General features: G+C 42.3%; 1 protein-coding gene across 2 annotated transcripts; it reads right to left on the bottom strand.

Annotated features, from left to right (window-relative positions):
- Positions 1-30,175: 30,175 nt before the first annotated feature.
- LOC101016700 (zinc finger protein 25) lies at positions 30,176-55,375 on the bottom strand. 2 transcript variants are annotated; one of them, XM_003903558.5, is made up of 6 exons: positions 55,226-55,375; positions 50,464-50,563; positions 37,746-37,872; positions 37,346-37,441; positions 34,000-34,063; positions 30,176-33,509 (listed from the first exon to the last, which is right to left on the bottom strand). In XM_003903558.5, the coding sequence occupies exons 2-6, from the start codon at positions 50,476-50,478 to the stop codon at positions 32,441-32,443; spliced, it is 1,371 nt and encodes a 456-aa protein (XP_003903607.1). In that variant the 5' UTR covers positions 50,479-50,563; positions 55,226-55,375; the 3' UTR covers positions 30,176-32,440. The 2 variants fall into 2 exon arrangements, with proteins under 2 accessions (XP_003903607.1, XP_003903608.1); XM_003903559.5 differs by having other exon boundaries at positions 54,791-55,348.
- Positions 55,376-72,089: the final 16,714 nt, after the last annotated feature.

Raw genomic sequence — 72,089 nt, 5'->3', positions numbered from 1 at the left:
CTTAAAGTCACAGTTCCAAGAACCTATCATTGACATTGAAGGCTTACTGTATCTAAAATAGTCAAATTCATAGAATCAAAAGAGTTGAATGTTTTTTGTCAGGGTTTGGGGATACGGAGGAATGAGGAGATGCTATGCAGCAGGTTCCAGGTATGCAAGATGATTAAATCCTAGAGCTCTCCTATGCAACATTGTGTCTACAGTTAGCAATACCGTATTGTACACTTAAAAAATCGTTGGCTGGGCACGGCAGCTCACGCCTGTAATCCCAGCACTTTGGGAGGCCGAGATGGGCAGATCATGAGGTCAGGAGTTCAAAACCAGACTGACCAACATGGAGAATCCCCGTCTCTACTAAAACTACAAAAATTACCCAGGTGTGGTGGTGCTTGCCTATAATCCTAGCTACTCGGGAGGCTGAGACAGGAGAATCGCTTGAACCCAGGAGGTGGAGGTTGCAGTGTGCCGAGATCACACCACTGCACTCCAGCCTGGGTGACTGAGCAAGACTTCATCTCAAAACAAAACAAAACAAAACAAAAAATGTTAACAGGGTATAGATCATGTTAAATGTTCTTACCACAATAAAAATGTGTGTAAAAGAAATATACTTTACATTCTCTTACATGTACCTTACAATAACTAAGTTCATATATGCCACTGAAATTAAAATTTCGGCTGGACACAGTGGTTCATGCCTGTAACTCCAGCACTTTGGGAGGCTGAGACAGGTGGATCACCTGAGGTCTGAAGTTCGAGACCAGCCTGGCCAACATGGTGAAACCCTGCCTCTACTAAAAATACAAAAAATTAGCCAGGTGTGGTGGCAGGCACCTGTGATTCCAGCTACTCAGGAGGCTGAGGCAGGAGAATCCCTCGAACCCAGGAGGCAGAGGTTGCAGTGAGCTGAGACTGTGCCATTGCTCTCCAGCCTGGGCAACAAGAGCAAAACTCCATCACAAAAAAAGGAATAATTCATGAAGTAAAAAATAATAAAAGTAAGAACAACAGACTTCTAAATAATATATGGATTAAAAAATGTCTTATGAGAAATTCAAAACTATATTGAATTAAGTGAAAATACAACCTATCAAAATATGTGGAGTAACCAAAGATAATATTATATTCTTTGCTTTAAAGTCGTATACATCTTAAATAAATCAAGAAGAAAAAAACCCTTTTATATTTACCCAAACATGTACTGTTTCTGATGCTCTTTATTAGTTCTTTAAAATCTGAGTCTTTCTAATATCATTTCTTTTCATCTATAAGAACTTTCTTTATAGTGAACTTTCGTATAGTGAAGTTCTGCTGGATATAAATTTTCCGTTTTCCTTTATCTGAAACGTCTGTTTTTAGCCTTCATTCTTTAGAGATACTTTTATTGGCTATATAATTCTAGATCAACCTTTTATTCTTTTAGAACTAAAAATATGTTTTTCCACTGTCTTCTACCTACAATTTAAATGTCCCCCCCCCCTTTTTTTTCAGTTTAACTCTCATATTTTTAGTTTTGGGTTTCTTCACTTTCATTCATCTTGTTTGGGATTAAATATTATTTTTGTACAATTTTTTCTCTCCTCTCCTAGAACTCTAATTCCGTATAAATTTAGACCTTTTGGTTGGTTCCAGAGTTAAATGTTCTATTTTTTTAATTGTTTATTTCTATCTCTTCTTTACCTTGGGCATTTTCTGTTGATTGTGCTTCAAATTTACTTACTCTTTGCTTTGCCATTTCTATTATAATATTAAATTTATTTAGTGAATTCTATATTTTATATTTTTCTGTTCTAAAATTTCCAAATGGGACCACAAAACTCATCCCAAGAAGTAGATTTTCTAGAATTGTCTTCTAAGTCCCAGCCTAGGATGACTGTCCCGTTTTTACTGGGACTAAAAGCTTTCCCAAGACTCAGGACTTTCAGTGCTAAAACTGGGGAAGTTTTGACAAACTGGGCAGAGTTGAGTACCCTAAGTATGACACACATATGGCTATCTTGTCCACCTATTTAAAGTGTGATATTCAGTGGCTTTTAGGGTATTTACAGAGTTGTGCAACCAGACCACTATCTAATTCCAGAACATTTTCACCGCCCAAAAAAGAAACCCCTACCTATTAACAGTTACTCCTCATTCCCTCTGCCTCCGGACCCTGGCAACCACTAATCGATTATACTTTCTGTCTCTATGGATTTGCCTACTCTGAGTATTTCATATAAATGAATCATACAGTATGTGGGCCTTTATGTCTGGCTTCTTCACTAGCTTAATGTCCTCAGGGCTTACCCATGTTGTAGCATGTGTCAGTACTTCATTATGTGTTGTTGCTGAATGATATTCTATTGTATGAATATGCCACATTTTCTTTATCCACTCAACAGCTGATGAATGTTTGGACTGGTCTCAGTTTTTGACCATAATCAATAATGCTGCTAATAACATTGGATCCATTTATTTATTTATTTATTTATTTTTTGAGACAGAGTCTCGCCCTGTCACTGGAGTGCGGTGGTGTGATCTCAGCTCACTGCAAGCTCCACCTCCCAGGTTCATGCCATTCTCCTGCCTCAGCCTCCCAAGTAGCTGGGACTACAGGCGCCCGCCACCACACTCGGCTAATTTTTTGTATTTTTAGTAGAGACGAGGTTTCACCATGTTAGCCAGGATGGTCTCGATCTCCTGACCTCGTGATCCACCCACCTCGGCCTCCCAAAGTGCTGGGATTACAGGCGAGAGCTACTGCACCTAACCAGATCCGTTTACTTTTAATTCATCAGACTCTGTTTTTGCCCTAAAGAGGTTACTGTGAGCTCCCATATGTCTGTAACAAATTTCCAGAAACAAAGAAAGCTACTGCCACTGCCAGATGCTCAGCCTGACAGCAAAATACACAGTCACTGACACTCAATATGATACCAGCCCTCTGCCTTTCAGGAATGAAGCTCTAGGTTATTATAACAAGCAAGCTACCTAGATCAGTTAATATGCTAGAAAATGGCAAGCCGAATCTAGAAAGGTTAGCCTGGGCCTTTCCAGCAAGACCCCATCTCTACAAAAAATCTTTAAAAAATTAGCCAGGAGCTGTGGTGTGTTCCTGTAGTCCCACATACTTGGGAGGCTGAGGTGGGAGGATCTCTTGAGCTCTAGGAGTTGAAGATTGCAGAGGTTAAATGTATATACTGCATCCTGAAGAAGCACATACAGACCCTGCGGGATATCATCTCCTGCTGATGAGCATCTTAGTCATCTCAGGCTGCTATAGCAAGTTACCATAGACTGGGTGGCTTAAACAACAATTTATTTCCCACAGATCTGGAGGCTTGGAAGTCCAAGCGCAAGGTGTTGGTAGATCAGATGTCTGCTGAGAGTCCACTGCCTTCATAGGTGGCCTTCTTGCTGTGACCTCATATGGTAGAAGGGGCAAGGGAGCTCTCTGGAGCCTCTGTTATAAAAGCACTAATCCCATTTGTGAAGGCTACACTTTGCCTTCCAAAGACTCCATCTCTAAATACCATCAATTGGGAATTAGTAACTTGGCCAAGGTTTGAAGAAGTCTTTCCAATCTTCTATTATGAAAGTATCTTTTGGATGATGGAGCCATGGGCTCAATGTTGTCCTTCTTTTGCTTTGAAATGGGCTCAATAGTTAAGAAAATATAAATGGGAAAAGGGAGGTTCCAAGATGGCTGTATAGGAACACATCCAGCCTCCAGCTCCCAGTGTGAGTGACACAGAAGACAGGTGATTTCTGCATTTCCAACTGAGATACCAGGTTCATGTCACTGGGGCATGTCAGACAGTGGGGCAGGAAGGTTGTGTGCATCCCACCAAAGAGGTCGAGGCATCACCTGACCTGGAAAGCACAAGGATGAATGGAATTCCCTTTCTTAGCCAAGGAAAAATCAGGTCACACCCACACTAATACTGCGCTTTTCCAAGGGTCTTAGCAAATGGCACACCAGGAGATTATATCCCGCACCTGACTCAGAGAGTCCCACACCCACAGAGCATCGCTCATTGCTAGCACAGCAGTATGAGATCTAACTGAAAGGCTGCAGTGAGGCTGGGGGAGGGTCGCCCACCATTGCTGAGGCTTCAGTAGGTAAACAAAGCAGCAGGGAAGCTTGAACTGGGTGAAGCCCACTGCAGCTCAAGGAGGCCAGCCTGCCTCTGTAGACTCCACCTCTGGGGACAGGGCATAGCCAAACAAAAGGCAGCAGAAACCTCTGCAGATTTAAATGTCCCCATCTGACAGCTTTGAAGAGAGTAGTGATTCTCCCAGCACAGAGTTTGAGATGTGGGAATGGACAGACTGCCTGCTCAAGTGGGTCCCAGACCCCTGAGTAGCCTAACTGGGAGACACCCCCAACTAGGGGCAGACTGACACCTCACACCTCATACAGCTGGGTACCCCTCTGAGATGAAGCTTCCAGAGGAACGATCAGGCAGCAACAACTGCTGTTCAGCAATATTCACACTTCTGCAGCCTCCGCTGCTGATACCCAGGCAAACAGGATCTGGGGTGGACCTCAAGCAAACTCCAACAGACCTGCAGCTGAGAGTCCTGACTGTTAGAAGGAAAACTAACAAACAGAAAGGACATCCACACCAAAACCCCATCTGTATGTCACCATCATCAAACACCAAAAGTAGATAAAACTACAAAGATGGGGAAAAAACTGCAGCAAAGCTGAAAATTCTAAAAATCAGAGCACTTCTCGCCCTCAAAAAGAATGCAGCTCCTCACCAGCAACAGAACAAAGCTGGATGGAGAATGACTTTTATGAGTTGAGAGAAGAATGCTTCAGACGTTCAAACTTCTCTAATCTAAAGGAGGAAGTTCGAACCCATTGCAAAGAAGCTAAAAACCTTGAAAAAAGATTTGATGAATGGCTAACTAGAATAAACAATGTAGAGAAGTCCATAAATGGCCTGACAGAGCTGAAAGACATGACATAAGAACTATGTGACAAATGCACAAGCTTCAGTAACTGACTCGATCAACTAGAAGAAAGGGTATCACTGATTGAAGATCAAACGAATGAAATGAAGTGAGAAGAGAAGTTTAGAGAAAAAAGAGTAATAAGAAATGAACAAAGCCTCCAAGAAATATGGGATTATGTGAAAAGACCAAATCTATGTCTGATTGGTGTACCTGAAAGTGATGGGGAGAATGGAACCAAGTAGGAAAACACACTGCAGGATATTATCCAGGAGAACTTCCCCAACCTAGCAAGGCAGACCAACATTCAAATTCAGGAAATACAGAGAATGCCACAAAGATACTCCTCGAGAAGAGCAACTTCAAGACACATAATTGTCAGATTCACCAAAGTTGAAATGAAGGAAAAAATCTTAAGGGCAGCCAGAGAGAAAGGTCGGGTTACCCACAAAGGGAAGCCCATCAGACTAATAGTGGATCTCTCGTCAGAAACTCTACAAGCCAGAAGAGAGTGGGGGCCAATATTCAACATTTTTAAAGAAAAGAATTTTCAACCCAGAATTTCATATCCAGCCAAACTAAGTTTCATAAGTGAAGGAGAAATAAAATCCTCTAAAGACAAGCAAATGCTGAGAGATTTTGTCACCACCAGGCCTGCCCTGCAAGAGATCCTGAAGGAAGCACCAAATATGGAAAGGAACAACTGGTACCAGCCACTGCAAAAACATGCCAAAATGTAAAGACCATTGATGCTAGGAAGAAACTGCATCAACTAACAAGCAAAATAACCAGCTAACATCATAATGGCAGGATCAAGTTCACACATAGCAATATTAACCTTAAATGTAAATGGCCTAAATGGTTCAATTAAAAGATACAAACTAGCAAATTGGATAAAGAGTCAAGACCCATCAGTTTGCTGTATTCAGGAGACCCATCTGACATGCAGAGACACACATAGGCTAAAAATAAAGGGATGGAGGAAGATCTACCAAGCAAATGGAAAACAAAAAAAGGCAGGAGATGCAATCCTAATATCTAATAAAACAGACTTAAAACCAACAAAGACCAAAAGAGATAAAGAAGGCTATTACATAATGGTAAAAGGATCAATTCAACAAGATGATCTAACTATACTAAATATATATGCACCCGATACAGGAGCACCCAGATTCATAAAGCAAGTCCTTAGAGACTTACAAAGAGACTTACACTCCCATATAATCATAATGGGAGACTTTAACACCCCATTGTCAACATTAGATAGATCACCGAGACAGAAAGTTAATGAGGATATCCAGGAATTGAACTCAACTCTGCACCAAGCGGACCTAATAGACATCTACAGAATTCTCCACCCCAAATCAACAGAAAATACATTCTTCTCAGCACCACATCACACTTTTTCCAAACTGATCACATACTTGGAAGTAAAGCACTCCTCAACAAATGAAAAAGAACAGAAATTATAACAAACTGTCTCTCAGACCACAGTGCAATCAAACTAGAACTCAGGATTAGGAAACTCACTCAAAACCACTCAGCTACATGGAAACTGAACAACCTGTTCCTGAATGACTACTGGATACATAATGAAATGAAAGCAGAAATAAAGATGTTCTTTGAAATCAATGAGAACAAAGATACAACATAGCAGAATCTCTGGGACACATTTATAGTGTGTAGAGGGGAATTTATAGCACTAAAGGCCCACAAGAGAAAGCAGAAAAGATCTAAAATTGACATCCTAACATCACAATTAAAAGAACTAGAGAAGCAAGAGCAAACACATTCAAAAGCTAGCAGAAGGCAAGAAATAACTAAGATCTGAACAGAACTGAAGGAGCTAGAGACACAAAATCCCTTCAAAAAATCAATGAATCCAGGAGTTGATTTTTTGAAAAGATCAACAAAATTGATAGACTGCTAGCAAGACTAATACAGAAGAAAAGAGAGAAGAATCAAATAGACACAGTAAAAAATGATAAAGGGGATATTACCACTGACCCCACAGAAATACACACTACCATCAGAGACTACTATAAACACCTGTATGCAAATAAAGTAGAAAACTAGAAGAAATGGATAAATTCCAGGACACATACACTCTCCCAAGACTAAATCAGGGAGAAGTTGAATCACTGAATAGACCAATAGCAGGCTCTGAAATTGAGGCAATCATTAATAGCCTACCAACCAAAAAAAGTCCAGGACCAGATGGATTCACAGCTGAATTCTACCAGAGGTACAAGGAGGAGCTGGTACCATTCCTTCTGAAACTATTCCAATCAGTAGAAAAAGAGGGAATCCTCCCTAACTCATTTTATGAGGCCAACATCATCCTGATACCAAAGCCTGGCAGAGACACAACAAAAAAAGAGAATTTTAGACCAATATCCCTGATGAACATCGATGCAAAAATCCTCAATAAAATACTGGCAAACCGAATCCAGCAGCACATCAAAAAGCTTATCCACCATGGTCAAGTGAGCTTCATCCCTGGGATGCAAGGCTGGTTCAATACATGCAAATCAATAAATGTAATCCAGCATATAAACAGAACCACAGAAAAAAACCACATGATTATCTCAACAGATGCAGAAAAGGCCTTTGACAAAATTCAACAGCCCTTCATGCTAAAAACTCTCAATAAATTCGGTATTGATGGAACATATCTCAAAATAATAAGAGCTATTTATGACCAACCCACAGCCAATATCATACTGAATGGGCAAAAACTGGAAGCATTCCCCTAGAAAACTGGCACAAGACAGGGATGCCCTCTCCCACCACTCCTATTCAACACAGTGTTGGAAGTTCTGGCCACGGTAATCAGGTAAGAGAAAGAAATAAAGGGTATTCATTTAGGAAAAGAGGAAGTCAAATTGTCCCTGTTTGCAGATGACATGGTTGTCTATTTAGAAAACCCCATCATCAGCTGGGCAAGGTGGCTCACGCCTGTAATCCCAGCACTTTGGGAGGCCGAGGCGGGCAGATCACAAGGTCAGGAGATTGAGACCACGGTGAAACCCCGTCTCTACTAAAAATACAAAAAATTAGCCAGGTGCGGTGGCAGGCGCCTGTAGTCCCAGCTACACAGGAGGCTGAGGCAGGAGAATGGCGTGAACCTGGGAGGCGAAGCTTGCAGTGAGCCTGGGCGACAGAGCGAGACTCCATCTCAAAAAAAGAAAAGAAAAGAAAAGAAAAGAAAAGAAAAGAAAAGAAAAGAAAAGAAAATCCCATCGTCTCAGCTCAAAATCTCCTTAGCTGATAAGCCAATTCAGCAAAGTCTCAGGATACAAAATCAATGTGCAAAAATCACAAGCATTCCTATACACCAATAACAGACAAACAGAGAGCCAAATCATGAGTGAACTCCCATTCACAATAGCTTCAAAGAGAATAAAATACCTAGGAATCCAACTTACAAGGGATGTGAGGGACCTCTTCAAGGAGAACTACAAATCACTGCTCAATGAACTAAAAGAAGATGCAAACAAATGGAAGAACATTTCATGATCATGCATAGGAAGAATCAACATCGTGAAAATGGCCATACTGCCAAAGGTAATTTATAGATTCAATGCCATCCCCATTAAGCTACCAATGACTTTCTTCACAGAATTGGAAAAAGCTACTTTAAAGTTCATATGGAACCAAAAAAGAGCCCGCATTGCCAAGACAATCCTAAGTCAAAAGAACAAAGCTGGAGGCATCACGCTACCTGACTTCAAACTATACTACAAGGCTACAGTAACCAAGACAGCATGGTACTGGTACCAAAACAGACATATAGACCAATGGAACAGAACAGAGCCCTCAGAAATAATACCACACATCTACAACCATCTGATCTTTGACAAACCTGAGAGAAACAAGAAATGGGGAAAGGATTCACTGTTTAATAAATGGTGCTTGGAAAACTGGCTAGCCACAAGTAGAAAGCTGAAACCGAATCCCTTCCTTACGACTTACACAAAAATTAATTCAAGATGGATTAAAGACTTAAATGTTCTACCTAAAACCATAAAAACCCTAGAAGAAAACCTAGGCAATACCATTCAGGACATAGGCATGTGCAAGGACTTCATGTCTAAAACACCAAAAGCAATGGCAACAAAAGTCAAAATTGACAAATGGGATCTAATTAAACTAAGGAGTTTCTGCACAGCAAAATAAATTACTGTCAGAGTGAAAAGGCAACCTACAGAATGGGAGAAAATTTTTGCAATCTACTCATCTGACAGAGGGCTAGTATCCAGAACCTACAAAGAACCCAAACAAATTTACAAGAAAAAAACAAACAACCCCATCAAAAAGTCGGCAAAAGATATGAACAGACACTTCTCAAAAGAAGACATTTATGCAGCCAACAGACACATGAAAAAATGCTCATCATCACTGGCCATCAGAGAAATGCAAATCAAGATATCATCTCACACCAGTTAGAATGGCAATCATTAAAAAGTCAGGAAACAACAGGTGCTGGAGACGATGTGGAGAAATAGGAACGTTTTTATACTGTTGGTGGGACTGTAAACTAGTTCAACCATTGTGGAAGACAGTGTGGCAATTCCTCAAGGATCTAGAACTAGAAATACCATGTGACCCAGCCATCCCATTACTTTGTGTACACCCAAAGGATTATAAATCATGCTGCTATAAAGATACATACACATGTATGTTTATTATGGCACTATTCACAATAGCAAAGCCTTGGAACCAACCAAAATGTCCATCAATGACAGACTGGATTAAGAAAATGTGGCACATATACACCATGGAATACTATGCAGCCATAAAAAAGGATGAGTTCATGTCCTTTGTAGGGACATGGATGCAGCTGGAAACCATCATTCTCAGCAAACTATTGCAAGAACAGAAAACCAAACACCACATGTTCTCACTCATAGGTGGGAACTGAACAATGAGAACACTTGGACACAGGAAGGGGAACATCACACACCAGGGCCTGTTGTGGGCTGGGGAGATGGGGGAGGGATAGCATTAGGAGATATACCTAATGTAAATGACGAGTTAATGGGTGCCACACAGCAACATGGCACATGTTTACATATGCAACAAACCTGCACGTTGTGCACATGTACCATAAAACATGAAGTATAATTAAAAAGAAAAAAGAAAATATAAATGGGATCCCAGGTCAGTCTATAAGGTACTTTGTGAGCCCTGCAATAGAGGTACCAGTAAAGGAACTGCAAATAGAAAAGGAAGCTGATACCTCAAATACTTGTAGTCCCAAGGATGATGAATTACTGTAGGATGGAAGGGGTCTGTTGTAATCAGCTTGGTACCCACTGTCTAGCTAGTGGCTCTTTGGGGTATGGTACTATACTGAGAGCTTGATTTCTGCTATTAGCTAGGTCAGATATATGGCAGCAGCCATGGCTAGATCAGCCTTGGTGAAGGAGAGTGCAAGTTGTCAGGCCCACGTCCAGCCTCCATTTCTCCCACCATTACTATTCCTGTAACAGGCTCATTGTGCAAACCCTGGGGTGGCTGATGACACAGCTGGTTAATGCCTACTGGGTGAGCCATTCTGTTGTCCTAGTTGTTCAGTGTCTCCTCTCCTGTGAGTGCCTTCTGGTGGCAATAGACATAAGATACAAAGAACCATATACCTGTGCCCACTCCTATGAGTCACCCAGGCTACCCTGTTTCAATTTTCCAATCTTATTTTTCTTGGCACTGAGTCAGCAAATAATTTGTGTGTATTCATACTCCCAGCAATTTTTCCTACACCTAGTGTTGATGACAAAGTTTACTGTTGAAAGATATGCACACTGAGAGGACATCTCACCACTCTCAGGTGTAGCCCTCTGAGGATTGTAGGACAGCAGCAGTTCATTATCTAACCCTCAATATTCCATTGAATACATCCATCCATAAATTAGGCCTGGGTTTTTCCCTTCTCCATCAGCTGTCACAGGAAACCCCTACAGGCCACATGCCACATGTGTGAGTGTGAGGTAGGGGTGAGGCAGCAGTAGTAGGTAACGTGGACTGGGCCACCTCTGCCTAATGTACTCTGTGGACATGGATCAGTTCTGTATCAGTCCATTTTCACACTGCTGATAAAGACATACCTGAGACTGGGCAATTTACAAAAAATAATAATAAAACACACACACACACACACACAAAACACAAACAAACAAACAAAAAAAAGGTTTAATGGACTCACAGTTTCACGTGGCTAGGGAGGCCTCACAATCATGGCAGAAGGTGAAAGACACGTCTCACATGGCAGCAGACAAGAGAAGAGAGCTTGTGCAGGGAAACTCCCTTATAACCATTCAGATCTCATGAGACTTATTCACTCTCATGAGAATAGCATGGGAAAGACCTGCCCCCATGATTCAATTACCTCCCACTGGGTCCCTCTCTCAACACGTGGGAATTGTGGGAGTTACAATTCAAGATGAGATTTTGGTGGGGACACAGCCAAAGCGTATCAAGTTGTTTTCTGCTTTTGTTTTTAACACTGTTTTTGTTTTTTTATTTTTTTGTTTTCAAATTATTTATTTGTTTTTGAGACAGTCTCACTCTGTGACCCAGAGTAGAGTGCAGTGGTGCCATCTCAGTTCACTGCAACCTCTGCCTCCCACATTCAAGCAATTCTCATGTCTCAGCCTCCCAGGTAGCTGAGATTACAGGCACATGCTACTTTGCCTGGCTAAGTTTTGTAATTTTTGTAGAGATGGCATTTCACCATGTTGCCCAGGCTTGTCTCTAACTCCTGGCCTCAAGCAGTCCTCCTACCTCAGCCTCCCAAAGTGCTGGGATCACAAGCATGAGCCATGGCACCACCCCACCCTTTTTTTTTTTTTTTTTTTGAGATGGAGTTTCGCTCTTGTTGCCCAGGCTGGAGTGCAATGGTGCAATCTCGGCTCGCTGCAACCTCCACTTCCCGTGTTCAAGTGATTCTCCTGCCTCAGCCTCCAGAGGAGCTGGGATTATAGGCATGCGCCACCATGCCCAGCTAATATTTTTGTATTTTTAGTAGAGACAGGGTTTCTCCATGTTGGTCAGGCTGGTCTCAAACTCCCAACCCCAGGTGATCTGCCCACCTCAGCCTCCCAAAGTGCTGGGATTACAAGCATGAGGCAACCTGCCTGGCCTGCCCCCTTTTTTAATATAGGGTCTCACTCTATTGCCCATGCTGGAGTTTAGTGGTGTGATCATGGCTCCCTGCAAGATTGCCCTCCTGGGCTCCAGTGATCCTCCCATCTCAGCCTCCCAGTTAGCTGGAACTACAGGCACATGCCACCACGCCCAGCTAGTTTTACTTGTTGTAAAGACAGGGTTTCACCATGTTGGCCAAGTTGGTCTCAAACTCCTGACCTCAAGTGATCCACCCACCCACATTAGTCTCCCAAAGTGCTGAGATTACAGGTATGAGCTACCATACCTGGCCAAAATTGTATGTATTTATAGTGTACAAAATGATGTTTTGAAATATCTGTGTGTGTGTGTATATGTGTGTGTGTATACATATACACTTACATATGTGTATATATATGTTTATATATGTGCATTTATACCCACACACATTGTAGAATGGCAAGATCAAACTAACTTGCATTGCTTCACATAGATATTATTTTGTGGCGAGAACACTTAAAATCTACTCTCTTAGCATTTGTCGAGAAGACAATATATTATTAATTGTAGTTATTATGTTTTACAATCAATCTCTCTCTTTTTTTTTTTTTTTTTTTTTTTTTTTTTTTTGAGATGAAGTCTCACTTTGTTCCCCAGGCTGGAGTGCAGTGGCGCGATCTTGGCTCACTACAACCTCTGCCTCCCAGGTTCAAGCAATTCTTCTGCCTCAGCCTCCCCAGCTAATTTTTGTATTTTTAGTAGAGACAGGGTTTCACCATGTAGGTCAGTCTGGTCTCAAACTTCTGATCTCAAGCAATCCACCTGCCTCGGCCTCCCAAAGTGCTGGAAGTACAGGCATGAGCCACCACGCCCAGCCACAGTCAATCTCTTGAACTTACTCTTCCAAACTAACTGAAATTTTGTACCCTTTGACCAACATCTCCCCAACCACCTTCCAACCCCCACTGCAGCCCCTGGTGACTACGGTTCTATTCCCTACTTTATGAGTTCAACTTTTTAGATTCTGCATGTAAGTAATATCATGTGATATTTGTCTTTTGCTTAACGTAATGTCCTCCAGAATGTACCGTTTCCATCATACAATAAATTGCTGCTTCATCTACGAGCCCTATCATAAGGCTGGATGCCTCTGACAATACCCAGTGCATGATGGCAGTGTCATTGCAGAGTGACTTCTTGTCTTGGTCAGACGCTAAGAGTGCCATTAGCACTCCCAGAGCTGCTCTTCAAATGGAGGAGATTTTTCCATTTGAGGAAAGAACTAGCCATAGAAACCTAGGAGTTTGCACTGTGACTGTCCCTATTGTGGTTTCCAGAGATTCCAGACAGCATTCTTACCTAGCAAAACCACTGGATCTGTCGTCTTCTGTGGCCTGAGTGGTAGGGTGGCTTACAGCACAGCCTGTTCCTTTCTGAAAGAGTCCTCTTTGCCTCATAGCAGGCAGTAAATGGGCTGATACAGCATTGCCAAGAGTGGTGCATGCTGTCTCCAAAGTCCAAAGCAGCCTGTCAATCGCCCTACCTCTTTCTTAGTAGTACAGTGCAGGTGCAGTGACTTGTCTTTTGCCTTGGATGAATGTCTCAGCAGGTCCCAGAACCCTGTATCTCTGAAAGCTTCACTGATGTGCTAAGCCCCAGACAATATTTAGCATCTCTTCCCCACCCTCTGCTGCTCCTGTTTCTGTCTGCAGCATCTAGAGTACTTGCCGCTTGCTGTATCTCAGGTCGGATTTATATAATGTCATTAGTAGTTGGATCCTGATGCTCTGCAAAATTGCATGATAAGGTCTTTGAAGGATAATTTGTGATGGAGAAAAGGAGAGTTAACATAGTCATGGGACAAGACAATACGTATATATTGCTCTTCACCCAAGTGAAGCATTGTTGATCTTTTTCTGTTACATAAGCAATGTCCTCGCTGGCTACTGCCTGTCCCTGTAGTTGCCACTCTGGCCCTGCTGTCCTTTATAGTATTTCTACCCACTTTGCTTTTGACTGTTAGTGCTACCTAACAGAATTTTGTCATCTCCACTGGCATTTGGGAGACCATTCCACAACGCATCTAATGTCACTGTGAATTGTGGCCAATAGAAGACACTCACCGCACTTGTGCACTCCTTATCCTTTTGGTGTCCTCTGGGTCCTGTGGGTAACACGTCAGTCAGGAGTCCTCTACCCTTATGTAGTAAAACCATTCTAAAATGTCCATGACTAGAGTCATCTGACCCTCACCTCAATACAGTCCTCAATTTCATTTTTTTAGGATTAATTTAGCCAGTGAATTTATTTTCATCTGAAGGGCCTTTACAATTTAGCTTATTTTATCATTTGTTCCAAAGTAAAAAATAAATAATGGACCACACATTCTGGTAATTTTTAGCCATGGCTTTATTCTTGTAACATATTTATTCATGATTAAGGATGTAAATATAGGAAATGGTCATCTTGTGATATCCCACCTTGTTTTAACCTGATTGTTTCTCTTAGCTGACAGAGCCCGACAGAGTCCATTTTAGTTCCTTCACTCACAGCCCCCCTCCCTTAAAGTCATAATGAGTGCAAGCTGACTCCAAGCACATCCAGGAATGCACTTACTGATAAGATATTGAGGCAAGCTGTACCAGCAGCTCCTGGGGATGTACTCCGTGGATGGTACCCAAAGCTCCTGCATTATCTCTTTGTGATAGTTTAAGCCCCTGCACCTGGAACTGTTCATTTTTCTGCAACTATCTCTGTAACCATTAATTTTTTAACTTTTTGCCTATTCTGCTTCTGTAAAAATTGTTTCAGCTAAACTCCCCTTCCCCTATTTAGACCAAGGTATAAAAAGAAATCTAGCCCCTTCTTCGGGGCGAGAGAATTGTGAGCGCTAGCCATCTCTTGGTCGCCGGCAATAAAGGACCCCTGAATTAGTCTCAGAGTGTGGCGTTTCTCTACAACTCACTCGGTTACAACATTTGGAGCGAGATGCGCTCCAGCGAGATGCGCCACTAGGTGAAGACCAGACTGGTTTCGGGCTCCACCAGACAGATGGCAGGCTTATAGGGGAGGTGCCCCCTGAAGACGTTCCAGGGCCCTGTAGTCCACTGTCTTCTTGAGGGGAGTGGATCAACTGCTGGTGTGCCCAACCAATTTCAACTCCTGAGTCCTCAGTCTCTGGTCCCAGGAAGGTAAGTCAGATCTGACTCTGTTTCTCTGGGAGGGAAACGCCCCTGACGAGGGTCCTCCCTCAGACTCTGTCCACACTCCAGGATGCTGGTTTCTGTCAGGCTTCTCTGTTAAGTCTAGTCTCTCTCTGTCTTTTTTTCTCATCTCTTCTCCTCTCTTTCAGGTCTCTAGGAGACCTCTGTTTTAGAATGGGAATAAAAAATATTGTAATAAATTCTGTGTGAGTGAGTGAGTGAATGTGGGGTTCAAGGGCTTGTGCTTGAATTTCCAGTTCGTAGCTCCACGGCGAAAGCTACGGAGTTCAAGTGGGCCCTCACCTGTGGTTCTGTGGTGACCTCATAAGGCTTAGGGCAGCATCGGGCATAGCTTGATCTGAGCCGGGGGTTTATACCGGCCTGCCAATGCCAAGAGGAGCCTAAGTCCCCGCAACGGGAGTGGCTAGACAGGCATCTGATTATCCCATCACAGGACCCCCTCCCCTTGCCTGTCTGTAAAAATTGGCATAATTGTTTATATACCCTATTGTCGTGCTTTGCGTCTGTCTAAATTTCATATGTCTGTTCACTGAAACTGCCCACGAGGACTGGGCAAGGACTTATTCAAGGTCCTCAGCACAGATTTTCTATCCCAGGAGGTGAAATCTCTCATCAGTCATTTCGGCTGGCCATACCAGTCCTGCCTCTTCTGTGAGAAACAAATCAGGTGTTAGGCGGGAGGGGTGTGGAAGACATTTGCCTGTTTGGGATTTCTGGCATCATAAAGATTGCTGGCATTTAGATTGCCATAGTCCACGTCCCAATGACTGGTCCACCGACTCCTTAGACCAGTGATGGATTCAAAATAGCCACTCTGCAGACCTCCTTGCTCACCTTTTCTGTCATCCCGTAACTTTTCCTGTGCCCTTAAATAAGGCACTATGCAGAGAAACCTATGGCTATGCTGCTTTACTCTGTCTGGACTCTTATTCTATGGCCCCATGGCTACTCTCCTACCTTAGGAAAGATCCAAGTGGCCCCTTTCCTCCTCATCCCCATCCCTTACCCCACACATCTCATTTTCCTGTGTCACAGCAAGTCCAGCACCTCCAAGACTTGGCTCTGCTCTCCCTCCTAAAACCCTTAAAAGAAAGGGCCAAGCACGAACTTTTTGCCTTTGAGTCATGGAGACACCAAAGATATTTGGGCTGTAAGTCAAAAAGGAGGGGAGGGATCATGTAGGTCCCACTGGCCTCGGACCCGCCTCTTGTCCTCTGTCTAGATGTCAAAGCTTAAAGAGACAGAACTTATGTGGCAAGAAGTGTTGACTATAGTTGTTTTCCTACTTCCTCTGGTTATAATACTTGTGTTCTTCCGATGCTGCCACCCCCCAGGCTGTGAATATCTCTGTCCGTGCTAGGTTTAATATTTCTGCTTAAACTTTGTTAATTGCCTCCAGAATGGGAAACTTCTTCCTGGCCCCGTAGAGATTGGAGTCCTCTCCAGTGTATGTTGCAGAATTTCTCTCTGTGCTTCTCAGAGGATTACAGAGTCTGCCTTAAGAAAGGCAAACTCCAGACACTCTGTGAAGTAGAATGGCCACAGTTTGGAACCAGGTGGCCCCCAGAAGGTTTATTAAACATCACAACTGTTCGGGCTGTGTGGTGGGTCGTGGTTGGAACTCCCAGACACCCTGATCAGTCTCCTCACATTGATCAATGGCTAGATTTGGTCCAGAGCCCTCATCCATGACTCTGCTCATGTGCCACTCATGATCCCACCTCCAAGGTCCTTTTGAGCCAGACCGTACTTTTGCCCCAACCCTCAGCTCCCTCGGCTCCTCCTGTACTGCCCCCTTCTGAAGAAGAGGAAAGTTCTCTTCGCCCATTTCCGCCGCCCTATAACCCTCCTGCTCCCCAAGAATCTTCCCTTGTCTCCTTGACTACATCCCCTATGGCCTCTCTGCCTATAGCCACCCGATTATGGCATCAGCCGGAGGAAGTGGCCCCCCTCCTCCCACTGAGAGAGGCCCAAATCCCTCTGGGCAGTGAGTGCTCTGTTCCATTTTTAGTTTATGTCCTCTTCTCTACTTCTGACCTGTACAACTGGAAGGCTCATAATTCCCCCTTTTCTGAAAAGCCCCAGGTCTTGACCTCACTGATGGAGTCCATGCTCTGGACTCACCGGCCCACCTGGGATGACTCTCAGCAACTCCTTTTAACCCTTTTCACCTCTGAAGAGAGGGACCATATCTGAAGAGAGGCCAGAAAGTATTTCCTCACATCAGCTGGTAGACCAGAGGAGGAAGCCTGGGACCTCCTTGAGGAGGCTTTTTCCTCTACCCGGCCTGACTGGGATTCAAACTCCTTGGGTGGGAAGAGAGTTTTGGATAATTTTCACCGGTGTCTCCTTGCAGGTATCAAGGGAGCTGCTCTAAAACCCATGAATCTGTCCAAGACAACTGAAGTTGTCCAGGGGCCTGATGAGTCACCAGGAGCATTTCTAGAACGCCTCCTGGAGGCCTATTGGACTTACACCCCTTTTGACTCGGAGGCTCCTGAGAGTAGCCGTGCTATTAATTTGGCATTTGTGACTCGGGCAGCCCCTGATATTAAAAGGAAATTACAAAAGCTGGAAGATTTGCTGGAATGAACACCAGCCAACTTTTAGAAATAGCAGAGAAAGTTTTTGACAATCGAAGAGTTTGAAGGGCAAAAACAGGCAGCTAAGGCAGCTGAAAAGTCTGCTGACAAAGCACCAAAAAGACAGGCAAAGACTTTAGTGGCTGCCACCCAAGGATCCAAGAAGGTAGGGCCCCCATCACAGAGCACCGACCAGGGGACCCCAGGTACCCTCAAGAAAGGCCAAAAAGGTGTGTGGGCTCCCCTATAAAAAAGCCAATGCACTTATTACAAACAAATTGGACACTGGAGAAAAGAATGCCCATTAAAACCAGAGGAAAAACCAGAGAAGAAAAAGGTCCTCACCCTCCCCACTGTGGAGGAATCTGATGACTGATGGGGCCGGGGCTCCCTCTCCCTTGGCCCCCAGGAGCCCATGGTGACTGCCACAGTGAGGGGCCAGTCTGTATGCTTCCTAATTGACACCGGGGCAGAAGACTTGGTACTGCAAACACCCTTGGGCAGTGTCTCTAATAAAAAGGTGGCTGTGCAAGGGGCTTCATAAGCTTCATAAGCTGCTTCATAAGCTGCAGGCATCCATCTCCTTCTCAGTCCAACAAGCTCACCTCATGTTAGGGGACCCAACACCCCCTAGCACTAAGCTCCTGCTAACCACCCCTCTGTCAGAGAAATACTTCTTAGTTTCCCCCTCACAACCACAGGAGAATAAAACTAATCCTCTCCTACTGGATTTACAGACTCTCTTTCCTCGAGTCTGGGCTGAGTCAAACCCCTCAGGACTGGCAAGGCACCATCCACCAGTAGTTGTAGAACTCCTGGCCACTGCCCTGCCAGTCCAGGTAAAACAATGTCCTTGAGTCAGTGGGCTAGAGAGGGAATCAATCCCCACATTCAGCGACTATTACAAGCTGGTATACTCACACCATGTCAGACCACCTGGAATACTCCATTTTCGCCAGTCCAGAAACCTGGGACAAATGATTACCAGCCTGTACAGGACTCGTGGGAAGTTAACAAGTGGACAGTCACTGTCCATCCAACTGTCCCTAACCTTTATACTTTACTCAGCCTGCTTCCACCAGAACATACAGTATACATTATTTTTGACTTAAAGGATGCTTTCCTTGCTATTCCTCTGGCCCCCAAAAACCAACCTATCTTTGCTCTTGAATGGATGGATCCTGGCTCAGGAGACACCACCCAATTAACCTGGACTCTGTTACCCCAGGGTTTTAAAAATTCCCACACCCTTTTTAAGGAAGCCGTCCAACAAGATCTTATACCATTCCGAGCCAGTCATCGTAACTACACTCTTCTCCAGTACGTAGATGACCTGTTATTGGCTACTGAAACCACTGACAACTGCCTACAACATACTAGTGACCTACTTTTACCTCCTTCAGGAACTCAGGTATCAGGTCTTAGCCAAGAAGGCCCAGCTTTGTCTTCCCAGAGTTTTCTTATTAGGATACGAGATAAACAAGTGAAAAAGGGCCCTCACCAGTGCTCGAAAGGAAGCTATCCTGCAAATCCCCACTCCCACCACCAAGAGACAGGCACATGAATTCCTGGGGGTCATGGGATACTGTCATTTGTGGATATTGGAGTTCACAGAAATTGCCAAGACCCTGTACACTGCTACTGGAGGGAATGGCCCATTAGTTTGGACTGACAAAGAAGAACAGGATTTTCAAAATCTAAAGAAGGCGTTAACCGAGGCCCCTGGTCTTGCCCTCCCAAATGTCTCAAAACTATTTCACTTTTTTGTTCATGAAAGCCAGGGAGTCACTAAAGGGGTACTCACTCAAAGTTTAGGAACTTGGTGACGCACAGTGGCCTATTTGTCTAAGAGACTGGACCCCGCGGCCTCTGGGTGGCCAAGTTGTCTGCGAGCCTTAGCGGCAAAAGCAAGCCTCATTCACGAGGCTGATAAACTGACTCTGAGCGAGAATTTAACCCTTACGGCTCCTCATGCCATAGAGACTTTGCTATGAAGGGCCTCTGGCAAACAGATGTTGAATGCTCACATCCTGCAGTATCAGAGTTTACTGTTAGATCAGCCTCGTTTAACTTTCTGTCCCACAAGGTGTTTAAATCCAGCTACCTTGCTCCCTCATCCAGACCTTACCACACCTGTCCATGACTGCTAAGAACTGTTGGAAACTGTGGAAACTGGCCGACCCAATCTCCAAGATGTGCCTTGAAAGGAGGTGGACTCCACCGTGTTTACAGATGGTAGCAGCCTCCTTGAGCAGGGAGTATGAAAGGCTGGTGCAGCCGTTACTATGGAGACAGATGTATTGTGGGCCCAGGCACTGCTGGCAGGTACCTCAGCACAGAAGGCTGAATTGGTTGCCCTCACTCAGGCTGTCTGATGGGGTAAGGACAAATGTATTAACATCTACACTGACAGTAGGTATGCTTTTCCTACTGTACATGTACATGGAGCCATCTATCAAGAACGAGGGCTACTCACTTCAGCAGGAAAGACTATTAAAAACAAAGAAGAAATTTTGGCTCTGCTTGAAGCTGTTTGGCTTCCTCAGCAGGTGGCTGTAATTCACTGCAAATATCATCAAAGAGAAGGCACGGCCATTGTCCATGGTAACCAAAGAGCAAACTTGGTAGCTCGAGAGGCAGCTCGGCTCCCAGTCATGCCTTTGACCCTGCTGCCTGCTGTGTCCTTTCCGCAACCTGGCCTACCAGACAACCCACAATACTCCCCAGAGGAAGAAAAACAAGCTTCAGATCTTCAGGCCAGTAAATATCAGGAAGGTTGGTGGATTCTTCCTGATTCCAGAATCTTTATGCCCCAAGCCCTCAGGGAAACTTTAATCAATCTTCCGTATTCTACCACCCATTTGGGAGGAATAAAACTGGCCCAGCTTCTAAGAAGCCCTTTCAAGATCCTCCACCCTCAGGACTTAACTAACCAAGCAGCTCTCCAGTGTACGGCTTGTGCTGAGGTAAATGCCAAACAAAGTCCTAAGCCCAGCTGAGGCCACCACCTCCAGGGAGGCTCACCAGGAGAAAGGTGGAAAGTTGACATTACAAAAAAAAAACTGCACTGGGCAAGGTATATATAAATACCTCCTAGTGCTAATAGATACCTTTCCTGGATGGACTGAGGCATTTGCCACCAAAAACGAAACTACCACCATAGTAGGTAGGCTTTTACTCAATAAAATCATCTCTTCTTGACATGGGCTGCCTGTTGCCATAGGGTCTGATAATGGACCAGCCTTCACCTTGTCCATAGCTCACTCGGTCAGCAAGGCATTAAACATTCAATGGAAACTCCATTGCGCCTATCGACCCCAGAGCTCTGGACAGATAGAACGCATGAACCACACACTAAAAAGTACTCTTACTAAGTTAATCCTAGAGACTGATGAGAACTGGGTAAAGCTCCTTCCTTTAGCCCTTCTTAGAGTAAGATGCACCCCTTACCAGGCTGGGCTTTCACCTTTTGAAATCAATGTTTGGAAGGGCTCCGCCTATCTTGCCTAAGCTAAGGGATACCCATTTAGCAGAAATCTCACAAGCTAATTTGTTACAGTACCTGCAATCTCTCCAACAGGTACAAGACATCCAGCCGCTTGTCCGGGGTACACACTCCAATCCAGTTCCTGAACAGACTAGGCACTGCCACTCTTTACAGCCAGGTGACTTGGTACAGGTTAAAAAGTTCCAGAAGGAAGGACTCACTCCTACCTGGAAAGGACCTCATACTGTCATCCTCACCACGCCGACAACTCGGAAAGTGGATGGCATTCCTGCTTGGATTCATCACTCTCACATCAGAAAGGCCAACAAAGCCCAGCAAGAAACATGGGTCCCCAAGCCTGGGCCAGGCCCCTTAACACTGCACCTAAGTCAAGTGAAGCCATCAGATTAATTCTTTTTATTTAACCCTTTTGTTTGTTTCCACCTATTATGCCCTCTGCCCCTCTCTACTCTTTTCTCCTCACTTCCTTCACGACAGGACGTGTGTTTGCAAACACCACCTGGAAGCAGGAACCTCTAAGGAAGTCTCTTTTGCAGTCGATTCATGTGCTTTGTTCCCAGAGCCTGCCCGAACCCATGAAAAACAATACAACCTGCCGATCATGGGAGGGGGAAACATCGACCTTGCTGCAGGGTTCGGACACACAGGAAGCCGAACTAGACGTGGAAACTCTAAAGGCGCAGAAAAAGGACTCCAGAGGGTTGACTTTTACCTCTGTCCTGGAAATCACCCTGACTCTAGTTGTTGAGATTCTTATCAGTTTTTCTGCCCTCAATGGTCGTGTGTAACCCTGGCCACTTACCCTGGAGGATCAACCTGGTCCTCAACCCTTTCCATAACTTGCACCTCCTGTCCTAGCCTGTGTACTATAAAAAATTGCAACCCTCTTACTATAACTGTCTGTAACACTAACTCAGCTCAATGGTATTACAGTATGTCATGGGGATTAAGGCTTTATATCTCAGGATTTGACGTTGGGACTATGTTCATCATCCAGAAAAAGGTCCTGGTCCCATGGAGACCTCCTAAGCCAATCAGACCTTTAACTGATTTAGGTGTCCCTATGTTCCAAAGACACTCAGACAGGGTCGGTTTAACTATCCCGCCACAACTCCTTGTTCCCAGATGTCAGTTACAATGACAACATCTCCAACCCAGCCTGATGTCCATTCTGGATGGGATACATCACCTCCTTAATCTCACCCAGCCTAAACTAGCCCAAGGTTGCTGGTTGTGCCTAAAAGCCAAACTCCCATATTATGTTGGGTTGGGAGTAGAAGCCATGTTCAAAATTAACTCTCTTTCTTGTCATACACGGCCCCATGCCCTTACACTAGGAGATGTGTCAGGAAATGCCTTCTGTATAGTTAGCGCAGGGTATAACTTATCTGCTTCTCCCTTTCAGGCTACCTGTAATCCATCTCTACTTCCTCAAGTGCCTCAGTCTCCTACCAGGCACCCAACAATACCTGGCTGGCCTGCACTTCAGGCCTCACTCGCTGCATCAGTGGAACTGAACCTGGACCTCTGCTGTGCATGTTGGTTCATGTACTGCCCCAGGTCTACGTGTACAGTGGGCCAGAAGGGTGACTTTTCATTGCTCCCCCTGAATTACATTCCAGGTTTCGCCAAGCCACCCCACTCCTCGTACCCCTTCTGGCCAGCCTTAGCATAGCTGGATCAGTAGCCACTGGCACAGCTCCCCTGGTTCAGGGAGAAACTGGACTGATGTCCCTGTCTCAGCAAGTAGATATTGATTTAAGCAATCTCCAGTCAGCCATAAATATGGCTGCATACTCAGCAGCTGCATACTCAGGTAGAGTCTCTAGCTGAAGTAGTACTTCAAAACTGCCAAGGCTTAGATCTGCTGTTTCTCTCCCAAAGAGGGTTATGCACAGCTCTAGGAGAAAGTTGTTTCTATGCCAATCAATCTGGGGTCATAAAAGATACTCTCCAAAGAGTTCAAAAAAATCTAGATAGACGCCAACGGAAATGGGAAAATAACACCCCTTGGTACCAAAATATGTTTAACTGGAATCCATGGCTAACTACTCTAATTACTGGATTGGCGGGACCGCTTCTCCTCTTCTTGTTTGGTTTAGTCTTTGGGCCTTGTATATTAAATTGGTTTCTTAACTTTATAAAGCAGTGCATAACTTCTGCCAAACTTACGTATCTTAGAACTCAGTATGACCGCCTTGTTATAACTGAGGAATCAATGATTTGATTCCCCAAAACATGAGTGGGGAATGTGATACCCTACCTTATTTTAACCTGATTGTTTCTCTTAGCTGAGAGAGCCCGACAGAGTCCATTTTAGTTCCTTCACTCACAGCCCCCCTCCCTTAAAGTCATAATGAGTGCAAGCTGACTCCAAGCACATCCAGGAATGCACTTGCTGATAAGATATTGAGGCAAGCTGTACCAGCAGCTCCTGGGGATGTACTCCGTGGATGGTACCCAAAGCTGCATTATCTCTTTGTGATAGTTTAAGCCCCTGCACCTGGAACTGTTTATTTTTCCGCAACTATCTCTGTAACCATTAATATTTTAACTTTATGTCTATTCTGCTTCTGTAAAAATTGCTTCAGTTAAACTCTCCCTCCCCTATTTAGACCAAGGTATAAAAAGAAATCTAGTCCCTTCTTCGGGGCCAAGAGAATTTTGAGCGCTAGCCGTCTCTTGGTCACTGGCAATAAAGGACTCCCGAACTAGTCTCAGAGTGTGGTGTTTCTATACAACTCACTTGGTTACAACAATCTTCCATGTGATTTGAAGGCTGATATTCATTTATGTCTCTGCATGTACTTAGTCTTCTAATTATGTAATATGTACAGATGTTTCTGGTGACTTCCTCTTTGGAAATGCAGTGTTTACCTGTTGGGCATATGACTGTGTATCTGACATGAAATATCTGGTAATCTCAATTTAGAATCTGTGAGGGGAAAATTCAAGCCAAGTTACAGGTTGTTCAGTAACTTTTTTTTTTTTAAAAAGATGGAGTCTCACTCTGTTGCCCAGGCTGAACTGCTGTGGTGTGATCTCAGCTCACTGCAACCTCCACCTCCTGGGTTCAAGCAATTCTCTTCCCTCAGCCTCCTGAGTAGCTGGGATTACATGTGTGTGCCACCATGTCTGGCTAAGTCTTGTATTTTTAGTAGAGATGGGGTTTCACTATGTTGGCCAGGCTGGTCTGCAACTCCTGGCCTCAAGTGATCTGCCAGCCTCGGCCTCCAAAAGTGCTGGGATTACAGATGTGAGCCATAGCACCCAGCCTATTCAGTAACAATTTCATATGATGAGTTTACAGGTATTTTAAGGTTTAGATCACATTGTCGTCATCATTAGGGATAGCTGTAGAACTATAGGCTAGGAAATATGAAGTTTTTAAAAAAGCATTGTGTATTAATTATGTTTTAAAATTTTTTCTGTCTACAGTGTTTTGACATCTTGCTGGCTTGGGAGAGACTGCCCCTCCCAGGATTAGCCAGTTCCTACAGATAGCAAAGGGCTCAGCCTGGAGCACATCTTTGATGTGCAAACCAACCATCGCAGGCTCAGTCATCTCTGTATCTAATTCTCTAAGCCAGTTGTCTCCTACCCTAGATCATCCCAGGGTCAGGTGCCAGATGACTAGAGACCACACCTAGAGCCCCCTGGAGTTATTCAGACTAGCCCATCCTAAACTGTTCACCCTGCCCTGCCTTGCCCTTCCCTCAGAAACCCAATGAAGGCTGTGGCCTAGGCTTTCCCCTGGATCTTGCTTCTGCCTCCTGACGGACACTGGTGCTCCACCGCCCTGTGTGGCACACGGTGACCCCTGTCTAGGACCTGTGAGTGTAAGAAACTTACTACTTCCAAGTCTTGTTCTCATTTCCTCCTGTAGCTGCACAAGCTTTTTCAAACCATGTCCAACATTTACATTCTTTGAACACGTAGAAAGTGTTTTGATTTTTTTTTTTTTAAGACAGTCTTGCTCTGTCACCCAGGTTGAAGTAGAGTGGCATGACCTTGGCTCATTGCAACCTCTGCCTCCCGGGTTCAACGTGATTCTCCTGCCTCAGCCTCTTGAGTAGCTGGGATTACAGGTGTCCACCACCACACCCGACTAATTTTTGTATTTTTAGTAGAGACGGGGTTTCACCATATTGACCAGGCTTGTCTTGAACACCTGACTTTAAGTTATCTACCCACCTCGACCTCCCAAAGTGCTGGGATTACAGGCGTGGGCCATTGCACCCAGCCTGAGCCACTGTGACTGTCCGTAAGTTTTGAATCTGAAGCAATTCACTTGTTTTATCGTCTTCGAGCTTTTAGGACAATATAGGTGATGGAACTTGTTTTTAATGAGTATATTGTAGAGTTTAAGTGTTTCACTGTGAAGTGGATTACCAAGGTTGGAAACAAAATAAAAAAAACTCTTGGGCCAGGCTTATGGCTCATGCCTATAATCCCAGCACTTTGGGAGGCTGAGGTGGGCAGATCACAAGGTGAGGAGTTCGAGACCAGCCTGACAAACATGGCAAAACCCTGTCTCTACTAAAAAATATATGAAAATTAGCTGGGCATAGTTGTGCATGCTTGGAATCCCAGCTACTCAGGAGGCTGAGGCAGGAGAATTGCTTGAACCTGGGAGGCAGAGGTTGCAGTGAGCCGAGATCTCACCACTGCACTCCAGCCTGGGGAACAGAGCAAGACTCCGTCTCAAAAAAAAAAAAAAAAAAAAAAAAATTGCCAGGTGTGGTGGCTCACATCTGTAATTCCAGCATTTTGAGAGGCTGAGGTGGGTGCATCTAACATGGTGATATCCAGTCTCTACTAAAAATACAAAAATTATCTGGGTGTGGTGGTGCTTGCCTGTAATCCTAGCAACTTGGGAGGCTGAGGCAGGAGAATCACTTGAACCAGGGAGGCAGAGGTGTCAGCGAGCCAAGATCGTGACACTGCACTCCAGCCTGGTGACAGAGCGAGACTCCACCTGAAAAAACAAAACAAAAAAACAAAAAAACTTTTTAATCAAAATATTAGTTATTTCACGAGGGAAAGTATAATCAAAATAGAATTTATATGAACTATCTAAAGAGGATTAATGCTTTCAAGTAGCTGAATGAACTCACTTGTAAATATCTAAATGCTCTGTGAGAGAGTGTCTTAAGCCATCTGTAAACTTTATGGATGAGGCAAGATTTGGTCGCCTATTAAATATCTTGGATAAAATCTTCATTTTAAAAAAATGGACAAGTTTTTCCTGTTATGAGGAATTATTCTTTATGTAAGTTTCAAGGTCTGGATATAGTTTTGGTTTTTGGTTGACAACTTGCATTATGAGACAAACCAATTTAGCCAACACTACCTTTCTTTAATGGGGACAGATTGTTATATTTGGGTAAGTCCTTTTTATTTTTTGAGATGGAGTTTCGCTATTGTCCCCCAGGCTGGAGTGCAGTGGCGCAATCTCTGCTCATTGCAACCTCTGCCTCCTGGGTTCAAGCAATTCTCCTGACTCAGCCTTCCGAGTAGCTGGGATTACAGGCACCCACCACCACACCCAGCTAATTTTTTTTTTTTTTTTCCTGAGACAGAGTCTCGCGCTGTCGCCCGGCTAGAGTTCAATGGCGCGATCTTGGCTTTCCGCCTCCCAGGTTCAAGTGAGTCTCCAGCCATGGCCTCCCAAGTAGCTGGGATGACAGGTGCCTGCCACCACTCCCGGCTAATTTTTTGTATTTCTAAATACAGATGGGGTTTCACTATGTTGGCCAGGTAGGTCTCGAACTCCTGACCTCATGATCCACCCGCCTCGGCCTCCCAAAGTGCTGGGATTACAGTGTGAGCCACTGTGCCTGGACAGCTAATTTTTGTACTTCTAGTAGAGACGGGGTTTCACCATGTTGGCCAGGCTGGTCTCCAACTCCTGAACTCAGGAGATCCACCCGCCTCAGCCTCCCAAAGTGTTGACATTACAGGCGTGAGCCATCGCGCTCAGCCTGGGTAAGTCCTTTTTAGAAATCAGATTAAACAACCGTCATTTTAAATACTGCAAACTTCTAAGGGCCACTTAGTTGGCATAATTATTGTTGTGCAAGAGACTAACCATTCAATTTCTTAAACGAAAAGCTTTGATTTGTTGCTTACTCTCTGTTTCACTCTGAAATGCCTAAAACTTAATGGCTTAAAACAATGACTGACATATTACTTTTCTGTGTGTACTGGGAATTCTGCTTCAGTTGGCAGTGACTGGAATCTCATTCAGGTCACTGGTACATTCAGCAGCAGAGGGGCTGGACTGGAGGAGCTAAGCGAGCTTCATGGGCATGCTTGGTACCAGGGGCTTCACCATGGGCTGCTTGGGTTTCTTCATGACATGGCCTCAAACTAGTCCAACTTTTCACATGATGGTTAGCTTCAAGCTGCCATACTTCCTAAAGGGCAGGCCTGGAACTTCATGTTGTACTAGGCTAAAGCAAGTCCCAGGCCAGCCCAGATTCAAAGATGGGGAAAAGAATCTCCCTCTTGTGACCAGAGTGGCAAGTAGGAAGGAATTGATAATGTATCTGTGGCCTTCACTAACCAAAGGAACTCTGTACTTGTAAATCACAGCCAAAGTATGAGATGATACAGAGCTTTAGGAAACATGAGATTCAGGGATTGGCCAGTTTTTGAAAGCAAGAGTGTTGCTGGCTTTCTTTTGGTGGTAAAAGCATGGTTACTGGCCTGAGCCAAAAGCTAACTTTCCAAAGCATGGTCAGAGTGAAGGCTGGTGCTGACTGGCTTTCAGAAATGCATAGCTGTCAGATTGGGTGACTTTCATAAGCGTGTGTACTGAGGAGAGATTGTCTGATTAATTGCTTTCAATATCTGATTGCTTGTCTCCCATCAATTTTTGTGGTTACCCATTCATGGCTTGAGACTATGGCCAAGAAACTGTCTCAGGCTTGAATATGGAGAACGTGAGTATTCTCACCATTAGGAATATTAAAGTGTTCTTGTTAATACAGGCTTGCTTTATTTTATTTATTTATTTATTTATTTATTTATTTATTTTATTTATATTCATTCATTCATTCTGGCACCCAGACTGGAGTGCAGTGGCATGATCTTGGCTCACTGTAACCTCTGTCTCCCAGGCTCAAGTAATTCTCCTGCCCATGGCCTCCTGTGTAGCTGGTTCTACCACACCCAGCTAATTTTCTATTTTTAGTAGAGATGGGGTTTTGCCATGTTGGCCAGGTTGGTCTCAAACTCCTGACCGCAAGGGAACAGCCTGCCTCAGCTTCCCAAAATACTGGGATTACCAGCGTGAGCCATGGCACCCAGCTGGCTCTATTCTTGATAACAGATTTGTCACAGTTATTGGACTATCCCCAGAAAGTATTCATTTTAATTTTTTATTGAGAAGTGTGAGGAATTTAGAAAGTGTATTTTCTTTCACAGTAGGTTAAAATAAAGAACTACTCTAAAGGCTTACTTATAGATAGATGTTACCTCAAACCTCCATCAAGATGGCATGCTCATGGCAATGCTGAGTAGAATGAAATACTGGTAAAAGTATTTTCCCATGAAGTATTCAGAAGTTATAACATGTAGGTACAAAGTATACCTTCTTGAGATACGAGTAATCAGTAAATATCATATTATGGGTCCATAAATGCTAAACATCAGACAGGTCAGAATGTCACAACGAAGCATGATAAAGAAGCTTAACATAAGACGGTTGTGGTGGCTCATGCTTATAATCCCAGTACTTTGGGAGGCTGAAGCAGGCAGATTGCTTGAGCCCAGGAGTTCAAGGCCAGCCTGGGCAACATGGGGAGACCCCAACTCTACAACAAAAAAAAACAGGCAAAAATTAGCCAGGTGTGGTGGTGTGTGCCTGTAGTCCCAGTTACTCAAGAGGCTAAGGTGGGAGAATTGCTTGAGCCTGGGAAGTGGAAGTTGCAGTGAGCCGAGATCACGTCACTGCATTCCAGTCTGGGTGACAGAGCAAGACCCTGCCACACACACAAAAAGAAGCTGAACATCAGTGAAAGTCTCTTTATTAGGAAGGGGAAGTAAGACGCTGGCAGGTTTAGATTGTAGCAGCATATGACAATCACATGCAGTGCAGGCAATAAAATAATTTTATAGATTACTAGTAACGTAGCTGATGGAATTGGGTATCGTAAGTTTTTCGTTATTGGGTTACGTTAGCTAAGTATGACTTACCAATGGTACCTTATGGGATAGTGAGAAAACCATAAAATGATACAGGGAAAGCTGGCCATTGATTTGGGAGAAAATAAAGGAATACTGTGGGTGAGGAAAGAAAAAGACCCTCTCACATTGTTTTATATTGTTTTATACTCAGTACCTGTTTTAAGATAAAAACAAGGAAGTAACACCAAAGACAGGCAGCCCGGCGCAAGGCACAAAACCAGGCCTGGGTCTACCTGGCCTAAACCCAGTAGTTAAAAATCAACTCGTAACTTAGAAACCAATGTTATTAATAGATTCCAGACATTGTATAGAAGAACATTGTGAAACTCCCTGCCCTGTTCTGTTTCTCTCTATCAGTGCCTGAAACCCCTGTCACGTATACCCTAGATTGCTGAATCAATCACGACCCTTTCATATGAAATCTTTAGTGTTGCGAGCCCTGAAAAGGGACAGAAATTGTGCACTCAGGGAGCTTGGATTTTGAGACGGTAGCTTGCCAATGCTCCCAGCTGAATAAAGCCCTTCCTTCCACAACTTGGTGTCTGAGAGGTTTTGTCAGCGGCCAGTCCTGCTACATGGGGAGGGATCAATGAACAATTCGATTTAATTTAGACAGTGTTTATTTCATATGTTTACTGCTACATTCCATCAAGAAATTTCTTGTTTTGATGTTATGACAATTCAGCAAGTAAAAAACACATTTCTTTGAAAAAATATTTCTAAGCTCAGGCTCTTAACATATAAATATAATGCACAAAATAAACATACTGCAAAAAAACCACCCACCTACAAATTGCTGTATGCATCATTTCTGAAACAGGTAATATTTATAAAAGCATAACTCTACATTGCTTTTATTTTCAGCTCTAAGTAACAGAAAAATTTACTTTGTAAAGTGCTAGATCATAGGCTCAAGGGCATAAGGTGTCTGCCACAACTACTCAACCCTGCTGGGGTAGTGCAAAGACAGCCACAGGTTAAACATAAACAGATGTTTTTGTTTGTATTTGTGTTTTCAACGCTTTATTTATGGACACTGAAATTTGAATATTATATAATTTTCATGTGTCACAGTATTCTTTTTTTTAACCATTTAGAAATATAAAACCATTCTTAGCTTGCAGGATACAAAAATGGGTAGTGGGCCAGATGTGTCTGATGGACCGTCATTTGTCAAACCCTGACTTAGTGTAGTCAGGATCTGCTCCTAAATCACTTCTAGGAAAACAAACAACAAACAACCAAATCAAGGCACTGGCAGCAAGAAGGTGGGGGATGAATGTTGGGTAGCCAACTTTTTTTTTTTTTTTGGCAGCGTAATTCACAAAATACAAATAATAATGATGATAACCTCTAACATATAGCTCTTGTGTCTCAGACACTATTCTAAGTGCTTTGAAAATTTCAACTCATTTAGACCTCAAAGCAATCCTAAGATGTTGTCACTATCACTACTCTTTTATGGGAAGGAAATTGAGGCACAGAGATATTAAGTAGCATGCCTCATGCTGGAATTGGGGCCCAGGCGGCAGGATTCCAGAGTCCACACCTTTAACTATGTCATGTTGCTTCTATGAGGAAGAAAAAGTTGGTGAAGAAATTTAGGACTCTCAGAAAAATACAAATGCAGGTATCTCTGCTCCCTGCTCATACATCAACAGTAAGATACACAATATTTCTTACATTGCACTATTTGTTTTCATTGTATAGATTGTAATAAATATTACTGTTTTTAGCTGTTTAAAAATAGCTCAGGCTTTTGCTATATATAAAGGTGTCCCTAATGCAAAACTTGGCTGACATTTAAAAATTTTACAAAAACATTTTAGCTTCTTTTTGAAGGATTAGTTTAGTGCCACTGTCTATATCCATTTGCAAACACACACACACACACATAAATAGGATAAAAAGATGCCTTATAGTTTAAAAGACATATTACACTTACAATACAAATATTAACAACAAGAGTCACTACTGAGACTTAATGTGCGATATCTTCATAGGCATAATAGTTACTGAACGAACGAAGGTTATGTATTTCCCTATGTACAATTATGGATGGATTCCACATGCACATTGAACATCCACAAGTTACATGTTATAGCACACTCACATACACACAGTCCTATATACCAAAAGACATTTAATGTATGTTTAATGATGTTGCTTGATAATTTGTGCTTTTTAAAAGCTTCATATATGCAGACATTTGCAGGTTTCCTTTTAAAACAGAGCAATCTTGGCATCAGATCTGCAACATGATTTCTAGTATAACTGTTTCCCTCAGTACAAATTATTTGAATTTTTGTTGAACACCTTCCAAATATTTAAAATATCTATTCAAGTACCAGTGATCTGATATTGAATGAAACATCAATTCTTAATAAAGGTTTCTATATCTACCACCGTCTTTGCAGTTCTCCCTTTGAATTCTCTAGTATATGAGCTCCAATTGTGTAAAGAGATTTCTGGATACTCAAGGAGCTTCTCACTTATGAGCTTTTGGATGTCTACAGCTGGCTGCCCTGACAGAAAATGTCTTGACATTCATTTTACTCACAGGATTTCTCTCCTGTGTGATTTCTATGGTGCAAAACAAAAGTATGACTTCTGAAAGGGTTCCCTCCTGTTTTACAATTTGCATGACTTCTGTCATTTATATTATCTAATATTTAGAAAATTCTACAATATGATAAAATTTTCTCCCAAATAAATGTACAATCTATGTATTTGCTGATACACAGAAAGAGCAAAGATTGTAGCTGAAAATTTCCCTATATTGATGTGATTCATAAGGTGTACCTCTTGTGTGAATTATCTGATTGTTCTGAAGGATGAATTCAGTCAAGAGAATTTCCCAACTCATCTTACTTCTCAGCCTTCCTCTTCTTTGTGTGTGTCTTCTGATGTGCAGTGAGTTGTGACTTCTGGATAAAGGTTTCCCCACACTCCTGACACTCATAGGGCTTCTCCCCTGTGTGTTTTCTCTGATGTATAATAAAATGTGACTTCTGAGAAAAGGACTTCCCACATTCCTTGCATGAATAGGGCTTCTCTCCCGTGTGAGTCCTTTGATGTAATCTGAGGACCGAATTCACAGAGAAAGATTTGCCACATTCTGTGCATTCATAGGGCTTCTCCCCTGTGTGTTTTCTCTGATGTTTAGTGAGGTCTGATTTATAGTAAAAGGTTTTCCCACATTTATTACATTCAAAGGGTTTCTCCCCTGTGTGAGTTCGCTGATGTACTGTGAGGGCTGACTTCTGGTAGAAGCATTTCCTACATTCCTTACATTCATAGGGTTTCTCTCCTGTGTGAGTTCTCTGATGAGTTTTGAGGTGTGAATTCCTAGAGAAGAATTTCCCACATTCCTTACATTTATAGGGTTTCTCCCCTGTGTGTGTTCTCTGATGTACTGTGAGGTGTGACTTCTGGGAAAAGGCTTTCCCACACTCCTTACACTCATAGGGTTTCTCCCCTGTGTGTGTTTTCTGATGTACCATGAGGTATGCCTTCACATAGAAGAACTTCCCACATTCAGTACATTCAAAAGGTTTCTCCCCTGTGTGTGTTTTCTGATGTTCTATGAGATGTGGTTTCTGGTAGAAGGATTTCTCACACTGATTACATTCGTAGGGTTTCTCTCCTGCATGGGTTCTCAGATGTCTACTGAGAGATGATAGGTGGTAAAATATTTTCTTACATTCTTTACACTCATAGGTCTTATCTCTCGTGTGAATTTTCTGATGTCTTGTGAGGTCTTCATTTTTGGAGAAAGAGTTCCCACATTTATCACAGTCATAGGATTTGCCCTTTGAGTGAGTATGCTGATGTACTATGAGGGCAGACTTCTGACAGAAGAACTTCCCACATTCCTTACATTCATAGGCTTTCTCTGTGGTACGAGTTTTCTGATGTTTTGTGAGTTCTCCATTCCTAGACAGAAAGTTCCACATTCATTAATGTGTAAGACTTTTAAGGCTTTTTGTTCCCCCACACTGGGCATATTTTCCAAGTACCTCTGAGGACTGATTTCTAGAGATGTTCCCATATTGGTTCCATAGGGTTTCTCTACTGTGAACATTCTCTGACCTGCACTGTAGTTTAACATTTGGCAAGGTGAATCTGCATCTGCATTCTATTCACAGGGTCTCTCAATTGCCTGCTTTCTGTTTTGTGTAATCAAGACTCCCTTTATTATTTAATTCAGAAGAGTAAAAAGACTACTTCAAAGTTTCAGTCTCCTGATCCTGCACAAGGTCTCTATGAAAAGAGGCATTCCCATTTGGATTATATTCCTCGGGATTTGTTCTGCAGTGTTAGTTTTCTCATGTTTAGTATTAACTAGTGTCCTCCCATTTCCAGTAACTCCTTCAAGACTCTTGCTTACAAATCTTTAATCTTAAACATTAATTCTTGAACTTGCCTTGAATTTCCAGCTTGGCTTTCCCGGTATCTTGCTTCTAGATCATGAATACTCCATAGGTCTTCTACAAAGGAATCAAAAATTTAATACTTTATAAATATTAACACATTAATATTGTCATAGCATTGATTCTTAGGCTTCAGGCCAATTTCTCATAATGGAAGAACCTCAAATGCAAATTTCCTCTAGCCCATTGTTTTGGAAAAATAAACTAAAACGAACACTAAAAACTGCTGTCACACACAGAAGAAGGAGCCTAGTTGTAGACCCATGTACTCTGACATTTTTACAAATATGACCTTAAGAGCTTGGAGGCGAAAGTTAAAGACAAAAAAAGAACCGGGAGAGGAGAACGCAAGACATTAGAAGTGTTGCTGAACAAGAGTGTGGGAAGTATAGAGAATGCTGTGAGCCCCTTAAGTACCATGAACAGTAAGCAGGATAAGAAAGACTACTGGACAACAGTGGTCCCTGGAATTACATGGAAAAGATTAAACTGGAAGAAGGAGCTGAAGTATACTGAAGTATAGGTCTTTATTGCCTCAAACCTAGATTACTGTGCTAGGATTGCTAGTATTTAGCAGACAAACTTCTACTTTATTTCCTCTTCATCCATCCACAGCAATCTAGGTGTCAATACTAAAGGGACTTTCTCAGAACATCAGTTTCCTCAGGCTTAGAGGAAGAGTCCTGTAGCTTAGACTTTCACTCTCCATCTAGCTGGCTTTGTTTTCAGGACAGGAAGATGGAGGACCACATATATCCAAAAGGAAGGATTTTCTTAAAAGCATCAGGATAAGCCATCTATACAAGGATGAATTCCTAGTTCTAACACCAGAGATTTTCAATCCTGAACTCATCCTGACCACCAAATCCTGCACTTCTAAAGCACTTGTTACTTATGACTCAGCACTAGTCTTGAATTTCATTTTCATATCTCGCTTCTTCCATCTCTGCTTCCAATTTACTACAGGATCTTTAAAGGTCAAATTATTGAACATCATTCTAGAATCTTTAGTGACCTTCATATTTATGCATCTTTAAATGCATGAAAGCAAGTGAAAGGTTATCAGTAGAGGCTTGGGGTTGGAATTTCATAGCAATGGTGGGGAATACATAAGAAAAGTCACTTGATAAGGAATTATGCAATGTTAACTCAGGCACACATGAAATAAGATTATATGAATGGGCCGGGAATGGTGGCTCAAGCCTGTAATCCCAGCACTTTGAGAGGCTGAGGTGGGTGGATCACCTGAGCTCAGTAGCTCGAGACCAGCCTGACCAACATGGTGAAACCCCGCCTCAACTAAAAATACAAAAATTAGCTGGGCCAGGTTGCAGGCACCTGTAATCCCAGGTACTCAAGAGGCTGAGGCAGGAGAATCACTTGAATCGGGGAGGTGGAAGTTGCAGTGAGCCAAGATCGCGCCACTGCACTCAAGCCTGGGCAATAGAGTGAGACTCCATCTCAAAAAAAATCTTATGTTTGGAAAACATTTAAGAGCATAGTAAAATGGAGATTAACAGGTGTCTTGGGACCACAAGGAGAAATAAGTTGCATAGGCAGGAGAGGGCCAGACTAGTTCTTGACAGAAAATTCATTTAAATGAATATTACTAATACCTCCTTACTCTTGTAAGATTTTTATTTTGTCTAAATGACTCAATACTGAGTCAGTATTAGTCATACCATGCAGGCTTCTGGCAATGTACAGATGCTGCATTACACAGCTACTGTGGGAATTTAGATCAACAATTTTTGTTTTGATCCTAAGAAGGAAGGAAGTGGAATGAGCAGAACTATCTTACAAGAAGGTAAAAATATGGGATCAGAATATAAATAGGGCAAAGATGCTGGAGAGGTCAATTTTAGGAGTCCTTATCATAAAAACCAATGCATTGGCCTTAAGAATGGATGAGCTCTTATAGGAGTTAATAAAAAAAGCACAGAGCAGAAAGTAGAGTGTCTGTCTGTTGTCAATTATTTTATATATTTTTTATTTCTTTTTTTCATGAACATGAGTCTCACTGTTGCCCAGGCTGGAGTGCAATGGGGCAATCTTGGCTCATTGTAACCACTGCTTCCTGGGTTCAAGCGATTCTTGTGTCTAAGCCTTGGTCTCCCAGGTAGCTGGGACTACAGGTCTGCATCACCATGCCCAGCTAAGTTTTGTATTTTTAGTAGAGACAGGGTTTCACCATGTTGGCCAGGCTGGTCTCGAACTCGTGCCCTCAAGTGATCCACCCGCTTTGGCTTCCCAAAGTGCTGGGATTATAGGCGTGAGCCACGACGCCCAACCAGTCTCTTGTTAATTAATATTCATTCTTTCAACAAATATCTAGTGAGCAACTAATATGTACTAGGCATTGTTCCTGATACTGGCAACACATCTGTGCAGAAGTTAGAAAATACATCACAAACATTTAAGGAGGCAGGATGAGATTGATTGCCTTAGTGTTATCCAAATAAGATACAGTAGATTTTAGGGGGGATAAGGAGTGCTTTGTGGGAAGGATAAACACTGTATAGCAGGAAGTAGCAACTCTGAAATGAAAGAATTGTTGAGCCGCATAACGATTTTTAATCTGAGTTCAGAGTTTAAAGAAAACATGGGAAGTTAAAATTGGTGCTAAAATAACTGAGGTATTTTATTGTTAATAAAAGGAGGGAGATGCCATTTAAAAAAGTTGTAAGTCAGATTTACAAACACTTTATAGTTGCATACGCTAATGGCAGGGAGTAACTGGCGATTCTAGAGAAAAAGACAAAATACAAGGTAAGGAGGGATTAGAGTTTGTATATAGGAAAGAGAAGTAAATCTATTTAAAACATGTCTAGCAAAGGAGAGAATTTAAGTGGAGAGAACAAAAATTGGAGATGTGAATTAGGTTTTTTCACATGTGCAAATAAAGTGTCCTTAATCGCTTCCAAAACTATAGGGCATTTATAAAGAGACTACCTAGGCTGGGCACGGCGGCTCATGCCTGTAATCCCAGCACTTTGGGAGGCTGAGGTGGGTGAATCACCTGAGGTCAGGAGTTGGAGACCAGCCTGACCAACATGGAGAAACCCCGTCTCTACGAAAAGTACCAAATTAGCCAGGCATGGTGGCGCATGCCTGTAATCCCAGCTACTCAGGAGGCTGAGGCAGGAGAATTGCTTGAACCTGGGAGGTGGAGGTTGAGGTGAGCTGAGATGGCAACATTGGACTCCAGCCTGGACAACAAGAGCAAAACTCTGTTTCAAAAAAAAAAAAAAAAAAGTGAGAGATTGCCAAAAAATATTCAGAAGGCAAGAGGCACCAACCACTCACCAGTAACATGGGATATAATTTCTTCTAACTCACCAGGGAAACCCCGATGTGGATATTCTACTTCTAATATCCACGGCTCTCTTCCTTGCTTCAACTTGAAGACCGCATTTGGCTTATTCACATGGTAACCTATGAATGGAAAACATCAAGGAAACGAAACAAATTGCTTGGAATTTAGGGACTGTGAAAGATGAGGAAGTGGAATTTCAGGAGAATGATGAAGGTTGCAGTTAGGCTTGGCAAATTTAGATTCTTTCAGTGGGGAGACAGGGACACAAATATTTTTTCTAGTACCCAAAATGCATTTATTAACTTCAAACTCTGAATCATAGCTAATGTCAATCATTCAACCCTATAGGGACCTTTTATATTCCAGCAGCCAAGAAGGGAGATGCAAACTACCGGGATTTACACCTGGGGAAGTTTTTCTCACCCACTGAGACCAGGTGACTATAGTTTTCCAGCATCACATCCTTATACAGACTCCTCTGAGCAGGGGTCAGTAACTTCCATTCCTCCTTGGTGAATTCCACAATAACATCCTTTAATGTCACGGGTCCCTGGAATAACAAGCTTCAGTTCAATCTGAAGTAACCAGAATAGATAGCATACCATTGAAAAGGCATGTGAGCTAGCTCTTAGTGTACTAACTGCAAAGTTCACTCTGGAGAGTTAGAATATGTGCCATGCTGTACCCTGCTTTATTCATAGAAGGAATATTTGTTCAGTACATATTTACTGAATTCCCGCTCCATGCCTGGAACTCTGCTGAAGATACAAAGATGAAGAAAAAAATGAGTGTCATGTGCCACATAATGACATTTCAGTTAATGATAGATTCCATATATGATGACGATCCTATAAGAAAATATAGTATTTTTGTCTGTTTTCTATGTTTAGATACACAAATTCTTACCATTGTGTTACAAATTGCCTACAGTGTTCAGTGTAACATACTATAGAGGTTTGTAGCCTAGGAGCAATGGGCGACACCACATAGCCTAGGTGTGTAGTCAGCTGTACTATCTAGGCTTGTGTAAGGACACTCTATGATGTTTGCATGACGAAGTCACCTACTGATACATTTCTCAGAACATATCCCCATCACTAACTGACACAAGACTCTATTCCTGTTAACGAGGAGCTTATATTTTGCCAGGGAGACAAAGGTGAAAATGCTAAATTACAGTATGTGAAGCAGATGCCATGACAGAAACAAGTACACAATATGAGATGGCCACAAATGGGGGTAATTATTTGCATTTCATATTGTCATGTTAGATTTTATTAGGTGGTCAAACTAACTTTAGGAATAAAGAAAACACAATTGGAAAAGGCATGGATTCAGGAGAAATGGCAAGTTTAGGAAACCACATATAACTTGGTAGGTATGATACCTATGGTGGGTATATACCAATGGTAAGTATATACCATAGGTTGCTAGTTATATACCTATGGTAGGGCATAGGACCAAGATTAGTTAGAAGGTTACAGTGTAGAGTCAAGGGACAGGACAAGAAGAAATTCTGAATCTGTCTTTTGGACTAGTAAAATATACTTTGCATACACACTTAACAAATAAATCTCTGCTTAATACATACATTTGCTTGTATTAATGTTTATTAAGGTGGTGGGTGTGGTGGCTCAGGCCTGTAACACCAGCTACTTGAGAGGGTGATATGGGAGAATCAGATGAACCCGGGAAGTCAAGGCTGCAGTAAGACACAGCGAGACTCTATCTAAAAAAAAAAAAAAAAAAAAAAAGTAGGCTGGGCACAGTGGCCCACGCCTGTAATCCCACCGCTTTCGGAGGCCGAAGCCGGTGGATAACCTGAAGGCAGGAGTTTGAGATCTGCATGGCCAACATGGCAAAACCCCATCTCTACTAAAAAATACAAAAATTAGCCGGGCATGGTGGCACACACCTGTAGTCCCAGCTACTCAGGAGGTTGAGCCAAGAGAATGGCTTGAACCTGGGAGGCAGAGGTTGCAGTGAGCCAAGATTGTGCCACTGAACTCCAGCTTGGGTGACAGAGCAAGACTCCATCTCAAAATAATAATAATAATAAATTTAACAAGTTTGTTTTTGTTCATATAAGAGAAAACATAAATAGATATTCTGCTATTTCATACTATGTGAAATGTCTTATATATCTCTGGGATGCTCACCATTCACTGTGTAGATGAAAATACAGACACCAGGAACCACTGAAGAGACGTGTCAAGTAAGCACTGGAGTTATAGGGGTAAATGAGTGGCTTAGGAGAAAACTTTAATGTAAAAGTGGCAAATGGCACAGAAAAATCAGAAAAACATTTATATAAAAGCAACAGCAGTAGGGGAAAGAAGTATAATGTCACTTTGTGATTAATTGGACATTAGTTAATAATCACTAGGAGAAAGGGGGAGGGCAGCACCCATAGTGTCTGTATGCTTTGCTTGTGGGTACAGTCATAGTGCCAATTATTTTCATTCCTTCACTTTTATTGGCAGAACTGTTTAAGGCTATGAAATCTCCTCTAATCATTGCTTTATTTATACTCCATGAAATCTGAAAGGCAGTATTTTTACTTGCAGAACATCTTAGCTGGATATAAATTCTTGGTTCATTTTTTTTTCTTCTTCTTTTGAGATGGAGTCTGGCTCTGTCTCCCAGGCTGGGTGGCGCAATCTCGGCTCACTGTAACCTCTGCCTCCCAGGTTCAAATGATTCTTCTACATCAGCCTCCCAAGTAGCTGGGATTACAGGCGCCTGCCACCACACCCGGCTAATTTTTGTATTTTCAGTAGAGACGGGGTTTCAGCATATTGGCCAGGCTGGTCTCGAACTCCTGACCTCAGGTAATCTACCCGCCTTGGCCTCCCAAAGTGCTGGGATTATGGGCCTGAGCCACCAGCCCAGCCGGTTCGTTTTTTTTTTTTTTTTTTTGACACGGAGTCTGGCTCTGTCACCCAGGCTGGAGTGCAAGGGCGCGAACTCAGCTCACTGCAAGCTCCGCCTCCCCGGTTCACGCCATTCTCCTGCCTCAGCCTCCCGAGTAGCTGGGACTATAGGCACCCGCTACCTCGCCCGGCTAATTTTGTACAAACTAACATTATTATGTGGCAACCAGGAAGTCTGTAAATGAAAACAGGAATACAAGGAAAAGGATAAGTTGGGCAGGAGTTAATGAGTTGAATTTTATTCATTCTGTGCTTAAAGTGACTATGGAACATAAAAATGGAATTGTCCGTTTTGGCAGATACACATATGAGTAAGTTTCCGCAGACAGAATTTTCAAATATATAAAAAACAGAGTTCTAGAAGAGTCCCAAAAAGAAGCTGTGGGGGCCGGGCACGGTGGCTCATGCCTGTAATCACAGCTCTTTGGGAGGCCAAGGCGGGCGGATCACCTGAAGTTGGGAGTTTGAGACCAGCCTGACCAACATGGAAAAACCTTGTCTCTATTAAAAATACAAAATTAGCCGGGCATCGTGGCTCATGCCTGTAATCCCAGCTACTCGGGAGGCTGAGGCAGGAGAATCGCTTAAACCTGGGATATGGAGGTTGTGGTGAGCCGAGATCATGGCATTGCACTCTAGCCTGGGCAACAAAGATCGAAAATCCATCCTCAAAAAAAAAAAAAAAAAAAAAAAAGGCTAACAGATGGCCAGGTGCAATGGCTGATGCCTGTAATCCCAGCACTTTGGGAGGCTAAGGCACATGGATCATGAGGTCAGGAGCTCAAGACCAGCCGGGTCAAGATTGCAAAACCCATCTCTACTAAAAATACAAAAAATTAGCCAGACGTGGTAGCGGGTGCCTTTAATCCCAGCTAATCGGGAGGCTGAGGCAGAGAATTGCTTGAACCCAGGAGGTGGAGGTTGCAGTGAGCCAAGACTGCGGCACTGCACTCCAGCCCGGGCAAGAGAGCAAAACTCTGTTTCAAAAAAAAAAAGCTAACAGTTATGTAAGAATAACTATTTCTCATATAGCCATAACAGGAAACCATAAAATTTAAAATGGACTGCTTACAGAAGAAGTGAGAAGGAAAAGACTATTTCGTAAACTAAACTGTCCTTCAAAGATACTTATAAATATACATTAACAAAGTGCTCACATCTTTTCATGAAATATTCACTAAAAGACCATTTTCTGGGCCAGAAAAATATCTTAAACTAAAAGAATTGAAATCTACCAAATACATTCTCTAAACACAATAGACATAAACTAGAAATCAGTAACAGAAACTTATCTGGAATGCTATCAAATACTTGAAAATAATAGGTGAGCACTTTGTTTAATGTTATTGGGAAATAACATTTGAACTTGCTTCTCTGAAAAATCTAAGAAAGCTGATAAACCTATATCCAGAATGACCAAGATAAAAAATACATGTTAACAACATCAGAAACGAAAAGGGGAATAGTTACTATAGGCCCTACAAACAGTAAAAGGAAAATAAGAGAATACTAAGAACCAGTCTATGTGCATAAATTTGACAACTAAGATGAAATGGATTAATTCTTTGAAAGAAGATAACTACCAAAACTCACTCAGGAAGAAATATCTAAGATAAATAATATTACCTAGTATCAATTGCATTAAATAAACTGAATCTGTAGTTAAAAACATTTCAACATGACTGATTTCATGAGAAATGGTGACTTAGGGCGCTGTAAGAATTGGTCCCTCCACTGAGGCAACCACTAAAGCTGACAAAAACTGATAGAATCAAGTTTTTGGAACTGTAGAATCTTTTCTCTGTTTTTTTTTTTTTTTTAAACCATCAACCAGTGGAGTACTTTTTTTTTTTCTTTTCTTTCTTTTTATTTATTTATTTTTTGAGACAAAGTCTCACTCTGTCACACAGGCTGGAGTGCAACTGTGTGATCTCAGCTCACTGCAACTGCAACCTCTGCCTCACGGGTTCAAGCAGCTCTCCCGCCCCAGCCTCCCAAGTAGCTGGGATTACAGGGGCCCACCACCACGCCCAGCTAATTTTAGTAGAGATGGGGTGTCACATGTTGGCCAGGCTGGTCTAGAACTCCTGACCTTAGGTGACCCACCCACCTCAACCTCCCAAAGTGCTGGGATTATAGGTATGATCCACTGTGCCCAGCCTCAGTGAAGTACTTAATAAAGAAAGAGGCTGCTAAATTTTGGGGAGAAAGTGTGTGGCACTTTTTTCTTACTGGCCTACTGATATAGTTTGGATGTGTGTCCCCTCCAAATTTCATGTTGAAATATAATCCCCAGTGTGGGAGCTGGGGACTGGTGGGAGGTATCCAGGTCATGGGAGTGTATCTCTTATGGATGGTTTAGCACCATTCCCTTGATAATGAGTGAGTTCTCATTTGGCTCACATGAGATCTGGTTGTTTAAAAGAGTCTGGCACCAGGTGTGGTGGCTAACGCTTGTAATCCCAGCACTTTGGGAGGCCGAAGCAGGTAGATAACCTGAGGTCAGGAGTTTGAGACCAGCTGGCCAAGATGGCGAAACCCTGTCTCTACTAAAAATACAAAAATTAGATGGGTGTCATGTTCCACGCCTGTAGTCTCAACTACTTGGGAAGCTGAGGAAGGAGAATTGCTTGAACCTGGGAGGCAGAGGTTGCCATGAGCCAAGACTATGCCACTACACTCCAGCCTGGGTAACAGAGTGAGACTCCACCTCAAAAAAAAAATAAATGAATGAATAACTAGAGTCTAGGACCTACCCCTTTTCTCTCTCTCTTGCTCCCACTGTCACTATGTGATGTACTAGCTCCTGTTTCAACTTTCTGTCATGAGTAAAAGCTCCCTGAGGCCTCATCAGAAGCTGAGCAGATGCCAGTGCCATGCTTCCTGTACAGCCGCATAACCATGAGCCAAGTAAACCTCTTTTCTTTATAAATGACCCAGCCTCAGGTATTTCTTTGTAGCAATGGAAGAATTTGGAGGGCTCAGAAGAAGACACTAAGATGAGGGAAAGTTTGAAACTTCTAAGAGACTGGTTAAATGGTTGTGACCAAAATGCTGATAGTGATATGGACAGTGAAGGCTAAGCTGATGAGGTCTCAGAAGAAATGAGGAATTTATTGGAAACCGGAGTATAGGTCTCCCATGTTTTATCCTGGCACAGAGCTTGGCTGCATGTCCCAGGGATCTGTGGAAGACTAAACTTAAGAATGATGACCTAGGGTATCTGGCAGAAGAAATTTCTAAGCAGCAAAGCATTCAAGATGTGGCCTGACTGCTCCTAACAGCCTATGATCAAATACAGGAGCAAAGAAATGACTTAAAGTTGGAACCGATATTTAAAAGGGAATCAAAGCATAAAGTCTGGAAAGTTTGCAGCCTGGTCCTGTGGTACAGAAAGAATCCAAGCCCAAGCAGGCTGTGAAGCAACCACTGCTAGAGAGATTAGCATGACTCAAACGGAGCCAAGTAACAATCCAACACAATGGGGAAAATGCCTTAAAGGCATTTCAGAGATCTTCAGGACTGCACCTTCCATCACAGGCCCAGAGGCCTAGGAGGAATGAATAGTTTCAGGGGCCAGGCCTAGGGCAATGCAGCCCTGTGCAGCCTTGTGACACTGCTCCCCACATCTCAGCTGCTCTGGTTCCAGCTTCAGCTCAAGGGGGCCCAGGTACAGCTTTAGCCCCAGCTCAGGAGGGCACAGTCTGTAATCTCTCATGGTTTCCATCTAGTGTTAAGTCTGCAGATGCTCAGAATGCAAGCAGGAAGGAGGCTTGGCAGCTTCCCCCTAGATTTCAGAGGATGTACTGGAAAGCCTGGGTGTCCAGGCAAAAGTCTGCCACAGAGACGGAGGCCCCGCAGAGAAACTACTAGGGCAATGTTGAGGGAAATGTGTGGTTGGGGTACTGCCTAATAGAGCTGTGGGAAGGGGGCCTCCATACTTTGGAATGCTAGAGCCACTAGCCACTTACAACCTCAGCATGGAAAAGTTGAAAGCAGTCAACTCCAGCCATTAAGATTAATCCATTAATCCATTAAGATTAAAGCAGATTTCTTAACAGAAACTATGAAAGCCAAAAGGCAGTGTGATGACATATTAAAGTGCTGAAAGAAAAGAATTCTATTTCAAGAATTCTTTTCCATCAAGACTATCCATCAATAATGCAGATTAAATTAAGGTATTCCAAGATAAACAAAAGCTAAAGGACTCTGTTTCTAGTAGACCTGCCTTATAAGAAATGCTACAAGAAGTCCTTCAGTCTGAAATGAAAGGACACTGGACAGTAATTCAGGGCCATATGAAGCTATAAAGAACACAGGTAAAGGTAACTATATAGGTACATATAAAAGCTGGTATTGTGGTATATTTTAAATTTTATCTCTTTTTGTTTCCTATAGGATTTAAAAAGACAAATGCATAAAATAGTAATTATAAATATATGTTAATAGTCATACAACATACAAAAATATAATCTGTGACAGTAACAACATAAAAAGGGGAGAAACAGAGCTATATATCAGCAATTTTTATACAGTACTGAAGCTAAGTTGGTATCAATTCAAACTAGATTGTAAAAAATTAGAAAAAAATTGTAATGTTAAGAGTAACCACTAAAAACACCTTAAAATATTCACAAAAGGAAATGAGGAGGAAAGCAAAATGGTACATTAGAAAAATTTTAAAAGAAGGCAGTATTGGAGGGTATTAGTGTATTATCACATTGCTATAAAGAACTACCTGAGGCTGTGCACGGTGGCTCACTTCTGTAATCCCAGCACTTTGGGAGGCTGAGGCGAGCACATCACTTGAGGTCAGGAGTTCAACATGGCCAACATGGCGAAACCCCATCTTTACTAAAAATACAAAAATTAGCCAGGCATGGTGGCATGCACCTGTAATCCCAGCTACTTGGAAGGCTGAGCCAGGAGAATCTCTTGAACCCGGGAGGCGGAGGTTGCAGTGAGCTGAGATTGCATCACGGCATTCCAGCCTGGATGACAGAGCAGGACTCCATCTCAATTAAAGAAAAAGAAACAAACAACAAAAAAAAAACCACCTGAGACTGGGTAATTTACAAAGAAAAGAGGTTTAATTGGCCCATGGGTCCACAGGCTATCCAGGAAGCATGGCAGTGGAGGCCTCAGGAAGCTTAAAATCATAGCAGAAGGTGAAGGAGAAGTTGGCACATCTTCACATGGCAGAGCAGGAGAGAGAGGGCAAAGGGGGAAGTGCTACATACTTTTAACCAGATCTTGTTAGAACTCACTCACTATCACAAGAACAGCAAGGGAGAAGTCTGCCCCCATGATCCAATCACCTCCCACCAGGCCCCTCCTGCAACATTGAGGGTTATAATTTGACATGAGATTTGGGTGGGGACACAGAGCCAAACCATATCATGGAGGAATTAAAGGAAAAGATATAAAGTATGTTGAAGAAAAATGCCAAGTTGCAGAAGTCTTTATCAAACATCATTTTAAACAGATTAGACTCGCCAGTTAAAGGCAGAGATTGACTGAATGGATATCAAAAACATGATTCAAATATATGCCTTCTAAAATTAAATTTAGATCCAAAGACACAAGTAGGCTAAAAAGAAAGGATGGAAAAAGGCATCTCACGAAAATAGTAGTAACCAAAAGAGAGCTGAGGGCTGGCTGGCTATACTAAGATAAGACCTAAATAAATGAGACGGCATCCTGTTTTCATGGACTGGGAGACTTAATATGGTTCAAATGACAATACTACCCAAAGAAATCTACAGGTTCAAATATCCTCCAATTCATATGAAATTGCGAGGGGTCCTCAATAACCAAAACAACATTGGGAAAGAAGAATAAAGTCAGAGGATTCACTTCAAAATTTCAAAACTTACTGAAAAGCTAGTTATCAAAACAGTGAGGTACTGGCATAAGGACAGACATACAGTCTAATGGGATAGAACTGAGTCCAGAAATAAATGCATATATCTATGATCATATGATTTTCTTCATCTTTTTTTTTTTTTAATTTTTCTAAGAGAGGGTCTCACTGGCTGGAGTGCAGTGGTGCAATCATGGCTTACTGCAGCCTGGACCTCCCCAGGTTCAGGTGATTCCCCTGCCTCAGCCTCCCAAGTATCTGGGAAAGTGCACACCACCCACCTGGCTAATTTTTGTATTTTGTAGAGACAGGGTCTTTTCATGTTGCCCAGGATGGTTTCAAATTCCTGGGCTCAAGAGATCTACCCACCTTGGTCACCTAAAGTGTTAGGATTACAGGCATGGGGCACCACGTCCAGCCCCAACTGATTTTCAACAAGGCTGTCAAGACCATTCAGTGGGAAAAGAATAGTCTCTTCACCAAATAATACTGGGAAAACTCAATACCCACATGCTTGAGTTAAATGGGACCTCTACCTCACATCATATGCAAAAATCATTCAAAACAGATCAATGACCTAAATATATGAGTTAAACATGTAGAACTCTCATAAGAAAACATAGCCTACCTTGAATTTGGCAATGGATTCTTCTATATGACACCAAAAGCACAAACAAAAGAAAAATAAATTTGAATTCATCATAATTTAAAGTGTTTGTGCATTATAGAACTCTGTCACAATGGAGAAAAGACAACTCACAGTGTGGAAAATATTTGCAAATCATCTGAGACAGAGTCTCCCTCTGTGGCCCAGGCTGGAATGCAGTGGCGCCATCTCAGCTCACCACAACCTCTGCTTCCCAGGTTCAAGCAATTCTCCTGCCTCAGCCTCCCAAGTAGCTGGGACTACAGGCATGCACCACCATGCCTAACTAATCTTTGTATTTTTAATAGACACGGGGTTTCACCATGTTGGCCAGGCCAGTCTCAAACTCCTGACCTCGTGATCCGCAGGCCTCAGCCTCCCAAAGTGTTGGGATTACAGCCATGAGCCACTGCGCCTGGCCAATCTTTTTTTTTTTCTTAAGACAGTCTTGCTCTGGCGCCCAGGCTGGAGTGCAGTGGTGCCATCTCGACTCACTGCAACCTGCACCTCCCAGGTTCAAGTGATTCTCCTGCCTCAGCCTCCCAAGTAGCTGGGACTACAGGTCCATCTCGACTCAGGCTGGTACCTGAACATCCTGACGTTGAAGTGATTCTCCTGCCTCACCGTGACCTCCCAAAACGCTGAGATTACAGGCATGAGCCACTGGGCCTGGCCATAAAATGTTCTTATAATTCAACAACAAAAAGATAAACGGCCCAGTTAGGAAATAGGCAAAGAACTTGAGTGTACATTTCTCCAAATAACACAACTCACCCTTGAACAACACAGGCTTGGATGCAGATTATTTTCAACCAAACATAGATTGAAAATGTAGTATTTGCAAGATTGGAAACCACACATATGGAGGGCCAATTTTTTGCACACATGGGTTCTGAAGGGCTGACTGTAGGACTTGAGTATCTGTGGATTTTAGTACATGCATGGGTCCTGGAACCAATCACCTGCATATACCAAATGATGACAGTATATCCAAATGGCTAAAAAGCACACTAGAAAAATAATTTTAAAAAATAGCACACAAGAAGATGTTCAACATCATTCATCTCTAAAGAAATGCAATGCAAAACCACAACGATAACACTTCACTCCCCCACCCCAATTATAATAGGCATAATTTTAAAAATGGAGAACAGGTTTGGGGGGTATATAGAGAAACTGAAACTCTTGTACATTGCTAATGGGAATGTAAAATGGTGCAGTTGCTGTGGAAGTTTGGCAGTTCCTCAAAAAGTTAAACATAGAATTGTCATACATCCCAGCAACTCCATTTTTTAGGTATATACCCAAAATGATTGAAAACAGGTATCAAATACTTATAGATGAATTTGCCTAACAGTACTATTCATAATAACCAAAAAGTGGAAACCATCCAAATGTCTGTCAATGGATGAATGGATTATATATTCATTGTGGAGTATATACACAATGGCATTTTAGCCATAAAAAGGAATGATGTACTGATACATGCTTCAAGGTGGATGAACCTGAAAAACACGCTAAGTGAAAGAAGGCAGACATAAAAGGTCACATAATGTATGACCTCACTTACATGAAATATCTAGAATAGGTAGATCTATAGAGACAGAAAACATTAGTGGTTGCCAAGGGAAAGAGGGAGAGAGAACAGGGAATGACTGCTTAACGGGTATGGGTTTTCTTTTGGGATGGTGAAAATGTTTTGAAAGTAGGTAGAGGTGGTGTTACACAACACTGTGAATGTACTAAATATTAATACCTCACAATTGTATAATTTTAAATGATGAATAGTATGTGAATTTCACTTCAATTAAAACAAGTAAACAAAACCTTTGAACAAAGACAACCTCAGGACTAAATGGTTTCATTGGTGAATTCAATCAAACAATAAAGCAGAAACAATACCAATTATATGTAATTTCTTCCATAAAACCAAGAAAAAATAATCATTCTCAACTCATTTTATAAGGCTCACATGACCCCGAGACCCAAATCTAACAATAACATTACCAGAAATGACAACTACAGTGGTTGCTGGCACCAGTTTGTAACAGCTCAGAAGAGCTAGTTTTCAGGAACTGGCTGGCATGTTATAGCTTGAAATTTGGCATGGTGGGAGTATTTATATCACAGAAACTGGTAAACAGTATAAACCAGATTTCTTTCCCAACCCCTAAAATCTGATTATTAAACATTTACTAGTATACTGATCACTGATCAATATTCTTAATGGTGACAGATGCAAAAATCCTCAACAAAATGTTAGGAGATCTAATTCAGCAATATATTAAAATATACATGTTATGACCAACTTATCCTAGCAATGCAAGTTTGATTCCACATTTGAACATCAATCAATGTCGTTCACTACGCTAACAAACTAAAAAAGAAAACAACATGATTATCCCAGAAAAAGGAAAAGAACATTTGACAAAATTCAAGATCCATTCATGATAAAAATTCTGAACAAACTAGGAAAAGAAGGGAACTTCCTTCATTGGATAAAAGGCATTTGTATAAAATCTATAGCTTATACCATCCTTATTATTGAATGGCTAAATTATTTCCCCCCTAAGGTCAGGTTTCATTATGTACATTCCTTTGATTATATAAAAGGTGATTTTTAAATGAGCAAAAAAAAACACAAAAAAACAAAAAAACAAAATTCATTGTTTTCTACAGCCTACAAGGGCCATACATATTCTAGCTTCCTCTACCTTTTTGATGTTACCTCTTACCATTCTTACCCTAAGTCATATCTCTCTAGCTTCAATATCCTACATACTGTTTCTGGAACATGTTTTGGGGTGTCTGTATTGCTGTTTTTCTTACCCACAATGCTGCTCCCTCCGATTTCTACTTGACTCTCTATCTCATTTAATTCTAGACTTTCCTCAAATATTGTCTTTTAGGGTAATATTGTCCCAATCAACCTACAACTCGTTCCTCACTTCTCTGTATCACCTTGTCCTCCTAAATTGCTTGAGTTTGTCTCTGAACATACACCTCAGAAATATTACTCAAATGTTGACACATTGTTATAAGGTATATTTTTAAAATCACATTTGTGGCCTGGCACAGTAGCTCATGCCTGTAATCCCAACACCTTGGGAGGCTAAGGTGGGAGGATCATTTGAGGTCAAGAATTTGAGACCAGCCTGGCCTTCTCTACTAAAAATACAAAAATTAGCAGGGTGTGGTGGCAGGTGCCTGTAATCCCAGCTACTCGTGAGGCTGAGGCAGGAGAATCACTTGAATCTGGGAGACAGGCTGCAGTGAGCTGAGATTATGCCACTGCACTCCAGCTTGGGCAACAGAGCAAGACTCCATCTTAAAACAAAAAACAAAAAACACACATTTGTTAGTATCAATACCATTGTCTACTTTATGCCAAACAGGCAATAACCTATTTAGCATTGCTTTCATGCCATCAGTGCAAGTATCAACAGTGTAAAAGGCAATCTACATCTTAGCACTCTGAGTCTCAACCTCATAGACCCCTTGAGAAGGTCTTGGAGCTCCCAGGGATCTGCAGACCACATTTCAAGAATTGCTGTTTTATTCTAATAGTATTTTGCCTGAAGGTGATTTTTAACTATTTCTACGTTTCTAATTTAATATATGGGCTCTCATTCGTAAAACTCATTAAACACACACACAGACACACAGCGAAACAAAGTAAGGGCTAAATAAATGACTCACCTGGAACTTGTTCATTTTCTGCTGCTCTTGGGAAAGGCTGAAAACTACAAAGCCAGAGCAGAAATCATAAGGGACCTTATCTGGCAGCCCCAGGAATCACCTGTGAGAAATTTCCATACAACATTTTAGTAAAATATATACCTTTGAGAAAACGTATCTTTGACCCATTAGAAAGCATAGTAAGGACCATGATGAAGTAGCATCCACCTGTCCACTTCTGACTCTGATATTAATCTTGATGAGCCTGTGACATTTTTGAATGAATCTACACATTTCTTTCCTACTGACTGTTTTGAAAATTATGTTTCTGTTTTCTGAATAACACAAAAGAATCAAAAACTTAAATATCCAATCATGACTGATTAAATAACATGTATACTATATCCAAAGTATGGAGCCCTTTGCTGACACTAGAAATGATGTTGAAGAGATATATTTATTGGTACATAAAAGGTAATCAAGCTACATATCATAAGCATTTTTTTCTATTATAAACCCAAGGTTAGAAAGTCTTCTCAAAGTTCTCAAAAATAAGACATTTCTTCTTCCTTAATTGCAGTTTCTCAAAAACTACTTCTCCAAGAAACTTCTTTTGATGTAAATATGATATAATGAACTTAAAGACTCAGTCCTACGCTAGGCTCTGCTATTAATAAACTTAGTGATTGCCTTAGTTTCAATGCTTTTGTCTTTAAAATGAGTAGGAATTAGATAATCTTGAACAACCCTTCATGTACCATTCTGATTCTATAAGTCTTCACTCAGGATCACCAAAACAGACAGTACCTGCAATGCACTGTACCCTCAAAACTTGGGCTGGGCCTAAGGCAAAATTTAATTAGGCCCTGACGAACTCTGACTTGAGAATCTAATCTGCTGACAGTGATACAAATCTAGCTTCTAAAATAACAGTTAGGCATCACAATTCTCAAACAAGCACTTCATATATATGTAGTAAAAGGCAACTACATGTCATAATCCTAAGGTCCTTGTCATAAGCAGCAGAAATCATACAGGGCACCCAAATTGGATCTTTGTTCACAGATGACATGACCCTATATTTAGAAAAACATAAAGACTCCACCAAAAACACTGGTAGAACTGATACATGAATTCAGTAAAGTTGCAGCATACGAAATCAACATTAAAAAATCAGTAGCAGGCCAGGCACAGTGGCTCATGCCTGTAATCCCAGCATTTTGGGAGGCCAAGGTGGGTGAATCACCCGAGATCGGGAGATCGAGACCAGCCTGACCAAAAAAGAGAAACCCAGTCTCTACTAAAAGTACACAATTAGCCAGGTGTGGTGGTGCATGCCTGTAATCCCAGCTACTCAGGAGGCTGAGGCAGAATTGCTTGAACCCAGGAGGCGGAGGTTGCAGTGAGCCAAGATCATGCCATTGCACTCCAGCCTAGGTAACAAGAGCAAAACTCCATCTCAAAAAAAAAAAAAAGGCAGCATTTCCATACACCAACAGTGAACAATCTGAAAACGAAATCAAGAAAGCAATCCCATTTACAATAGCTACCAAAAAAACTCCAATACCTAGGAATACATTTAACAAAAAAGTAAAAGATCTTATAATTAAAAGTATAAAACAGGCTGGGCACCGTGGCTGACACCTGTAATCCCAACACTTTGGGAGGTGGAGGCAGGTGGATCGCCTGAGGTCAGGAGTTTAAAATCAGACTGGCCAACATGGCAAAACCCTGTCTCCACTAAAAATACAAAAAATATTAGACAGGTGTGGTGGCTCACTCCTGTAATTCCAGTTACTCAGGAGGCTGAGGCAGGAGAATCGCTTGAACCCGGGAGGCAGAGGCTGCAGTGAGCCAAGATTGCACCAAACTGAGATCTTGTCTCAAAAAGAGTATAAAACACTGATGAATTATATTAAAATGGAAAAATATCCTATGCTCATGGACTGGCAGAATTAATATTGTTAAAATGTCCATAGTACTAAAAGCAGTCTACAGATTCAATGCAATCCATATCCAAATACCAATGACATTCTTCACAGAAATAGGAAAAAAAAATCCTAAAATTTATATGGAACCACCAAAGACCCCGAATAGCCAAAGCAATTTTGTGCAAAAAGAACAAAGCTGGAGGCATTGCACTACCAGACTTCAAAATATACTATAAAGCTATATAAACAAAACAGTAGGTTACTGACATAAAAAGAGACACATAGACCAATGGAAAAGAGAATTAAGAAATAAATACATGCATTTATAGCCAATTTCATTTTTGACAAAGGCACCAAGAACATACATTGGAGAAATGACAGTTTCTTCAATAAATGGTGCTGAGAAAACTGGATATCCATATGCAGAAGAATGAAACTAGACCCTGTCTCTAACCATATGCAAAAATCAAATGACAGTGGATTAAAGACTTAAATGTATGACCTGAAACTATGAAACTACTTGAAGAAAACATTTAGAAATGCTTCAGAACATTGTTCTGGACAAAAATTTTTTGGTAAGACCTCAAAAGCACAAGCAACAAAGACAAAAATAGACAAATGGGATTACATCAAACTAAAAAGCTTTGGCACAGCAAAGTAAGCAATCACGGTGAAAAGACACCTAAAGAATAGGAGAAAATATTTGCAAACTACCCATCTGACAAGGAATTAATAACCAGAATATATAAGGAACTCAACAGCCAGAAAACAAAAGATATGATTTAAAAAAATTGAGCAAATGATCTGAACAGACATTTCACAATAGAAGACATACAAATGGCCAATAGGTATATGATAAAATGTTCAACATCACTAATCATTAGACAAACGCAAATCAAAACCATAATGGGATATCATTTTACCTCTTAAAAGAGCTATTATAAAAAAGGCAAAAAAAAAAAAAAATGCTGGGACATGGAAAAAGGAGAACCCTCACACACTCTTGGTGGCAATGTAAACTAGTACAGCCACTGTAGAAAACAGTGTGGATGTTCCTCAAAAAATTAAGAACAGAATTACCATATGATCCAGCAATCTCACTGCTATGTATATATCCAAAAGAAAGGAAATCAGTATATTGAAGAGATCTCTGCACTCCCATTTTTATCGCAGCACTACTCACAATAGTCAAGGTATAGAATCAACCTAAGTACCCATCAACGCATGAATAGATAATGAAAATTGTGGTATATATACACAATAGAGTATTTTTCAGCCATAAAAAGAAGGAAATTTTGTCATTGCAGCAACAAAGATGGAACTGGAGGACATTATGTTACACGAAATAAGCCAGGCACAGAAAGACAAATATAATGTTCTCACTCACACACAGGAGCTAAAATAGTTGATCTCATGAAGGTAGAAAGTAGAATGTTGGTTACCAGAGGCTACGAGGAGAAGCAGGGAGTAAGGAATGAAAAGAGGTTGGTTAATGGGTACAAAAATACTGTTAGGTAGAAGGAATAAGTCCTAGTGTTCAGTAGCACAGTATGGTGACAAGTGTTAACAATAATTTATTGTGTGTATCAGAATAGCTACAAGATTTGGAATATTCACAACACAAGGAAATGATAAATGAGGTGGTGGATATTATAATTACCCTGATTTTATCATGACATATTGTATGCATATATCAAAATATCACACGTACCCCATAAATATGTATATTATGTACCCCCCCCAAAAAAAAAAAACTAAAATAAGCAGCAAAAACCACTTCCAGCTAGCATGGTGCTTACAAAATGCCTAAGCTCAGTTATCAGCCAATGAGAGGCATTATCATATCACCACCATAAAATGGGGGAACTGATGAACTGCAGTTTTCATCTTTAAAAAAATTCTTTGTCCCATTTCCTGTCTTTAGAAACTAGCCTCTGGGCTGTATGGGATTCCCCGCTTCTCCTGTAAAATGCAAAATTGAGCCCTCAAATTGTGGTTTCAATTTACACGTTTCAGTCCTCTGAGAAGAGACTAAGGTTGGAGGATGCAGGAAGGCCTTAAATAATTAACCTTTTGACTCAAGGGCTCTGAAGATTCCCCCAAGCATTTTTGGAAACACAACACTACGTGGTTAAGACTGAGTTCAAGTACACTGCACAGCTACGTTCTGGTGGTGCTCAAGGGACAAATGTGCTAAATACAAGCCAAGTCTGGATTTTAGTGTGGGAAGGCGCATGAATTCAGAGGAAAAAGTGAGGATTTACAACCCACCTAATACTGTGGGTAAAATAATTTATCTCTCTGAATCTTTAGTAGTCACATTTATTTAAATGGAGGTGGTTCAGTCGAAAGGATGGTTACGATGATTAAATGAGCCAATAATGAAAACATGTCTTGTAATAATAGAAGCAGCTCACCTTTATTGAGTCCTGTATCATACTTTACATCTACTACCCTATTCAGTACCCAAAGGCCCCCATCATTTGCCAAATGGGCGTCCAGCCGCAGCGGGACCACCTACAGAGGCTGTACCGGAGCCCACGTCCCTGTGGCTTTCGAGCGCCGCGTCTGCAGCGGCCAGCGCGCCTGACGTGGCAGCTCCGGTCACGTCACACAATGTGGCTACTCCGGGCGCCCGCTGCCCGGCCACCGCAGGCCTTCTCTGGCCACCCCTCAAGCAGGTCGCGCAAACGCCATTCCGGGCAGGAGCGCCAGCGCAGATGGCCAACCTCCCCGCCAGGCCGCTCCCACCCGGGACCCTCGGCGGAGGCCGCTCCGGGGCCAGGAGGCGGCTTCCAGGCTCGAGACCCCGCCTCCCAGGCCCTGCCCGCCCGCAAAAGCCTTCGACACACCTGCAGGGTCTCGGCCTCTGCTCCTGGCCAGCGCCGGGCCCAGGCCCCGCCCTTTGCGGCCCAGCCGAGACCCGGAGGCACCGCAGTCCTCTCCCCACCCTAGGGCGTAAGACAAAAACGCCAACGCCAGAAAGAAGACGACACTGCACATGCGCAGAACGTTTCCCGAGCCCTGCTCCAGAACTACGCTTCCCAGAAGGCCCGGCTGCGACTCCATCTTGGATGACGTCGTGAGGCGCGGCCTCCTCCAGGGTCCTGAGTGATTGCGGTCGGGTTTCCTGGGGCTGGCGCTGGCTTTGCTCGGTGATGGCGGGAGAGCTGAACCTTCGCACGTCCGGGCTTGAAGACAGAAGGCCACCGTGAGGTGCCCCAAGGAACACTGATGGGCAGTTTTGTTAAAGTGATTGAACTCCGTGGGTACAAAAGTACATGGAGTAATGAAGGATAATGTCGTGTAACCGCTTCTTCTTAGGAATGCTAGCTTTCACAATTGTGCAAACGATACGCAAAACGTAATAAACTACAAAATATGTATAAGCTAAAATAAAATGAGTGTACCACTTTCCAAAAGCAAAATTGCTTAGTGTTAGGTGTACATCCTTCTCATGAATTTACACAAATTTTAACCTAATGGTATAGAGTATCATGACTATCATTTCACTAAGGAATATATATAACCATCCCTCCCTATCCCGGGGGTCCTTATCTATGGATTCAACTAAGCTCGGAATGAAAATACTTAAAAATTCAATCTTACTGAGGATGTACAAACTTTTCCCCTTGTCATTATACCCTAAACAATGCAATACAACTTTACATAGTATTTACATTGTGTTAGGTTTACAATTAATCTACACATAATTTAAAGTATACTGGAGGAGGTGTGTAAGTTATGCAAATACCAGGTTATTTTCTACCAGAGACTTGAACATCCCTGGATTTGAGTAATCCAGGGATGTCCTGGAACTAATCACCCACGGATACAGAGAGAGGACTTGGCTGTATATGTAAAACAAATTATGTATTTCCTGGTCAATAACTTTATTACATTAAAACAAGTAGAATCATCTAGGAAAAAAAAACATATATTATGTGTATAAACACAAATGTATATACATATACAAAATATGCACACATAATACACACACACACACACACATACACACACCACTTTTCTGGTTGGGAGGTATTGAGGAAATAATTTAAAATAAAGCCTCTTGCCAACCCAGAAAATTATCTCCACAGATGGAGAAAAGAACAAAACAGTTACATTATTGAATAAACATTAAACCAGACTGCAATGTGCGTCACAGACAACCCACTAATGATTTTATGAAGACAAGAAGAACTATCATTTTTTATATTAGCAGGTCTGGTACAACGCATTCCATTTTCTCAAGGTAAAAGATAACTTGTCCTCAAGACGACTGTATGACACCATTTGCTATGCATAATTCATCTGAAATTCACCTGATAATTATGGTAGCCATCAGTGTTAGCTAATTGCTGTTATGCAAATGAAAAGTAAAGTTTCTGGTGTCTCTATGACAGGCAGGTAGTTAACAGCAGGTAGCCAGAAGCCTAGGAGTTTACCACAGAGGCAGGGAGATGGGGTGCAACCTTCCTTGATGCTTACATTTCAAAGACATGACCCAAGGCCATTAAGAAAGACCTTCGTGGGTTGTTAAACTAGCAAGAAGCTTATTTACTTTTTTAAAAGTCTTGCTAAATCTCACAGGGACAGAGAAGGGATTTACAATTACAAGTTTTCTTAAGGAAATGCTGTAAGAAAAGAGAGGAGGAAAGGGGCCTTTTTGAAAGAAGGAAAATTCAGTTTGTTTGTTTCTTTGAGACAGAGTCTGGCTCTGTCCTCCAGGCTTGGATGCAGTGGCTTGATCTCGGCTCACTGCAAGCTCCTCCGCCTCCCAGGTTCAAGCAATTCTCTGCCTCAGCCCGCTGAGTAGCTGGGACTACAGGCGCCCACCACCATGCCTGGCTAATTTTTTTTTTTGTATTTTCAGTAGAGACGGGATTTCACCATCTTTTCCAAGGTGGTCTTGAAGTCCTGACTTCATGATCCACCCACCTCGGCCTACCAAAGTGCTGGGATTACAGGCCTGAGTCACCGCGCCCGGCCCAAATTTTTATATTTATATTTATATTTACCCTTACAGAAAACTATAAAATTTTACACAATTTCAATCAAAATTTAAATAAAAAATCTTAATGGGGAGCTTAGTTTTATCTTACTTGATAAACTAATTTTTAACTTCCTCAGGAAACAACTGCAGGGAATAGCAAGGAACTGAGGACTAAACTCTGATATTTTTATCTTACCCATATTTCTATCTAAGGGATCTGAGGAGTTATGCCCTACAAACCATAAATTCACATCAGATGGGTTTTATTTAACCCTATATAATGTGACTTACTTTCCAACCTGACTCTGGCATAACATTACGAGACAAGGAAGAAAATAAAAATATTTTACCCCAAAAACATGTTTCTTTGTCACATTTTGAAATGGCCTTGCAAGCTGACCTTTGTGGGGGAAAATTCGCATCTCTAAATAATCTCTATTAACATAGCTAGACCTTTTCCTTCCAGGCCCTTCCAATTCTGAATAGATTGACTGAGAGTCTAGCACCTTTTTAAGGGTCTGAATAGAAAACATTTGTCATCTCTTGTTTCTAAGGACAGCCACTATGAGATTTCAAAGGAACCTTGGTCTCCACAATCTTTTATCTTAACCTGAACATTTCTTTTCTATTGATCCCAGATCCTTAGACAAAAACTCAACCAATTGTCAACTAGAAAATGGTTAAATTTACCTGTAGCCTGGAAACACCCCCACCCTTCAAGTTGTCCCACTTTTCTTGAACAAACCAATGTATTCCTTAAATGTATTTGATTGATGTCTCATGCTTTCCTACAATGTATAAAACCAAGCTGCACCCCCAACCACCTTGGGCGCATGTTCTCAGGACCTCCTGAGGGCTGTGTCACGGGCCATGGTCACTCACATTTGGCTCAGAATAAATCTCTTTAAATATTTTACAGAGTTGACTTTTTTCATTGACAGAACTTTTTTTGAAAATGCAAATTTAAAAAGTAATTGAAGGCTGGGTGTGGTAGCTCACACCTGTAATCCCAGGACTTTGGGAGGCCGAGGTGGGTGGATCACGAGGTCAAGAGATGGAGACTGTTTGGGTGAGGGAGAAGGGACAAGATGGAGGAAGGTAAACAAGAAGGCACCCCCCCTGATGCTTCCGGGTTCTTCATCACCAACTTACCCGTGAGGGGAAAATGCAGATCAACTGAGCAGGCGCCGCGGGACGTCAATCCGAAGAGATCGAAACTTACTCGGCCACGCCTATGGAGACGCCCCTATCACGCCCTTATCCTGCCCACTGCCCTCCCCCTTCCAGTACCAATGCATAAAAGTCCGCTGCCTGCAGGAGCCAGCGTGACTTTTTCAGCCTGCATTTGTGGACTGGAGAACCTCACCCGAGAGTGTGTGCATATTTGCAATAAAGGGCTGCCGTTTTCTTATGTACTTTGGCCTCATGTTTAATTACTTAGCTCTCCTAAATTAAGTTACATTAAATTAAATTAAGACAGAGACCAGCCTGGCCAACATGGTGAAACCCTGCCTCTACTAAAAATACAAAAATTAGCTGGGCGTGGTGGTGCGTGTCTGCAGTCCCAGCTACTTGGGAGGCTGAGGCAGGAGAATCCCTTGAATCTGGGAGGCAGAGGTTACAGTGGGCCGAGTTCATGCCACTGCACTCTAGCCTGGCAACAGAGGGAGTCTCAGTCTCAAAAAATAAATAAATGATATAAAAAGTAATTTAAGTTTGATGCTAGTTTTGAAAAAGCACAGAAAGATCCAAATATACATGAGAACTTAGTATATATTAAACTTTTCATTGAAAACAAAAGAAATATATATATATCTCCACACTTTTGTTTGTTATGTATATATAACCATTTTTTTCTTTCCTTTCTAATTTGGTCTTGAGGTCTCTTTCTCCTGAGGGTGACTATAAACTATCCCTGTGGGGCTCCTGGGATTTGGTGTCATGGATATTTGGTGTGCCATATGTTAAAAGTTTCATTTCAAATTTACTGAAAGTCCACCCTTAATTTTTAGAAGTCAGTAAGTTCCAAGAGAAGTAGCAATTTGAGGTCACTGGTGAAGGCTTCACACAAGGTGAATTTTTACGTTTGGTTTCTCCACAGCATAAGGAATAAAACCGTTCTTTTGAAATGAAGAAGAGAACCACCTAGGAGACTATCACCCTGACCTGAGGACTTCACTAGGGATTCAGGAAAGAAGACACAGAAAGAAAGCAGTCCTTAAGGGTTATATCTGAATAATTTAATTTTACTTAAAATTTTTTTATTGAAGTATAAAAAAATACAAAAGTATGCAATGGCATGTGTATCACTGTATAATTGATAAGTGAATGACGAAGACAGGTGAACACAACCATGTAAACACCAAAGAGTTCAAAGACAATATTACCAGTGCCTGAAGTCTCCCTGAAGGACCCATTCTCTATTATTACTCTGCTTCTCAAAAGTAGCCCCATCCTGATTTCTGGGTTTTTTTTTTTTTTGAGACAGAGTTTCTCTCTTGTTGCCCAGACTGGAGTGCAATGGCATGATCTCAGCTCACTGCAACCTCTGCCTCCTTGGTTCAAGCAATTCTCCTGCTTCAGCCTCCTGAGTAGCTGGGATTACAGGCATGCGCCACCATGCCTGGCTAAATTTTTGTATTTTTAGAAGAGACAGGGTTTCACCATGTTGGCCAGGCTGGTCTGGAACTCCTGACCTCAGATGATCCACCCACCTCAGCCTTCGAAAATGCTGAGATTACAGGCGTGAGCCACTGTGCCCAGCCCCCATCCTCACTTCTAACAGTAAAGACCAGTTTTGCAATTTATTATTGCAATTTCTTTTACTCATTTATTTTGAGATAATCTTATTTAAAAAATTTTTTTTGACAGAATCTCACTCTATCTCCCAGACTGAGGTGCAGTGGTGCAATCTCGGCTCACTGCAACCTCCATCTCCCAGGTTCAAGCTATTGTTGTACCTCAGCTTCCCAAGTAGCTGGGATTACAGGTGTTTGCCACCATACCCAGCTAATGTTTTCTATTTTTAGTAGAGTTGGGGTTTCACCATGTTGGCCAGACTGGTCTTGAAATCCTCACTTCAGATGATCCGTCCGCCTCCACCTCCCAAAGTACTGGGATTACAGATGTGAGCCACTGTGCCTGACCTGAAGTAATCTTTAACTTACAACTAAATTACAAAAGTAAGATAAAGAATTCTCATATAGGCTGGGCATGGTTGCTCACACACACCTGTAATCCCAGCACTTTGAGAGGCCAAGGCAGGTGGATCATGAGGTCAGGAGTTTGAGACCAGCCTGGCCAACATAGTGAAACCCCGTCTCTACTAAAAATAGAAAAATTAGCTGGGTGTGGTGGTGCACGCCTGTAATCTCAGCTACTCAGGAGGCTGAGGCAGGAGGATTGCTTGAACCTGGGAGGCGGAGCTTACAGTGAGCCAAGATCATGCCATTGTACTCCAGCCTGGGTGACAGACTGAAACTCCACCTCAGGAAAAAAAAAAAAAAAAAATTGAATTATCATATGTCCTCCACCAAGATATTTCCATCATTAATATTTTGGCACATTTGCTTCATAATTTTTGCTGTTTGTGTATATTATGTATTCATTTTTTGTAATCATCTGAGAGTCAGTTGTAGGAATCATTCCACTTTACTCCTAAGTTCTTAACTGTGTATTTCCTATCAGCAAGGATAAAATTCTTAGATAACCATGGTATGGTGCTCAAAATCAGAAAAATTTAACAAAGATATAATATCTAATCTATAATGTACAGTCCATGTTCAAATTTCACTGATTGTCTCAGTTAAGTCTTTTTTTTTTTTTTTTTCTTGAGGCGGAGTCTTACTCTGCCACCCAGACTGGAGTGCTGTGGTGTGATCTCAGCTCACTATAATTTCCCCTTCCGGGGTTCAAGCAATTGTCCTACCTCAACCTCCCGAGTAGATGGGACTACAGGCATGCACCACCATGCCCGGGTAATTTTTGTATTTTTTTTCAAGTAGAGACGGGGTTTCACCATGTTATCCAGGATGATCTCGATCTCTTGACCTCGTGATCTGCCCATCTCATCCTCCCAAAGTGCTGAGATTACAAGCCTGAGCCACCATGCCCAGCCTTCAATTAAGACTTTTATAGATAATTGTTTTTCTGATTCAACATCCAATTCAAAAACTGTTTCTGGGCCCGGCATGGTGACTCATGCCTGTAATCCCAGTACTTTGGGAGGCTGAGGCTGGTGATCACTTGAGGTCAGGAGTTTGAGACCAGCCTGGCCAACATGGTAAAACCCCATCTGTACAAAAAATACAAAAGCCATCTGGGTGTGTCACGGGAACCCACCCCCAATATTTCAACGTGGGTTCTTTCTATTTTCCATAAGTGTCGGCCTGCTGAGAAGTAAAGAGAAAGAGTACAAAGAGAGGAATTTTACAGCTGGGCCTCTGGGGGTCACATCACATATCAGTAGGACCATGATGCCCACCTGAGTCTTAAAGCCAGCAAGTTTTTTAAAGGATTTCAAAAGGGGAGTGGATGCAAGAACAGGGAGTGAGTCACAAAGATCACATGCTTCAAATGGCAAAAAGCTGAACAAAGATCACATGCTTCTAAGGGCAAAATCAGAAACTCCTGATAAGGGTCCAACAAAGATCACAAGGTAAAAGACAAAAGCAAAGATCACAAAGCAAAGGGCAAAAACAAGATCACAAGGCAATGGGCAAAAGCAGAATTACTGATAAGGGTCTATGTTTAGAGGTGCACATATTGTCTTGACAAACATCTTAAACAACAGAAAACAGGGTTCGAGAGCAGAGAACCAGTCTGACCTCAAATTTACCAGGGTGGGGTTTTTATCCCCACCCTAGTAAGCCTGAGGGTACTGCAGGAGACCAGGTCATATTTCAGTCCTTATCTCAACCGCATAAGACAGACACTCCCAGAGAGGCCGTTTATAGACCTCCCCCAAGGAATGCATTCCTTTCCCAGAGTATTAATCCTTGCTAGGAAAATAATTTAGCGATATCTTCCCTACTTGCATATCCATTTATAGGCTCTGTGCAAGAAGAAAACTGTGGCTCCATTTTGCCTGACCCTGCAGGCAGTCAGACCTTATGGTTGTCTTCCCTTGTTCCCTGAAAATTGCTGTTATTCTGTTCTTTTTCAAGGTGCACTGATTTCATATTGTTCAAACACACATGTTTTACAATCAATTTGTATGGTTAACACAAGAGTGGTCCTGAGGTGACATACATCCTCAGCTTACGAAGATAACAGGATTAAGAGATTAAAGTAAGACAGGAGAAAGAAATTATGAAAGTATTATTCGGGAACTGGTAAATGTCCATTAAATCTTCACAATTTATATTCCTCTGCCACGGCTCCAGCTGGTCCCTCTGTTTGGGATGCCTGACTTCCTGCAACACAGGTGTGGCAGCCCATGTCTGTAGTCCCAGCTACTCAGGAGGCTGAGGTGGGAGAATCCCTTGAACCCAGGAGGCAGAGGTTGCAATGAGCCAAGATCACACCACTGCACGCCAGCCTGGGCAATAGAGGGAGACTCTGTGTAAACAAACAAACAAACCAAAACAAAAGCCATTTCTGGCCAGAGTAGAGTAGAGTAGAGGGACTGAATTTACCCTCCTGCCTAAAACAACCAAAGAAACCAGATAAAATATATGAAACAATGATTTCAAGTCACTGGATATCAGGCAGTGAGCACAGCGACCCATGAAACTTGAAATAAGTAAGCTCTACCTTTGCCACAGCTTACTGCCTTAAAAGAGTTTGCAGGCTGTAGCACAAGGAGGGGTATCCCACGCTGAGCATTGTAGACTCCTTGAATTGAGGAGACACAGCTGAGAGTCCAGAGAGACCAAGGCAGCTAGAGTTTGTAGGACATATTACCAAGGAAGAGAGCTGCACAGGGAGACAGCTCTGGTGATCTTCAGAAGGTCCCCTTGATAACTCAGCAGAGTGCTCTCTGGAACATGCTTATGAGGAAACCACCTGAGGCTGCGGAATCATCCAAAAAGATTGAAGAGAATAGAGCCCAGTGATGCTGGGAAAAGTGCCTGCTGTCACCAGCCAGGGTGAGAAAATCATGATTCATGAGCATTGGGTAGAGTACTCAGAATGGTCTCATCTCAGCAACAAAGAATAATGAGCCCTAGAATAAATACTACAAATGTTAAAAGCAAGAGCCAACACTATCAGTTAACTACACCCCAGAAGGGGCCTCAATAATATTTAGAGAAATACAAAAACATTTTATGGGGCTAAAAGCATCATAAAATTTGTAATATCTGCTAATCTCATTCAAAGATTAGCAGGCTTGGCCAGGAGTGGCTCATGCCTGTAATCCCAGCACTTTGGGAGACCAAGGTGGGTGGATCACCTGAGGTTAGGAGGTCGAGACCAGCCTGGCCAGCATGGTGAAACCCTGTCTCTACTAAAAATACAAAAATTAGCTGGGCATGATGGTGGGCACCTGTAGTCTCAGCAACTCGGGAGGCTGAGGCAGGAGAACTGCTTGAACCAAGGAGTTGGAGGTTGCAGTAAGTTGAGATCACACCATCGCACTCCAGCCTGGGCAACAGAGTGAGACTCTGTCTCCAAAAAAAAAAAAAAAAAGCAGATCAGCAGCTTTGCAAAGAAACAGAAAAATAACAACTCACTATGAGGAGAAAAACCAACTGTGCAAAACTGACCCAGAACTGATACACATGTCAGATTTAGCAGACAAGGACATTAAACAAGTTTCCATAACTGTGTTCTAAATGTTCAGAGACAAGCAGAGACATGGAAGATATTTTTTCTTTTTTCTTTTCTTTTCTTTTTTTTTTTTTTTTTTGAGACAGAGTCTTGCTCTGTCACCCAGGCTGTAGTGCAGTGGCACAATCTCAGCTCACTGCAGCCTCTGCCTCCTGGGTTCAAGCGATTCTCTTGCCTCAGCCTCCCGAGTAGCTGGGATTACAGGCACATGCCACCATGCCCAGCTAATTTTTGTATTTTCAGTAGAGATGGGGTTTCCACCATGTTTGCCAGGCAGGTCTTGAACTCCTGACCTAGTGATCCACCCACCTCAGCCTCCCAAAGTGCTAGGATTACAAGCATGAGCCACCATGCACAGCTGACGTGGAAGATATTAAAAAATCAAACCAAACATGTAGAGATGGAACCTACAATGCCGGTGATGAAAAATACACTGAATGGGATTAATAGCAGATTAGAAACTGAAGAGAAGATTGGTGCATTTTAAGATAGCAGTAGAAACTTCAAAATGAAACAATAAGAAAATATGAAAAATAAGAAAGAAGCATCAGTGAGCTGTGGGACAACTTTAAGCTGTCTGACATATATGTAATTGAAATCCACAAGGAGAAAAGGGTGGAGAAGAGGACGATAAAATTTTTATTTGAAACATTAATGGTCAGAAATTTTATACATTTTATGAAAACCCTAGTTGGGAGAAACAAGAAACTTGATAAACTACAATCTGCAATTATAGTTTGAGATCTCATACTCCTTCTCAATATTTGGTGGAATAGAAAACCAACAAGGATGTCAAAAACCTAAACAACACTATCAACCATGTTAGGTTATTGACCTAACATTTATAAAATATTCCATTTTCCTGGCTGAGCGCGGTGGCTCACGCCTGTAATCCCAGCACTTTGGGAGGCTGAGGTAAGTGGATCACCTGAGGTTGGAACTTCGAGACAAGCCTGTCCAACATGGAGAAACCCCATCTCTACTAAAAATAAAAAATTAGCCACGCATGGTGGTGCATGCCTGTAATCCCAGCTACTCAGGAGGCTAAGGCAGGAGAACTACTTGAAGCCAGGAGACAGAGGTTGTGGTGGGCCAAGATCATGTCATTGTACTCCAGCCTGGGTAACAAGAGTGAAACTCGGTCTAAAAAAAAAAAAAAGAAAAAAAATTCCATTTTCCAACAACCAAGTATACATTCTTTTCAAGTCCACATGGAATATTTACCAAAAATGACTATAATTTGGGCCTTAAAATATTTCTAATAAATTTAAAATAATTCAAGTCATTCAAAATACATTCTTCGGCCATAATGGAGTTAAATTATAAATTAATACCTAATTATATTTGGATAATAATCAAATATTTGGAAACTAAATACCAAACTCATTTCTTCTTCTTTCTCCTCCTCTTCCTTTTCCTCTTCTCTCCTCCTCCTTCTCTCCCTCCTCCTTCACCTCCTCCTTCTCTTTCTTCTTCTTTCTCCTTCTCCTTCTTCCTCATTTTCCTTCTCCTTATTCTTCTTTCTTTTCTTTATTGTTGCCTAGATAGGAGTGCAGTAGTGTGATCATAGCTCACTGCAGCATCCACCCTGGGATGAGGCGAGCCTCAGTCTCCCTAGTAGCTAGGACTATTGGCATGTGCCACCATGCCTCCAGCTGTTTTTCTTATTTTTTGTAGAGAGTGGGTCTCACCGTGTTGCCCAGTCTGGTCTCAAACTCCTGGACTCAAGCAATTCTCCTGCTTTGGCCTCTGAAATGCTGGGATTAGAGGCATGACCCACTGCACCCAACTTAAGTAACATACCTCTAAATAACCCATGGGTCAGGCCGGGCGCAGTGGTTCACACCTGTAATCCCAGCACTTTGGGAGGCTGAGGTGGGCGAATCAGGAGGTCAGGAGTTTGACACCAGCCTGGCCAACATGGTGAAACCCCGTCTCTGCTAAAATACAAAAAATTAGCTGGGTGTGGTGGCATGCGCCTGTAGTCCCAGCTACTCAGGAGGCTGAGACAGGAGAATTGCTTAAACCCAAGGGGCGGAGGTTGCAGTGAGCTGAGATCATGCCATGGCACTCCAGCCTGGGTGACAGAGCAAGATTCTGTCTCAGAAAATAAAAAATAACACGTGGGTCAAATTGAAAATCAAAGGGGGGGGGAAATTGAAGGTAATTTGAACTGAATGAAAATAAAAACACATCAAAATTTGTGGGATGCCATTAAAACTGCACTTGGAAGAAAATTTATAGCACTAAACATTCAAAAAAAGAAGTCTCTATTGAATGACCTCAGCTTCCCACCTTAAGAAGCCAGAAACACTTGAGAGCAAAAATAGCTAAAAGTAAGCAGGAGAAAGGAAATAATAAGCATCAGAGTGGAAATCAATGAAACAGAAAAAAAAATAGAGAAAATAAATGAACTGAAAAGCTGGTTCTTTGAGAAGAGAAATAAAATTGACAAGCCTCCAGCAAGAGCGATTAGGAAGAGAGGGAACAAACAAATGACTAATATCAGGAATAAGAGTGGTTACATCGGCCAGGCAGGGTGGCTCACACCTGTAATCCTAACACTTTGGAAGGTCAAGGCAGGTGGATCATGAGGTCAGGAGTTCAAGACCAGCCTGAAAAACACAGTGAAACCCTGTCTCTACTAAAAATACACAAATTAGCTGGGGGTGGTGGCTCGCACCTATAATCCCAGCTGCTCAGGAAGCTGAGGCAGGAGAATTGCTTGAACCCAGGAGGCAGAGGTTGCAGTGAGCCAAGATCATGCCATTGCACTCCAGCCTGGGTGACAGAGCCAGACTCTGTCTCAAAAAAAAAAAAAAAAAAAAAAAAAAGTACAGATTCTACAGACATTCAAATTAAGCAAGGGGCTGGGTGCCGTGGCTCATGCCTGTAATCCCAGCACTTTGGGAGGCTGAGGTGGGTGGATTACCTGAGGTCAGGAGTTTGAGACTAGTCTGGCCAACATGATGAAACCCTGTCTCTACTAAAAATACAAAAATCTCTCCAAGATTGGGAACAAGGGAAGGATTTCCACTCACACCACATCTGTTCTATGTTGTTCTGGAGGATCTGCTGGTACATTCAGGCAAGATAAAGAAATAAAGTAGGCCAGGCACAGTGGCTCATGCCTGTAATCACAGCCCTTTGGGTGGCCGAGGCAGGCAGATCACAAGGTCAGGAGTTCGAGACCAGGCTGACCAACACGGTGAAACCCCGTCTCTACTAAAAATACAAAAATTAGCTGGGCATGGTGGCACGCACTTGTAGTCCCAGCTACTCAGGAGGCTGAGGCAGGAGAATCACTTGAACCCAGGAGGCAGAGGTTGCAGGGAGCCAAGATCGCACCATTGCACTCCAGCCTGGGTGACAGAGCAAGATTCTGTCTCAAAAAAAAAAAGAAAAGAAAAGAAATAAAGTAGCTGGCTAGGCGTGGTGGCTCACACCTGTAATCCCAGCACTTTAGGAGGCCAAGGTGGGTGGATCACCTGATTTCAGGAATTTGAGACCAGCCTGGCCAACATGGCAAAACCCCGTCTCTACTAATAGTCAGGTGTGGTGGTGCCCACCTGTAATCCCAGCTACTCGGGAGGCTGAGGCAGGAGAACTGCTTGAACCTGGGAGGCGGAGGTTGCAGTGCGCTGAGATCACCAAGATCACGCAACTACACTCCAGCCTGACCAACAGAGGGAGACTCTGTGTCAATAATAAAAATAAAAATAAAGTAATTTACTTCTGGAATGGCAAAATGATTTCCATGAACCTTCTCTCTAGTGAAACAACCTTACTTGGTGAATTTTTTTTTAAACAACCATTTAATGTTTTTGGAAATTGTTTGCTGTTGTTGTTGTTTGTTTGAGATGGAGTTTTGCTCTCATTGCCCGGGCTGGAATGCAGTGGCACGATCTCAGTTCACCACAATTTCCACCTCCTGGATTCAAGTGATTCTCCTGCCTCAGCCTCCTGAGTAGCTGGGATTAAAGGCACGAGCCACAATGCCTGGCTAAATTTGTATTTTTAGTAGAGACGGGGTTTCTCCATGTTGGTCAGGCTGGTCTCAAACTCCCAACCTCAGGTGATCCGCCCATCTTGGCCTCCCAAAATGCTGGGGTTACAGGCATGAGCCACTATGCCCGGCCTCAAATGTTTCTTTTAAAGTACATTTTTGGCCGGGCACGGTGGCTTCTGCCTATAATCCCAGCATTTTGGGAGGCCAAGGTGGGTGGATCACCTGAGGTCGGTAGTTTGAGACCAACCTGGCCAACATGGTGAAATCCCGTCTCTACTAAAAATACAAAAATTAGCTGGGCGTGATGACGCATGCTTGTAATCCCAGCTACTCGGAAGGCTGAGGCAGGACAATCACTTGAACGCAGGAGGTAGATGTTATGGTGAGCTGAGATCATGACACTGCACTCCAGCCAAGGCAACAAGAGTGAAACTCTGTCTCAAAAAAAAAAAAAAAAAAAGAAAAGAAAAGAAAAAGAAAAGAAACATTTGAACATACAAAGTACCACCTGTCATATGTGTTATCTTCTCTTTCCTATTGTATATTAATGTGTACAGACATTGTTACAGAACTCTCCTTTCGGCAGATAAGCCAAACAATGTTTAATAAAACCAGAATTTACTTAAATATGCAAATATCAGGCACATAATTGTTTATAACACATATCTGAGTTAATTTTCAAAAGTGGCTTTGAACACTAATACTTATTACACTGTGCAGTTAAAAGCATATTATTTGAAGAAAGTACTCCTACTTTATACTTGTGATATGTTTAAATGATGTGCCTATTTCGATTTGTCTGAAGCCAAGATTGGATATAAACCAAGAACATTCTGCATTTGTATGTATTGTGATGGAATGCCATATTTTCCTTCCTAGGAGTACGCGCCACAGTACAGTTTTCCCAGACAAGCTATTCTGTCTCTGCCAATTATTATTTGTGTGACCTATGTGGTGGTTTAATCTTTCTATACCTCGGTTATCTCACCTTCAGAGTGAAGATAATATTTTCTATCTCACAGATACTGAACAGTCTGACATGGTGGTTTTCTGTTATTAGAGATAAAGGCATGTAAGTTCAGAATTTAAATATTAGAAATAAAATTGGTGGTCATTCCATTATACGAAAGAAGTTTCTTCTTCTTTGTTAATATGAGATTCTTTTTATTTATTATATTTTATTTTATTTTATTTATTTATTTGAGATGGAGTCTCACTTAGTTGCCCAGGTTGGAGTGCAGTGGTGTGATCTCAGCTCATTGCAACTTCCACCTCCCAGGTTCAAGTGATTCTCCTGTCTCAGCCTCCCAAATAGTTGGAACTATAGGCACACACCACCACACCCAGCTAATTTTTGTAGTTTTAGTAGAGAAGGGTTTTCACCATGTTGACTAGGCTGGTCTTGAACTCCTGACCTCAGGTAATCCACCTGCTTCAGCCTCTCAAAGTGCTGGGATTACAGGCATAAGCCACCATGCCTGGCTGAGATTCTTTTTAGAATTTGCATTTTTTTTTCAGGTTTTCCTTCTGTTTAAAACATATGAAACAACTGTGTTTAATTTAAATAGCATACTCTCTCTTTTTTAAAAAAATAGAATACTCTCTTGAGCCCTGTCTGTTATTACTTGATTAAATATGGTGTGAACTAAGAAGCTGACTTTGTTTTCTTCTAAATGAATAGCCAGTTGATCTTTCATGTTAAATTCATTCACTATTATTTCATGGAATTGAAATTTCTTTTTATTGTATGCAAAATTATCCTTTGGAGTGGCTATTGCATTTGTAGGCTCTGCATTACTTTTCACAGTTTTCTTTTTTTGCTTTTTTTGTGCTTTTTTTTTTTTTTTGAGACAGAGTCTCGCTCTGTCGCAGGCCGCAGGTGCGGTGGCCGGATCTCGGCTCACTGAACTCCATACTCCCGGAGTTTACGCCATTCTCCTGCCTCAGCCTCCCGGCAACTGGAACTGGCGCCTGCCACCTCACCCGGCTAGTTTTATTTTTCACAGTTTTCTACTGCTGGTGCTTAATCCAGATGGGCCAGTCACAGGACTTCACCCTCTTAGTCTCACATTGAAGATTTCATTAGTGAGTATTTGATTAGTTTGAGCCTGAGAGCTTGTCCTAGATTTTTTCACTTAACTGGAAGTGACATGATCCAGTGCTTGGTGACTGGAATGCATTTTCAATAACAGAAAAAAAGATGTGTGGAAATGTAGGAAAGCAAGAGAAGCATGATGGTGAACAGGCTCAAGCAGTGTATGAGCTGTTGATTCTTCAGCTCAAAGACCCACACCATAACTCTGCTGTGGCTTCTTCATGAAGCCAATAAATACCAATATCTAGCTGGGCATGTGTGACTCACACCTCAAATCCCAGTGCTTTAGGAGGATTGCTTGAAGCCAGGAGTTGGAAACCAACCTCAGCAACATAATGAGACCCCATCTCTGAAAAGAATAAAAGAAAATTAGCTGTGGGGTGATGTGCATCTGTCATCCCAGCTGTTTGTGAGATTGAGGTGGCAGGTTGCTTGAGTCCACGTGTTCAAGTTTACAGTGAGCTGTGATCGCACCACTGCACTCCAGTGTGGGTGACAGAGCAGGACCCTGTTTCTAAATACTTAATACATATGTACATATCACTATTTTCCATTTACCATCATCTTTTCTGAGTTCTGCTGCAATCAATTATTCATCGATACTATGCTAAACATATTTTAATTACTATGACTTTATTTATTTATTTATTTATTTATTTATTTATTTATTTATTTATTTTTGAGATGCAGTTTCACTCTTTTTGTCCAGGCTGGAGTGCAATGGCATGATCTTGGCTCACCACAGCCTCCGCCTCCCAGGTTCAAGCAATTAACCTGCCTCAGCCTCCCAAGTAGCTGGGATTACAGGCATGTGCCACCATACCCGGCTAATTTTGTATTTTTAGTAGAGATGGGGTTTCACCATGTTGGTCAGGCTGGGCTCAAACTCCTGACCTCAGGTGATCCAAAGTGCTGGGTGTTAGGTAGGAACCTAGACCTAACATGGCAGTATCACCCGATATGGCAGGTCCTTTGTTAGGACTTCCCACCCTTCACTTCCTGCTAAGACTTTCAGTGTGCGAAAAAAGCCCATGCCGGCCAAAAACCCTGTGCTCTGCACAAACTCCTGGACACATCATTCCTCAGAAATAGAAACCTACCTCAGGAAACCGAAACCTACAGACTCTGCCTACCTCGCCCTATAAAAGGCCCCTGATACCTGCCCCGCATGCGACTTCCTCGTCCCTCCTCCTAGAGGACCGGTGAACCTCGCCCGTGAGCCCAATAAAGGCTACCTCTGTTCTCATGTGCCTTGTGTCTTCTTGCTCGGGTCCCCATTACATTACATTGGTGCCAAAACCTGGGAGGAGACCCCTACCCGGACCCCTGCTGTTTCGGGCAGGCTCTCCTCTCCCCAAGCCAGGACCTCCTCTCCGAGCCAGGAGCCCTTTCAACAAATCCAAGACTCAATTCGATCACTGCTGGGTAAGTTTTCCCCCATCCTGCAGGCTCCTGGAGTCCCTGCCTGAAAACGTGGCCGTGTCAGGGCTTCCCCCATCTGTCACTTGTGACCTCGGCACCAGGGACTAGGAGACGTCCAACCTCCCTGGAAGCCGCCATACCCCGCACTCCGCGTGGCAGTGGGAGGACGCTCCCGTTGCCTCCGGACTGCCTGCCTCAGGATCATGGGGGCTGCCCAGTCCAAACCAGACTGAAAATACCCTCTGGGGTGCCTCTTGGCTAATTTCCAGACTTTAGGTCTCAGCCAAGACCTAAAACGAAAGCGTCTTATTTTCATCTGCACAGTGGCATGGCCACAGTATAAATTAGATAATCAGTCTCAGTGGCCTGCAGAGGACACTCTAGACTTTAACATCCTCACAGACCTGACCAACTTCTGCAAGAGAC

The sequence above is a fragment of the Papio anubis genome, chromosome 11 (assembly GCF_008728515.1).
Source record: "Papio anubis isolate 15944 chromosome 11, Panubis1.0, whole genome shotgun sequence".
Classification (NCBI taxonomy): Eukaryota; Metazoa; Chordata; class Mammalia; order Primates; family Cercopithecidae; genus Papio; species Papio anubis.
The sequence above is the reverse complement of the archived record's forward strand: the minus strand, read 5'-3'. Positions and strand labels throughout refer to the sequence as shown.

What these genes read in the sequence shown, in the direction of transcription:
- LOC101016700 (XM_003903558.5), bottom strand. An exon ending in TCCACATCGGGGTTTCCCTG is followed by an intron (nt 34,064 to 37,345) that starts GTGAGTTAGAAG and finishes ATTCCTTTGTAG; the next exon opens with AAGACCTATGGAGTATTCAT. An exon ending in AGCCAAGCTGGAAATTCAAG is followed by an intron (nt 33,510 to 33,999) that starts GCAAGTTCAAGA and finishes CTTTCTGTCTAG; the next exon opens with GAATGGAGAACTCACAAAAC.